General features: G+C 36.4%; 1 pseudogene across 1 annotated transcript; it reads left to right on the top strand.

Moving 5' to 3' along the window:
- The first annotated feature begins 18,118 nt into the window (after positions 1-18,118).
- Positions 18,119-19,146, top strand: LOC149569930 (protein TIC 20-v, chloroplastic pseudogene; annotated as a pseudogene). The gene has a single exon (XR_016362827.1). The product of XR_016362827.1 is annotated as a protein TIC 20-v, chloroplastic pseudogene (transcript).
- The last annotated feature ends 41,802 nt before the right edge of the window (positions 19,147-60,948 follow it).

The following is a 60,948-nucleotide window of genomic DNA, read 5'->3' as shown; positions in this document are numbered from 1 at the left end:
GTGTTGTTGACCTAATTTCCTCCCTCTCCTCCTGTGTTGATTGCCAAGTTGATTCTCTTTTTGATCCTCTATTTAATGTTGCTCATCAACCCATAAATTCACATCATTGTGGTTCTGTCTAACTTAGAGATATTTCTTCTATATCTTTTAACAAATTTGATTCTATCACTTCTCATGAATCTTCTGTTGCAAAGGACCAACTCACTGGTATGTGTTCATCTGATGTGAATCTTGTGGGTCACTCTGAACCTTCACCTTTTGTGGATTAGAAGGATTCCCCAATTAGGAAGTTGGATAAAGCTTCTATTGTTCAAACTCCTTCATTCCCTAAGATTAAGATAACTACAATTAAAACTTGAGGCAGAAAGTCTAGCATGACTAAGGATTTGGAAGAAATAGAGGTTGGTGTTCAGTCAACTATGGATGGAAATTTCTCCACTTTAAAAAGGTGTTTGATAAGGAGAACTAAGGGTTCTCCTTATCCACAATGAGGACCCTCTCCTAGAATGTCAGAGGCATTAATGCCTCTACCAAGAGAAATAGAATTAAAAAAAGACTTGATTCTTCCCAATGTGATGTTATTCTTCTTCAAGAAACTAAATTATCTACTAATAATTTTAACACCTCTGTGGGTAAATGGACTACCTGGCAGAGTACCTCTATCCCTGCTAATGGTGCTTTTGGTGGTCTCACTATTTTATGGGATGCTAAAAAAGTTTCATTATTTCCTCTCCAAGCTGGATCCAACTGGTAGTTAGATAGTATTAAGCATTTATATATATCTTTTTTTCTTGTAAACCTATATGGGCCCACTTCATCACTAGCTAAATTGCACCTTTGGTAATCATTAATAAACATTATTCAACAATTCCCCAATTCTAAATTCCTCTTAGCTGGGGATTTTAATGCTACGTTGGGTCCAAATGATAAGAAAGAGAGAATTACTCCTCCCAATCATGTCATATTTGACTTTAATAATTTCATTCAGGATAATGACCTATTTGACATTCTACCTTCAAATGGATCTTAAACTTATACTAATCGTAGATCCATTTTTTTCAAATTGTTGTTAGGCTTGATAGATTTCTTTTCTCGCGATTTTGGAAATCAAAAAATTTCTCTTTATCTTTGGATATCTTGCCATTTTTTGATTATGATCAATATCCTATCCAGTTACTAATTGATTCTTCCAATATTTCTATGTCAAATCCTTGAAAATCTTCCTTTAAATTTGAATAAGTTTGGTTTAGACATCCTCTTTTTCATTCTCTTTTGAAGCAATGGTAGCTATTTGCTCCTTATGAGGATGGAACAATGATGTACCAATTTTTCAAAAAAATGCAATTTGTCAATATTATGATTAAAACCTAGAATGTTAATTGTTGGTCATTTTTGCTTTCTTGCCAGAATCACCACATTTGAATTCAACGTAGTAACATTTACAAGTTTTAAATATTCAAATATTCAAAAGGGGCACAAAATACTTTATGCTAACCTTATGATATTTCTTCCCTGCTCATTTTAATGTTTCTGTGGGCCCACAAGTCCCCATCGTTAGATCTTCGAAGATCAACAGTTGGCGCTATCTTGCTATGGGAAGTTGCATGCTGTTTTTCCATAGAGACATAGCGCCTTTTGGCCATGTGTTAGGTGGGTCCTCCTTTTCCTTGTTGTTTCTCCGGTGCCAGGTTTTGATAGATCCCCCAGAGGGCACTATGGCGCTATCGAAAAATTTGTGTTCCTTGCTGTTAGCGACATAGCGCCCAGACAAAAAGTGATACTGTAGCAACATCAGAAGGAAGGTGGGTCCCAAGTATGCCCCGTCAAATATCAGTGATGAAATTTGGCACACATTGGCAATTGGTCAAATTTTTTTCATTGGCTAAGGTATGACTGTGTAGAAAGTGGGTCCTACTTCCCTTGGCAAGCCGCAAATGAGGACTTGTCAGATAGGTTGGCACGTGGCCAATTCTTATCGGTTGGTATATTGATAGGTCGGATCCATCTTGCTCGCCACCAGATATCAAAAAATTGACGGTGGGTGCTATCTTGCTATGGAAAGCTGCGAGGATATTACCCATGGCGACATAGCGCCTCGACGACATGTGGCAGGGTGGGGCTGAGTGTTATGAAACCACAGGGATGGTACTAGATTGGGCTGAGTCAGATGTCAGGTGTGTTGAGTTGGTTCGTGGGCCCAGAAGTTTTAAAGGCAAAGCGCAGTAATACAACAAGTCTTCATGATTGTTAGATCAATCTAGATTAATGGTGGGTGCTATCTTGCTATGGGAAGTTGCGAGGATATTATCCATAGCAACATAGCACCTCAGCAACGCGTGGCATAGACGACATCATGGGCCCGCCCTTCTCCAAAGTAATATTATGGCTCATCCTCAGTGGCAGTTGTCAGGTGGGTCATAGCACAATGGTGATATTTCATTGGTCCACTCAGCCAACTCGGTGTGCAGTCATGCATTTTTGTTGATCACCATAGATCTAAGGAAATCGACGATAGGCACTATCTCGCTATGGAAAGCTGCGAGGATATTACCCATAGCAACATAGCACCATTGTGCCACATGGATCAGTGGGGCCAAGTCACACCAAGATGAAGATGCCAGGTGATTGCCAATTGGTTCGTAGGCCCAGAAGTTTCTTTTAAGGAGATAGCGCAGTAATATGGCGAGTCTTCACGATCGTCAAATCAATCTAAATCCATGGTGGGTGCTATCTCGCTATGGGAAATTGCTCAGAGGATACGCATAGCGACATAGCACCTCGGTGACATGTGTCCCAGTGGGTCTGGTGGAGGCAGTAATGGTTAGATGCGCTGGCAGTTAATGTGACCACCATAGTTGGAGTTTGAGGAATTAGTGCAGTTAGTAAAGAAAGATTGGTCAACCTCGGGAAGACCTTGTTTGGTGGCAAAGTGAAAAGAGATCGTTGGTCCACGTGGCTCATTTCGATGCCAGGGTTATGTTGACTTGCTGACCACGCTGGTTCATGAATTGGGAACAGGGGATACTGAGGTTTTTTGTGAATCTGTTCTTCATGATCAATTCCAACCACCAAAAGTGAATGTGAAGCATGCAAAGACATTCTACCACCCCAATCTAATATATCTACTTGGTCAGAGCACAGTTATAGCGCCACCTCTATCTTCTCAAGGCCTTGTTTTAGTTAACAGTCAGATTTTGTGGTACCTAAAGCTATACTTAGATCAAACTTCTTCAGATCCCCATGATTTTTCTTGGTAGAGCCTTGATGGCGGTGGTTGCGGGATAGTTTTGGAGGGAAAATCTCAGTTATGCCTAAACTATAAAGGCAATTTTTGTGAATTTTGTAAGGGTCGACCTTTCTTTGTTTTCTCTGTTATTGCTCTGCAGATTCTCAGTGTAAATTCCCCTGTGCCTCTGAACTACATGATTTTCTACCTTATCTCTTTTAGCCATTGGTATGAAAGTACAAGAACTCTTTGCCTCTTACTGGTGTTTTGTAGAGATCTATGATCTGCATGACTGTATCTCCTTGGCCTATGAATGATAATATAAGTGAATCTCTCTTTCCTTATGTCATTCATCTTGGTCTTCTAATCTGCATGTGATTAGTAGATTAAAGAAAATTTGAATGTGTATATCCTTAGTTTCATTCTGGTTCAATAGTGCATATATGGGCAGAGATTGGTCTGAACACTCTATTTTGGTGCATCACCTCTTTAGATTAGATTAGGTAGATTTGCTTTCATGCTCTCCTTCTCCCTTTTCCTCTCCAAGAGTAGTTAGGTGCATCCTGATAGTAAGAGGAATTCGACCTTCTCCGGAGACTCAACCTCATAGTTCAAGTCCCACAGCTTGGAGGTTGTTTCCATGTTTCACTAGGTTGTCCTCATGTATAGGCTTTGGACAAGGGTGCAAACCTCAGTGACAACATTAATGTTTTAAAAACATCTTAGACCAAAAGTCAAAATTGGAGAAGGATTTGGCTGAGATTAACCATCATATCATTTCCAATGGATTAGATCCTTAATCTTATGACACAGAGAAACATCTACAGGTTGAGTGAACTGAACTTTGTGCTAGAGAAGAAGAATATTGGAGGCAAAATGCTCGTGAGTTTTGGCTACAACTTTGTGATTAGAACACTAAGTTTTTTCATGCCTCAACTAAACATAAGACTGCAATTAAGTCAATTTTTTTTTTTATTAAAGATGAAAATGGAAACATATTCTTTGATTTTGAGAATATTAAGTTGCATGGGGTTAGGTTCTTTACAAACTTGTTATCTCCCCCCCCGCCATCCCCTCAACTTGATGATAATATTGTGGATGACCTTCTTGTTGCAATCCCTCCTTTTGTCATAGCCTATGACAATCTTATTCCAAGGGCACCTTATACCCTTTCAGAAGTCAAAAATATAGTTATTTTCTTGAGCCCCCAATAAAGCGCCTGGCCTAGATGGTTTTACTAGGTTTTTTTTCAAAAGACTTTGGATGCTATTTGCTTTGACCTTTTGGCTTTTATGGAGGAGTCTAGGAAGAATTCAGCTATGTTAAAGTGTTTTAATACTATGAATCTGTCCTTATTCCTAAGAATTTTGACCCTCAAACTTTTACTTATTTTTGTCCAATCTATCTCTGCAACACCATATACAAGATCATCACTAAAGCCATTTGCTTACACTTACATCATATTATCCCAAGAATTATTTTCCAAGATCAAGGTGGCTTTATTCTTGGTAGGGACACTACTGAAGGGGCTATTCTTGCCCATGAAACCTGTGATGACCCCTTTCTCAGAGGCTATCAACAATCAAAGTCTGACAATTATTAAAGCTAAGTATGTATATAAATGTGTGTGTGTGTGTGTGTGTGTGTGTGTGTGTGTGTGTGTGTGTGTGTGTGTGTGTGTGTGTGTGTGACATAACACTTATAAAGATTGATATTCTTTAATCCCAATTTCTTATATCCTTCTTATACCATCCCAAGGAGAGTGTGGATTTAGTTATCATAGGGTGCTTGACACCAGAATTCCTCTGGTTTTACTCTGCCTCTCCCCACACAAAACCATCTACAACTCCCCATAGTATAATGAAGGAACAAATAATTAGATAAATCATTTTGATCACTATATAAATGTATTGCATTCTAATTAAATACATTAAATCATACCATATTATATAATCATTGTGCTCAACATAATTCATACAAAATATGTTACAAGGTGCCCAATTTATTCATTATTTATAAATAGCATGAGCATTGTCCCATATATCACATTATCTATATGTTGGACTATATGGATACTTAACATTGGTCGACGGGTCACAAGGTCTTACCTTATCAACACCTTGATATTCTAGTCGAACCTGTTGATTGATTCCATGTGGAGCGACTTCCAATCGAAGCTCTAGATCCTTCCAATAGAACCAGCAGTCGATGATTTGGACTCGTTGCTTACCTTATCAATTTGGTATTACATCCAATAATTTATCTATTGTTAGACATATCAGACATGTATACAAGTTGAATCCTTTTAAATAAACTTCTTTTTGATGGCAATATATACTATAAGGTAATCTTCTTGGATGCCGACAAAGGATTTTAATTATGAATATATATCTTTATGATTGTCCTCCCCCGTCCGTGATGGTACCAACTTTTATTAATCTAACACCACTGCCAACTCGTACTCAAGTCTCTTGATGCCACAACTAATGCTAAGATATTTTGGTTTTTCCTTGTTTGATTTCTTATTCGATAAAATCAAATTGTAATCCTTCCTTGGGTATCTACCTTACTTAGTCAAATCATAGTCATCGATGGCCATATAAACCTTATCGTAATCTTCTTCGACGCTGATGAAGGATACCAATTCTGAATATGTCTTAACGATTGTCTTTCCTTTTTGTTCCCTAATGTGACATTATTGTACCCTATAGATAGGCTATCGTGGAAATGAAAGGCATGTCTGTTCAAAAAATTATGTCTCCTCAGCTGTCGACATGGGTAATAAGGTTTCTATTTAGTCTATGTGTCTACCTTATAACACGCTGGTCAAATTAATTTTCCTTTGCTATGTTTGAGGGTTTATGCCTTAACATTTGATTTCCATTTTCTTGATTTAATATTGTTAGGATAAAATAATCATTTGGATTTGTGATTCACTAATAATAACATTGAATTACTATTAATGTAATTTGTCTTTGACATACTTTAATCATTTATTATCTAAATTTAATAAATCCAAATCAAATAGTTAATTGGTTTATGCATAAGAGAGATAATTATTAGAGAATTAGGGAAATAATTATTATTTAATATATGACAATACAGTTGTTGTCTATTGCCTATTATTTGGGTTCATGATAGATCTACCTTTCCTCAAATTGCTTGCCCAGGGCAAGCAATTTTCTTATTTTCATGTAATATTGTGTAACTTAAAATCAATGGCTTCAAAAAAATTAATCTTATGATGTCTCTCCGTCATATTTTCTCTTGTTGTCATCATGTCTTGCTCTTTTATTCAATTTCTCATCCATCTCTTTATTGAGTATTGGTTTTATGTTGGGAGTTCATTCTCTCTTGCCACATCTATGTTCAGGACTCCATTTCTCCTTGCATTTGTAGCACCATTTCCTCTCCACTGATTCTGCTTGTTGACAAGTGTGCCCTCACCCCTAAGGTTCTTGGCATTTGAAATATAAGTTCTTTCTTTTAAGCTCTTCCCTTTTTGAGTACAATTTTTGGTGCAATTCTTCCTTTTTGTGGAGATTATCTCTTTTGTAGGATATTTCTTCTCTGAAATGTCTTAGTATGGCTATCATTGTTTGATGAAGATTCTAAACTCAATGTTGCCTCAAACGCATCCTCAAGACTTCTAGGTTTTAGAGCACTAACCAACCCTTTAAGGGGTTCCCTTAATCCATCCACAAACAGATAAGCGAGTCTATCCTCATCCATTTTTGTTACTCATACTGATATTCTATCAAACTCATTAATGTAACTTTTAACTGTCCCATATTGCTTAATATGTGTTAGTCTTTTGAAATCTTCTTGGGGGTGTTTTCAATTGAATCTTTTCATAAATTTTTGTGTGAATTCCTTATATGAAGTAATATTGTCATGACCCCGGGTGTTCTTTCCATAGTACCACCATTCTCGTGCTATGCTTGCTAGATGGAGAATGGAAAATTGGAGTGCATCTTCTTGAGTCATGGGGTTGAAATTTAGGTAAGTGTTTAATGTTTATAGCCAATCATATGTCATAATTTTTTCTGATCCATCAAAGTTTAGAACATCTACTTGTTTTGATTTATGCCTAAGATTCCTATTCACATGTGTCCTTGGTGGTTCTTTTATCTTATCTTCAAAAAATTCCCTAAATGATACCACTGCTCTAATGTGAGGTTCTAGTATGGCATATGCTCTTGCTATATCCTTAGTTTGTTTTATGGGTTGTTCTACCCCTTCTTCTTCTCTTAATAATTCTCCCCTAGGCAAAAAGGTGGGTTGTGGTATCTTAGCTCTAGAGGAAACATTATTATTTTGAGTGATTTGATCTAGTGCCTTTCATACAGATAGATTAGTCTTTCAAATTGTTACTAATAGAGTTTCCCATATTTTGTAGAGCTTGGATAAGTGCTTGATTTTATATTTCCATTTGATTAATCAATGTTTGGTTATTTTGTTCCATGTAAGATCTCATTTCATTTGATACATCATTCATAGTAATTATTTTTGTCTTTCCTTCTTGATTTTCCATAACCCTTTATTCACAAGATGATAGGATTATGCTCTAATACCACTTGTGATATCGATAATCAAAGTCTGACAATTATTAAAGCTAAGTGTATATATATATATATATATATAATAACACTTATAAAGATTGATATGGTTTAATACCAATTTCTTATATCCTTCTTATACCATCCCAGGAGAGTGTGGATTTACTTGTCATAGGGCACTTGATACTAGAATTCCTCTAGTTTTACTCTACCTCTCCCCACACAACACCATCTATCGACTCCCCGTAGTATAATGAAGCAACATAGAATTAGATAAATCATTTTGATCACTATATATATATATATATATATATATATATATATATATATATATATATATATATATATATATATATATATATATATATATATATATAACATTATAATTAAATACATTAAATCATACCATATTATATAATCACTTTGCTCAACTGAATTTATACAAAATATGTTACCAACCCAATTTACTCATTATTTATAAATAGCATGAGTATTGTCCCATTTGTCACATAATCTATATGCCCGACTATATGGATACTTAACATTGGCCAATAGGTCACAAGGTCTTACCTTATCCACACCTTGATATTCTAGTCAAACCCGTTGATTGATTCCATGTGGAGCAACTTCCAATCAAAACTCTAGATCCTTCTGGATAGAACCAACAGTGAATGATCTAGATTTGTTGCTTACCTTATCAGTTTGGCATTACATCCAATAATCTATTTGTTGTTAGACATATCAGACACTTATACGAGTTGAATCCTTTTAAATAAACTTCTTTTCGATGGTGATATATAATATAAGGTAATCTTATTTGATGTTGATAAAGGATTTAATTTTGAATATATATCTTAATAATTGTCCTCCCTCATCTGTGATGGTATCAACTTCTATTAATCTGAAACCATTGCCAACTTGTGCCTAAGTCTCCTGATGCCCCAATTAATGCTAAGAGATTTTGATTTTTTCTTGTTTGATTTCTTATTCGATAAAATCCAATCGTAATCCTTCCTTGGGTATCTACCTTACTCGGTCAAATCACAATCATCGATGGCCATATAAACCTAATCATAATCTTCTTCGACACTGATGAAGGATATTAATTATGAATATGTCTTAATGATTGTCTTCCCTTTTCATCTCCTGATGTGACATTATTGTACCCTATAAATAGGGTGCCGTGGAAATGAAAGGCATGTCTGTTCAAAGCATTGTGTCTTCTCACCCGCCAACATGGGAAATAAGGTGTCTATTCAGTCTATGTGTCTATACACGTTGGTCAAATTAATTTTCCTTTGCTCTTTTTGAGGGTTTATGCCTTAGCATTTGATTTCCATTTCCTTGATTTAATATTGTTAGGATAAAATAATCATTTGGATTTATGATTCACTAATAATAACATTAAATTACTATTAATGTAATTTGTCTTTGATATACTTTAATCATTTATTAGCTAAATTTAGTAAATCCAAATCAAATAGTTATTTGGTTTATGCACAAGAGAGACAATTATTAGAGAATCAGGGAAGTAATTATTATTTAATATATGACAATACAATTGTTGTTTATTGCCTATTATTTGGGTTCATGATCAAACCCTTCACTCCATTCATTGTCATTCTATTCCTTCATTTGTCATTAAGTTGGATATGATGAAGGCTTATGATAGGTTGAATTGGTCTTTTCTATTAAAGGTCTTATCAAAATTTGACTTTTCAAAGAAATGGTGTAAATGGATTAAGGCTTGTATTTTTGGTGCCCATTTTTCTATTTTAATCAATGGCTCTAATACTGGTTTCTTCCCTACAACTCAAGGTGTTAGGAAAGGTGACCCCTTATCCCCTTTTCTCTTTATCATCATGGCTGAGGCCTTGAGTGGTGCCATTAATGCATCACATTATGTTGGATTATGGTTGGTGTTCCCATTCTAGATACCTCTATTTTGGTCACACATTCCTTGTTTTCTGATGATACACTCCTTTTTGGCAAGGCATCTCTTCTTGAAGCCAAGCAACTTAGAAAGGTTCTTGACATCTATTGTTCAACATCTGGTCAAAAAATCAATTCCCAAAATTCTAAAATATATATTTTCCATACTAACCCTAATATAGCTAAAATGGTTATTGATACCCTTGGTTTCTCTCTCAATGAATTCCCTTCTCCTTATTTGGGAGTTCCTTTCTTTATTGGGTCAAATAAAGCTACATATTGGCAGTCGGTTGTTAGTCATATTAAATCTAGGGTTTTGGCCTAGAAGGCTAGTTGGCTTTCTCTTTTTTGTAGAATTTTGTTAATCAAAAATATTTTATCAGCCATCCCTAATTAATTTTTTTTAGTTCTGCAAGCTCTGAAGTCTATTCTTAGCCAAATTGATAAACTAATTTGAGAATTCCTTTGGATAGCCAACATGTTTGGTGAAAAGAAAATACCACTTGTTTCATTATTAGAATTTTCTTCCTCCCTATCTACTGGTGGAGTTGGTTTGAATAATTTGTCTTCTCGTAACCTAGCTTTTGGTGGTAAGTTGATTTGGAAATTATTTTCTCAACCTAATACTAAGTGGTGTCATTCGATGTAAGAAAAGTATCTTGATAATTTGAGTCTTGTCTACTCTTGATCCTTCGAAAGGCTCTTCCATTTGGAATTTTATGATTAAATCTAGACATATTATTACCTCTTATGTGTCTTGGGAAGTTTATAATAGCGAGTCAGTCAATTTTTGGTTTGACTCATGGAATGGCTTACCTCCTCTAAACACTCTTCAACCTTTTTTAGATATTTGTGAAGTGTCATATTTATATTGGGGAACAATTTTTGTTAATTATGTATCTGTGGTTTGCATTCATTACAGATAGGTCCTATGGATGGATTTTTCCCTTCTTCCCATTGATCCCCAGGCTACCTTTTATGCTAATCAATTTCTCTCTAAACAATCCATTTTCCTTTCTAGATCTTCTGATCACCTTTTTTAGACTCTATTCCCAAATGGTAACTACTCTATTAAGCTAGGATATGAGATGGCTCAAGCTTGCCAAAATAAAAAGATTAAGTAGAGGGCTTTTTATTTTTGTTGGCATAAGTTAGTTCTTCCCAAGGCCGGTTGTTTCACCTGGCTTGTGTTGAGGAAACATGTTCTTACAAGTGAAAGGTTGTCTAGACTCAACATTTTAATGCATTCCAATGTGTGTTGTGAAATTAGGCTCAAGGAATGATTGATCATCTCTTTCTCAACTACCCCTTTTCCCAAGATTGCTGGCTTTTTATTTTGGGGAAGTTGGATTTCCCTATGCCTCTTCGTTCATTTGTTTAGGATCTTTTTCAAGCTTGGCCAAATTTGTTTCCCAAATCCATGTTTTCTTGCATTTGGATTTGCTCTCCTTCTTTGGTCTTATGGGCTATCTAGCGAGAAAGGAATAGCGAATTTTTAGTAATTGTCCCTCTTCTCTTGATGTTGTTCTTAATAAGCTTCATCATTCCATTGTTGAGGTTACTAATGCTCATACATATAAGTTTGAGCAGGATCGAGGCTTTTCCTTTGGGATAATATTATATCTAAGAATTGGAAGGGTTTGGTGTTTCCTTCCCTTCCTTTTACCCTCTACCTTGAGGATAGATTGCAAACTAGAGCCTCTATTAAATGGTCTCCTCCTCAAGCTAGTTTTATCAAACTTATTTTTGATGGTTCTTCTAAGGGCAATTCGCGTAAGTCTGGGATTGGTTTTTCTCTTTGTGATTGTCATGAATCTATTATTTATTTTGAAGCTCGCCCTGTTCCTCCCAGAATAAACAACTTGGCTGAAGCTTATGCTCTATTACATGGTCTCTCTGCGACTAAGAAATTATGTATTAACCACCTTCATATTGAAGGTGATTCCTCAATGATTATTAATGCATGTATGCTCTCTTGTAAGACACATCTATTATATTTTATCTTAGATTGGTCCCTTCTTGATTCTTTTGCGAACTATTTTCTAACCCGCACTTTTAGAGAAGGTAATTGCTTAGCAGATCTACTTTCTAATTTTGGTGTAGATGACTTCCACCTTGTTTATCCTTCTAATTTTGTTTCCTTAGCTTCCCACATAGCTATATTTAATTTGATTCATGCTGAGTCTACTTAATATGTTACACCCTTTTTTCATGAATCTGAATGTCCTATGAGATCTTTGCTTCATAATTTCATATGATTCTCTTTTATTTCTCTTATGGAAGCACTTTATTCTTTTGTACTAACATTTGATGATACATTTATTACTTGATATGGTGGTGGTTATCATCTTATGTTTTATTCATTTTGCATGTGTGGTTCTTTATTTATGTTGATCCTTTAAATGAGTTTGCAGGTCACTACGACAATTTAGTTGGATTTCGCACAAGTGTTACTTATTAACACTTTATTATTTTTTGTCCTCTCCTCATTTTGGTGTACTATAGGGCAATATTCTTCAATCATGTTTATTGCTAGGAATTTTTTTTGTCTCCTCCTCTTTATTTATATACTAGATTCACCTATTTTCTTTTGCTTATATGTGCATTGTTGCTTCCGCCTCAGTCTTTCATATGGCTCTTAATAGACATGCTCATGAGTTTAGGCCTTTTCATCTTTGTGTTTAGCTTTCCTCCCCAGCTCTTGAAGTTCTTGTTTAGGGTAATATTTATAATGTTCTATTGTCTTCTATTTTCATTCTTCATTGTCCAAAATGTGCTAGGTTTATTCATGGGATGATTGGTGAATCAATTATATCTCCCTATTTTGTTAGAATTATATTTTTGTCCCAAATTGTCTCTATTTTTTGTTCTAACCTTTTGGACCTATCTCTTTCTTGATCCTTATTGGTTTCCATTGGGAATTAGGTCATTTTCCCACATTTTCTTCATGACAATGCCTTACTTTTGGCAATTTAGAAATATAATCTCTAGCAGGGTGATGCTTATATTGATGATTTATTCTTGTGACAATTTTTTCTTAAATTGGATAAATATGTTATAGCTCTAGTTGTGACCAAAGATTGTATTGCCACCTCCTCCATCCTACCTCTACATCATTTTCTTATTAGGACTCCCTTTGATGTGGCTATCAAGGGTAAGGCATTTGCAATAATGTATGCTATCCTGGGTCTGGTGTCACACTCTCAGGATTTTGTCTCAAGCTTGGGGCTGGTCCTGATGATGGTAATTCACCTTGGTTTATGTGCACGTGTCTCCTCTTGATTTTACTTCAATTTCTCCTTTAGCTAATTCTTCCTCCTCTTGTGTTGAGTCATTGCATCCTTTTGGCTTGGATGATCCCTTACAGCCCCATGTTGACAGAGTATGGAGGTCTTTGTTTTTATCTCCTCCATCTTAGGGTGATTTTGGGGATCATGATTGATGAAAGTAATGGGTGGGTAAACTAATAGGATATCTTAATATCTCTTCTTAGGGCCTACTCAATACTAGGGTAGTGGTGATTGGTCTTTTCTGCGCACCAAATTCACCTTCACAATCCTATCCCTATCTTTCAAGTAGCCTCAAGCCTTCAAAAAGGCAACCAAACTTCCCCACACCTCAGTCCTTGCACCCTCCAGGATCTAAGAATCTAAGACACCTCTACACATTCTTCTCCATCCTTTCACCAAGTTTCATATCCCTCTGAAAGGTTTTGGGCTTCTTCCTAAGCCAAATCCACAAGTTGCACTAAGAGGCCTAATAGGGGCTCTTTCCTAGTAGTCTTGCTCCATCAAATAGCACAAAACTCCAAGAACTTCCCAAAAAATCTCCAAACAAATTTTAAAATCCTTCATAACATCAAATGACCTAGCTAATTGTAGAAGATGAGTTCTGGGTTGCCTCTTTTGACCCCTGAACCTTCGAGCCCTAGTTGATAGGTTTTTAGGCTTACAAACATTATTTGGGTTTCTAAGCTCCCAAACCTAAAACTTACATAAAATTTTCTTCTACCATAACCATTGACATCTTCCTACCTTGATACTCATCAAATATCAAACCTCCATGACCTATTCCCTATCCTTTACAATGAAATCTTTGACTGTCATCATGTCAAGTAGTCCAACTTCTTAACCTCAAATGTTGACAGAATAGCCCAAATAGGTGGGTGGCAATAAAATACAAACCAGGAATGTTTTCTCCATCCTAGCACCCTTCTACACATCAAAGAATAGGTTTTTTCACCATGGGGATTAGGAGGCAGGAACCATTTTCATTCAAACCCTAACTATAGGATAGGGTAAATAACAAGTCCAAATAAAATCCAAAACAAAATAACTCTATTCTACACAACCAACCCAAGCTATTACATTCACCAATGAGTTAAAACACAACTTTCTAAAATCTTAACAAAAACTTACTATCACTTTGCAAGTAGATTTTAGAAAGATATCGACTAACTGTACTTGATTTCCCACCAAAATTACTTGTTATTGCATTCCAATTTCGTACAACACTTTCTCAACTCCTTCATAGGTTCAAAATATTCAATATATAGGTCAAACAACTTGACCTTACAAATTCCTTCCTTCAAGTTTGACCCAAACATCAAAATGAATGTTGGCCTTCCATTTTGCAAGAAAAATTGCAAAAAAAAAGTTGCATGACAACTTTTATTGCAATTTTGCAATTTTTTACAACTTTTACATATACTTCAAACAAAAACTCCACATGCCTACTAAACTTTACCAAAACATGCAAGAAAATCAGGGAACATGAAATGGAAGATTTTTGGTCAACTCATAGTGTTGACCAACCATTGACCATCCTTTGGCTTGTCTATAAGTCTTATTACAACATGTAAAAACTCGCCTAGATGTATTCTAGGGATGCTTGAGATTGCCTAAAATGTCTTCTGTCCTCTTGGACACTTATTGACACCCTATTCTATCCACTCTGGTGTTTGACCACCTTATTTAGGACCTAGGGTCCCTACACCAGTGATCCATGATGATCTATGTGTTATATTACATTTTTTTGGCTCGACTAATGTTTCTTTGTAGTTTTTTGAAATTATCTTCATTTGGTGCGATTTTCATACTGGGTGGCCTACTCAAGTTTGTTGTGTACATATTTTTGCTCCTTTCATATCAATCTGATGCTTCTTTTCAGTTCTTTACTTGTGATATACTATCCTTGTTGGAGTTGCTCTTTTTGTTTGGACTCACACATGTTCATTTGCACATCATGGTCCACTTTTTCGATGTAATTGGTTATTGGGATGCATATACTATAATTGGGCTATTACATGGGTTTTGATTTTGTCGGTATTGTTGCCTTTGTTAATGGCATATAGTTCATTGGCCGATTTGTTTTGCCATTTTGTATTGGGTTTCTTATGTAAAATGTAATTGGCATTTCATTGGCCTGGGGTTTTGGGTAGCTTAGGGATTTCTTAGATGATATAATATTCTTTTTGTATTTTGATGGGTTATGAACGAAGTTTTCTTTCTTGGTTCTTTCTTCGGGAACCCTTTGAACCAGTTGATTATTAATATAAATATAAAGTTTTTCCAAAAAAATAAAATAAAAAATCTTCTCCCATGGAGTTCGACAAAGATTGGCACTATGATCCATTTTTCCACATCTGTAACATTGTATAGATTGCCGCTCTCTTTGTTGATAATCCCTATGCTGGTGTTGTGGCTGAGAATATTGTCTATCACCTTGATAATTTTTACTCTCCCTGTCTTTAGACTGTCTTCTTCAAACCCAACATTACAATGTGCTATAACATGATGTGCAGATTCAAGAGGGTTACCTCTATCTGGTGGCTTCTCCTTCTTGTCACAAATCTTCTTCCATGGAGTTCGACAAGGATTGGAACTATGACCCATTTTTCCACATCTATAACATTGTATAGTTTGCCTCTCTTTTTGTTGATAATCTTTATGCTAGTGTTGTGGCTAAGAATATTGTCTATCACCTTGATAATTTTTACTCCCCTTGCCTCTACTCTGTCGTCTTCCATGACCTTTGTTGCTACTATCATGTCTAGAAGACTCAACTTTGGATGTTTGCCCCTGTTGTTGTTGTGCAAGACACAATGTCTCAGCATGTGAAAGTGATTCTTTCTTCCCAAATGTTTTTTCTCTCTCTACAATCTTCTCCACAAGTTTGTCAAATGTTATATCTTTCATCTTTTCACTAGCTTGAGAGCTTTAATAAAACCAAAGAGTTGTAGATCTACTTTTACAACCGTGGCTTCAGTATCATGAAATAAAGCCTTAATTCTAGAGGCTAACTTCATCAATTCATTATCTTTCATTTCTAAATTGAAAAACTTCATTAATAATTGAATGATTTTAAGTTTTGAATGAGAATCATATAGATCTTTGAGTTTCTTTAATGTTGCAAATGCACTCTTACAAGTGATTATATGTCTACTTACCTCTTCAATAATGGAGGCAACAATGAGAGCATAAGCCTTTTTGTCTTCACTTTTCCAGATGACAAGTTCCTTTTCGTTTGTAGGCTACTCTGGCTCTTCATTTTTATCTTTTCTTTCACAAACATCGTCCCACAAATCATTAAAAATAAGAGTATTTTTAACTTTCCGAAACCATTCATGGTAATTCTCTTTTCCATAAAAAACTATTCCAACAATTGAAATTAAAGAATGCATTGGAATCATTATTCAATCTAAATTCTTTTCTCCAACAACTTGGCTCTGATATCACTGTAATAGGCCAAAAGAATATGAAATGAAATGCACACACATCGACATATTTATTATTAAAATAAGTGAATATATACAACCTAAAAATTGTTCAGACAGTTGAGTAAAACTATATAAATAGTTACATAATTAATCTGCCAGAAAACTACTTCCTAGATAATAAATAAGTTAAAGATGATCCCGAAAGATTAGTTAGCAATAACTTGTCAAAATGATCTAATAAATCTTTATAATATCATACTTCATAATTATTGCTATGACCACATTTTATGCCTACTTAGATCATTGGAAGACAGTGCAATGTTTTTTGATATAAATATTCATGAGAGTAAAATATTTTCTTTCTTCTTCCTTGCAAATGTTGAGCCTTGGCAACTAAAGTGGATGTGATTTTCTTAACTAGCCTAGTTATGCCATGTAAATTTAAACAAAATTATCTATGGGAATTTTTTAAAGTTAATTGTCTATGGGAGAAACAAAACTCAAATAGACTGTCATGTCCCCTTTTCAAATAATTAAAAATAATAATCTTTTCTAAGGCAGGCAGGCCCAAAAAAGTGAAGTTTCAGAAAAATGGGATAATCTTTGGAAGCTAATGGACTAATAAATGAAAATTATTATTAAAATATGTTTTATTAACCCCTCTTGGACGTGAGTTAGGGTTATGCCCTCTTTTAAGGAGTTTGGAGGCATTTTGGGCTGATGCCAGAACTTGATTTTTGCGCATTGCTTTGTTGTTCTTTAGAGGCTACCAAACCTGTGAAGAAGGAGACCCAAGAATGAGAGTTTGCAGGTTTCCAGGAAGGCTAAGGATGAAATTTTGAAGCCATTCCATGTGCATGCTCATGCAGAGTTTGCCTTTGTGCTGAATAGTGCAGATTTGTGAGTTTTCGGGTGTATTTTTTGGTAAGAGTTTGGTGTTTCCGGTTGAGTATTTCATATTAGTTTGGCTTGCTGCTGTATATTAGACTTTTAAATGTTTAAATAGAGTTGAATATATGCATTTGGATATGATTATACTTCTGTGATAGATTATTAAGTTTTTGTGGTGATTTCGGGCTATTTTGTGCTATTTTCGGGAGCCCAATGAGCATTGTTTTTGTCCTCTGTTTGGGAGCTATTGTGTGCATGTTATACAGATCTGGAAATGTCATTTTATAAGCTGTTATGCTGCTCAAATTTTTGTAAAAATGTCCACTTTCAGATTTATTAATAATAGGTGAAGCTGTGAAGCTTTTGGCACTATTTCTGGCATACCCGATTTTGGGTTTATTGAAAAATGAGTGGATTTTTGAAATATTGGTTGTTTGATTTTAAAGATTTGATTTGAGGCTTGAAATATCATATAAAATCAGAGAAAGGGACATTTCATAGACATTGCAAACAATATTGTAAATCCTAAATTTGCATTTAAAGCGTAATTAGATGTGGGAACTTTGCATTCAAGCATGAATTTTTGTGGCTGAATTAGCTAAAACACAAACAACACAAACAAAACTGTATTGATTTTGTAAACTTTACATTCAAAGGCACAAATTTTCTTGAATGACAACCAATGCCAAACAAAACTTAAACAGCTCTGCCATTTTTAGAGAACTTAGCTGCCGTGCAGCCCTGGTTAAACAAGTTTGACATAGTACCTATTACACACCAAAATATAATTGCTAATTTATATACCAACAAATCTGCATCCTTCACCTCCGATAAGATTTGAACTTTGACCTCACAAAGTCAGAATCACAGAATTATCGAGCAACCAAATCTAAAACGTCGTTTCTTCGTATTCATGGATTGAGTTAAAGGTAATGAGCGAAGGCAATGGCGGCATCGCTTCCATTCACAGCTTCTTATTTCCCAAATCGGCTTCATATTCCAAAAATTTCAGCCTCATTTCGATCCACATGCATTTCTCCTACCAAATTCTTCAACGTGAAATTGAGTATCCGATGTTCACCATGTCGTAGGTTCGATTCCTCGATTCAGGGAAAACCCCAAAAAATCTTTTGTTCGAATGAAAACAAGAAGAATTTAATACCCGTTCCTGATCGATTACTCGCAGCAGTTGGCTACTTTCTGCCCTTCTTCGACGGAGTACAATACGGCCGTTTTTTCTTGAGAGATTTCCCTTCTGCACAGCTGCTTCTCCAACCCCTTTCCCCAGCCATTAGGGTTTACAAAAGCTACCCATATGCAAGTATTCTCGTGCTTTTTATACTCTATTTTTATGTTGTGCCAAACCCTAACATAAGGCGTTATGTTAGGTTTAATGTCATGCAAGCAGTTGCCTTGGACGTTCTGCTTACTGGGGCTGATATTGTGGATCATGCTTTTGGGCCTCAGAACGATGGTGGCTTCAGCTTGTTGACGAGTTTTGAAAGTAGTGTTTTCCTTTTCCTTCTAACTTGCCTTGTTTACGGTTCGACCTCTTGCCTTATGGGTCAGGTTGCTAGATTGCCTCTCGTTGCCGATGCAGCAGAGACACAGGTATTTTGAAAATTTATCATAAGAAATAATTTTTTTGAATCGTTAATTTTGAAAATTCAATGCTTGTATTATGCTCGGTGAATTTGCATAGCGTGAGAACGATGGAGGTTTTGAAATGGTTTCTGGTTCCGTGGAAAATGAAGAACATTATTCATAGCCCCTTTGAAACTTCTGTTAATTTATGAAACGGTAATTAAATGTTTTTCCAATGTGTAAAATAATGATTTTTGGTGTCTTGACGGAAATTCAATCTAATGGGTAGAGGATAAGTTGGGTTCTTCCGCAAAAATATTTTTCTCTATTTCACTTAAGTGAATTATAACTGGGCATCAATTTTGTACAATGCTGTATCGATGATTGAGAGCTAATTGATTTGGATAGCTTTTGCCATTCGTTTTTAACTTTCCTCTCATGGGGAACATTTTTTTCATTAGGGTAAAATGTACATTTGTACTTTTAGTTTTGCTAGTTAGGTGCATGTTCTACTGGGGCCTGCTCTGTTCATATGATATGCATGATGTGCAAGGTATTTGTAGATCCTAAAGCTCTGATTGACAAAGGCTAGAACTCTGAATCTAAGTGATGCCATTCTATCATCTAGTTACCAGAACACTCAATTGAGTTCACGGATGACTTGCCTGCTCCATGCTCATACCCATATCGTATCTTGCGGGGACTTTATTGGAAGGTTATAGATGTGCATCTTTATTCATACAGTATTCAAATCAAAATATCCATCCCCAATCCCATAAACTTATGCTCCAAACAATGGCATTAATGGAGCCCTTCCAGCAGGAGCTGCCAAACTTTTCAGATTTTTCTGCTGTTTGCTGTGGTGGCATGCAGATGCCCATGATGACAGTGCTGGAAGGCATACTTGAAGTTGAAATAATGATAGGCAAGCATATTTGTTTGAAGGCTGGTTTCGAAAAAAGGTGCTCATAGCCAAACACTCTGAGGGGCATTTTGAAAAGCCAGGAGGATCCTTGTCTTTGTTAACATTCTACATTAACCTTTTAAGAGGATGGCTGTTGTCCTGGAGGGTTTATTTGAGATTCGTCCGCTCTCATGCTCACAGATCTAGTTTATGACAGATCTTGGTCTTTTGGATAGCATACTTGGTACTGACATCAGTATGGCCAGGTTGTCTGGATGTTGACAAGGAAGAGTCTGCTGGAAGTGTTGGACAAGAAAGTATCAATCTGCACAAAGTCATGATGGCAGGAAGATTACGAAAAATGAGTGGCTGCAAGATTGCATCACTGGAAAGGGCAAACTGGATAATTTGATGTGATTAAGATCATACTAGTAAAAATAGAGGAATTGCATTTTATTGGAGGGGGACTTTTGTGGATCGAGCAGAAGAGTTAGGGCTTTGGATATCCTTCAATGGTGAAAATAAGTAAAATCAGAAAGATGTCGGCAAAAATTAATTTGATCCCACATTCTGCTGCAGGAAGAGGTGGTAATATGCATACCAATAGAGATAGCCCGGTTCTTTTCTTCGAGTTTTATTTGTGAGACAGGAACTTTTGAGATGACAGTTAGCCTCATGACTCAGACCAGTGCCATTGAATTAAACAATAGAATGACACTCTAATGAAAAGGCTGGAGTCTGCATAAAACAAGTCAGGGAAAGTGCTGTGTAAGCACTTTTCTCCTTTACAAAACTAGGGTAACCTAAGACAATGGCCCCAATTGGATAACAAATAGATCACTGTTTGATGATGTCTAGATGACCCACATTGGATGGCTATCACAAATGCATGAGCTCAAATAGGAAGTTCAAACAGGCTAGAAAAACATTTGCATGGAACCCAAATACACATGTAAAATATATTTATGAAATAAATACACGAAAGGTCAAATAGTATTGTGATATTGCTATCATGATTTAACTGTGTGATTTTTGAGTCAAACTCATTGACCCATATTTCATGAGTAGTAATTCAACATGAATCCATCTCTCATGAGAATAAATGTAACACTTAGCACTCATTGGATCTAGGTGATGCTCATAGGGGTGAAGCACTGGGACTTCGTTGGAGGTCACCCATCCCAGTACTACTCCACCCTGAGTGCACTTAACTACAGAGTTTCCTCCATGGTTAAACCCAAAGCTTGTAACCCCATTTGCAAAACCTTCACCCAGTGTTGTGCCTAATGAATCATTCATTAGAAAGCCCCTTAAGCTCATCAATTGATATGTAGGAGATAATTTCCACAACAAGTCAAATTGTGATATTGCTATCAGGATTTAACTATGTGATTTTTGAGTCAAACTCATTGACCCATATTTCATGAGTAGTGATTTTATGTGAATCCATCTCTCATGAGAATAAATGGAACACTTAGCACTCATTGGATCTAGGTGATGGTCACAGGGGTGAAGCATTACCCCTCACCCCTGCTTCACCCCTGATGGTCCTGTTGCTTCACCGCAATGAGCATCACCTAGATCCAATGGGTGTGTAATGGACACCCTTGGATGTCCCAAAAACTAAGCCAAATTGCTGAAAGGAATTATGTCAAACAGTTTGCATTCAACTTCTTAAAACCCCATATAACTCCGGAAATCAAACGTTTATTTGTTTGTTGTGTTTCGTGCATGGAATTGGTATCATACAACATAAACAAGAAAGAAACTACAATAATATGCAAAGTGGAAATGAACTGCTGCTAATAAAATGTTATTTTCAAAATTCATAAAACCAAATACATGGCAGATTTATCAACTCACTAATTACTTCAGCAATATTGTCATAATACTCCAGCCCATGCTTACGAACTTGCTGCTACAATACTTTGTCCTCCAATCAGTCCACTACCTTCATAATACCATTCCCTCCAAGCCGCATAAGCGTCGGACAAGTAGTGAAGAAGATATGAGCAAAATATCAAATCTGCCTGTAGCTGGAAATGCAACTAAACTGCCTGATAATGACGCCAATAAGAAAGAATTCCAAAGGCCAAACCTCAAGGGAATGACGTCTAGAATGTTACAAGAGAGGATAGACGTCCTCAAATGCCAAGAACAGAGCTGCAACTCACACACCAATTTCTTCTCATATTCAACCTGCCTAATGAAGCCACAGATGCTTCCTTTTATTCTATTCTCACGGGTCCGCTCAACTCATATGGGCAATGTGGGATAAAAGATGTGTAATATAAAACATATATTAAAATACCCCTTATGTCTCCCTTGGGTACACATTACCATAAAATAAATATTAAAGTAACACTTTAATATTTTACAATTAAATTAGACGTTACTTTAATAAAACTTCAGGCATTAAAATGTATCAGCAATCGAACTCCGAATAATGCGAGTGATAGCTCATCGGAAAGCTCTCACCGAGGAGTATCGAATCCAATCACCAAAATTGACCTGCACTGTGTCCTGCCGACTTACTAAAAATAGTAAGTATGCCTGAAACTGAGTAAATCAACTTCGTTTTGGCCCAAACTGGAAATGACTAGGCCAAAACACTCCAAGATCCCATTAAACCCTTCGTTAGCCCTCGGGACCATGTAGAACAAGGCTAACGCACACACACTTGGTCAACTGCTAAAATGGGGACATTACAGTCCGCCCCCCTTGAAATTGCTTGTCCTCAAGCAATCTCAGTCCAGCCTGCTGAATAACCTGCTCACTCTCCCATGTAGAATCTTCCTCCGGCAGGTCTTTCCATCTGACCAAATACTCCTTCACTATCCTGCTTCTAAGCTTCCTCTCTCTGGTATCCAGAATAGCCTCAGGTACTAACACAAGCTTCCCCTCCTCATCCAAAGGGGGTAAATCTGCAGAAGGCACTACACTCTGACCAATGGCTTTCTTAAGCCTAGACACATGAAACACATTGTGCACTCGATTGCCTTCTGGAAGCTCAAGCTCATAGGCGACTTTGCCCACTTTGCGAATCACCCTGTATGGACCATAAAATCTAGGTTTCAACTTTTCAGCTCCGCTCTTCTTGAGCGATGACTGTCTATATGGTTGTAGCCTCAAGTAAACCATATGCCCTACCTCGAAGCTGCGCTCTATTCGGTGCTGATCAGCATACAATTTTTGTTGATTCTGGGCCTGTTGTATATTCTCTTTGAGCACTTTCAGGATGTCCTGACTATCCTGCAATAAGTTTTTGGCTTTGGGCACTCTACTGTCCCCCAAAATTAAATCCATGAAGCTAGGTGCTTCATAACCATAGAGTGCCATGAAAGGAGTCATCTTGATGGACATATGATAAGTGGTGTTATAACAATACTCTCCCATATGCAACCATCTGATCCAAGCCTTTTGTTGTGTAGTTACATAGTTCCTCAAATATCCTTCCGCCCATTTATTCACAATCTCTGTTTGCCCATCTGTTTGCGGATGATAACTAGTGCTAGGTGTAAGATCTGTACCACACAACCTAAACAACTCTTGCCAAAAAACACTCATAAACTTACTATCTCGGTCGCTGACAATGAATCTGGGCAACCCATGTAACCTGAATATCTCTTTAAAGAAAAGCTCTGCCACCTGTGCTGCTGTGTAAGTGGACGGAATAGCAATGAAGTGAGCAAACTTCGTCAAGCCGTCCACCACCACATAGATGCAATCCCTTCCCTGTACTCGTGGTAAACCAGTGATGAAGTCCATCGAAATACTTTCCCATTTCCTATCAGGAATGGGCAAGGGCTGTAATAAACCTGCAGGAAATGTGTGTTCTCCCTTATTCTGTTGACAAACCACACACTCCCTGACATACCTCTGAACATCATCCTTGAGCCCTTTCCATGAAAACCGCTCTCGGATGTGCTTGTAGGTCTTGAAGACCCCCGGATGTCCAGCTGTGGGTGCATCATGAAATGCCTTCAGTATCGCCTCTCTCAAATGTGATGATGGAATCAAATAAACCCTGTCCTGAACTCTGATCAATCCATCTATCACCTCATAGCGATCATCCTGTATGGTACCTGAAATCAATCCAGAAGCCCAAGCATCTCCGACATACTCTGCTATAATCCGATCTCTCCAATCTCTTGAAATCTCTGCCAGAGCACATAAGTGAGGTCTCCGAGATAAGGCATCAGCCACCACATTTTTCTTACCTTTGACAAACTCTATGTCAAAGTCATAAGCCTGCAATTTAGTCACCCATTTTTGTTGCCAGTCATTAAGATCACGCTGGCTCATGAAGTATTTAATACTGTTGTGATCAGTCTTGATCACAAAACGTCCACCTACCAAATATGATCGAAATTTGGCCAATGCATGCATTATGGCCAACATCTCCCGGTCATAGACAGAATAACTTTTCTCAACTCCTCGGAGCTTCCTACTCTCGAATGCAATGGGATGCTTCTCCTGCATCAATACTGCTCCAATCCCATCACCAGATGCATCACAATGAAGCTCAAAAGGCTTCGTGAAATCCGGTAGAGCTAGAACTGGACATGAAGACATTACCTGCTTGAAATGCTCAAAACACCTCTGTGCTGCCCCTGTCCACACGAAGGCTCCTTTCCTGGTAAGATCTGTCAAGGGTGTAGCAATCTATGAGAATCCCTTAACAAACCTCCTATAAAAACCACATAAACCAAAGAATCCCTTAAGCTGTGTAAGGTTTGTGGGAGTAGGCCATTCTACAATAGCTCTAATCTTTTCGGGATCAACCCGAACGCCATCTGCACTAATGATATGCCCCAGGTAAAGGAGCTCAGTCATGCCAAACTCACATTTAGATTCCTTGGCATACAATGACTCTCTCTCCAGAATAGATAACACCTCCTCTAGATGATGTAAGTGCTCCTCCCAGGTCTTACTGAAGACCAAGATGTCATCAAAGAAGATCAAGACAAATCTCCTCAGCTGCTTCCTGAATACCTGGTTCATACAACTTTGAAATGTAGCAGGTGCATTGGTTAGACCAAATGGCATAACCATGAACTCAAAGTGGCCATAGTGACATCGGAAGGCTGTTTTCTCAATGTCCTTTGCTCTCATCTTGATCTGATGGTATCCGGATCGCAAATCAATTTTGGTGAAGAAGCATGCCCCATGCAACTCATCAATCAGCTCATCAATCCTAGGAATGGGATACCTGTTTTTAATTGTTTTCTTATTCAGTGCCCTGTAATCGATGCACATGCGCATCGTCCCATCCTTCTTCTTTACCAATACTACTGCTGAAGCAAAAGGGCTCTTACTGGGCCTGATATGCCCCATCTCCAACAAATCCTTAATCGCCTTCTCTATCTCATCCTTGTGTTTCTTAGGATGACGATAGGGAGTAATCATAACTGGTTTGGCTCCCTCCTCGAGCTCAATAACATGTTCCATCCCTTTGTCAGGAGGAACCCCATGAGGAATATCGCTAAATACTTTAGCGTGTCTATCGAGTATCTTCTGGACATCTAGTGGATGACTCTTTTCTTGTGGCTCTGGTGAAGTTGGCATAATGTGGCACTCTGCCGCCCACTCTATGTCATCATGACGGAAAAGTCTCTGCATTCTCCTCAAGGACACTATTCTGCAACCTCCATCTGAAAGCCCTCTAAGTACCACAGTTCTCCCCTCATGCTGGAATCTCATCTCCAATTTCGCTAGATTGAGTGTGAACTCAACTAGTGAAGCCATCCATGTCATGCCGAGGATGACATCATAATCTCCCATGTCCACAACATAGAACTCATCCTCCAACTCGTAGCCATCTCCAAACCTGATGCGAAGATTAGATATCTTCCGAGTGCATAATAACTTATCACCGTTAGCCACCATGACTCTAAACCCATCATGCTCCTCTGTCTATAACCCTCTCCTGGCTACCAACTGTGCATCTATGAAGTTATGTGTAGCCCCAGTGTCAATAAGAGATATCACTTTCTGCCCCTGGATAGTACCCCTGACCTTAAATGTGATTGCCTTTTGGGCCCCTGTCAAGCGTGCCAACGATCTATCATCCTTAGGAATGTTGCTCTCCTCTATAGTGTTACCCTCATCTGAATCGGAGTGCTGATCCTCCCCTTCTGACTCTGACTCTTCTGCTGAAAAATACTCCATTTGATTTGCCTTAGCCTTGAGAGAACATTTATGAGATAAGTCCCAAGGCTCTCTACAATGGAAGCACAACTTCTTCTTTCGAAGTTCATTCAAGTTTTCATTGTCTAGTCCTTTTGATCCTTCTTTGGGTTTGCTATACTCTTTCTGAAATGATTTTTTGTCTTTGTCCTTGCGGTAGGAAGAATCTGTTGAATGGTTTTTTCCTTTGTATACCGAAGGGGCTAAATCTCGTGCCTTTTTAGTTGCTTCAGCTAACGTGAGTGGATCATGTCCCTTCACCCAACCTCGTAATGGATCAACAAGACCATCACAAAATAACACCACCAATCTCCTAGGAGAGATATCAGTAACAAGTACAGACAAGCGCTGAAACTCGGCAATGTAAGCATCCACAGAACCTGACTGTTTTAACTGTGCTAGCTCCTTGAAATGTAACTCGGGATCCTTAGTGTCAAATCTCCCAATCAATGTTTCAGTGAATTCCTCATAGGATGTAATCTGATTATGCCCCAAAGTCACCATGCCATGATGCCACCATTCATGTGCAATGCCATCCAAGTGCATAGCCGCATACTTGATAGCCTCCTCCTCAGGCATAGGATTTAGCTGCAAGTATGTATCTACCTTCTGCACCCAAGCTCGTGCAGTCATCTTCCCTGAAGCATCATAATAAGGTAAAGAAAGTTTTCCAACTTTCTTCCTCAGCCCAAAGTTTTGATTCCTCCCTCCTGCTTTAGGCATGTGTCTCATCCTCAAGTCCATATAATCTCTAAGAGAAATATCCGCCTGAAACTCTGGTCCAATAGCCTCCCAGTCCCTCCTGAACTGATCCTGTAACTCGGTAATCTGCGGTTCGTTTACTGGATGAATCGGATCTCTGGGTGGAAAAGTGGGTAGAAGAGGTCTCGAGCTCGCAGTCCGTGCTGGGCGTGCAACGTGTCTAAAGTTATCAGCCTCATTCCCATTATTGCCGTGTCCATTATTACCATTAATGTTATTCTCAAGACCATTGTTGTTGCCTTGGCCTTCATGGTTATTGTTTCCCCCGTTGTTATTGTTTCCCTCGTTGTTATTGTTTTTGTTGTTGGCATCACCTGGATTAATATTGACACCCATCTGTCTAGCCATGAGCTGCAACATCATGTCCATTCGCCTATTCTGCTCCTGCTGCATACGCTGCCCCTGCTCTAATGTATCCAGTAACTGACGGAACAATAGCTCCTCCTGATCTGGACTAGCATTTCTGCCTCCGCCTAATCCTGTATTCCTGTCATCTCGATCACCCATATTATTGTCCTGATCACAGAATATCTCCTCTGTGTCTGTATGGTTGAATTCAATGTCCCCCTGCACGGATGTACTAGACTGTTTGCTTTGCAAGTCTGAAATCCTATTTTGTCTTGCTCTGGTATCGCGGAAATTATAAGACCCCTGTCGCATGCTCAAACATAAATGCTTAGCCTGTGTTTTTTACTTACTTTTTCCCTCTATCCGGCTGTTCCAAATTCCCTATAAGACCTCCACAGGATGGCAGGACTTATAGCTCTGATACCACTGTAATGGACACCCTTGGATGTCCCAAAAACTAAGCCAAATTGCTGAAAGGAATTATGTCAAACAGTTTGTATTCAACTTTTTAAAACCCCTTATAACTCCGGAAATCAAACGTTTATTTGTTTGTTGTGTTTCGTGCATGGAATTGGTATCATACAACATAAACAAGAAAGAAACTACAATAATATGCAAAGTGGAAATGAACTGCTGCTAATAAAATGTTATTTTCAAAATTCATAAAACCAAATACATGGCAGATTTATCAACTCACTAATTACTTCAGCAATATTGTCATAATACTCCAGCCCATGCTTACGAACTTGCTGCTACAATACTTTGTCCTCCAATCAGTCCACTACCTTCATAATACCATTCCCTCCAAGCCGCATAAGCATCGGACAAGTAGTGAAGAAGATATGAGCAAAATATCAAATCTGCCTGTAGCCGGAAATGCAACTAAATTGCCTGATAATGACGCCAATAAGAAAGAATTCCAAAGGCCAAACCCCAAGGGAATGACGTCTAGAATGTTACAAGAGAGGATAGACGTCCTCAAATGCCAAGAACAGAGCTGCAACTCACACACCAATTTCTTCTCATATTCAACCTGCCTAATGAAGCCACAGATGCTTCCTTTTATTCTATTCCCACGGGTTCGCTCAACTCATATGGGCAATGTGGGATAAAAGATGTGTAATATAAAACATATATTAAAATACCCCTTATGTCTCCCTTGGGTACACATTACCATAAAATAAATATTAAAGTAACACTTTAATATTTTACAATTAAATTAGACGTTACTTTAATAAAACTTCAGGCATTAAAATGTATTAGCAATCGAACTTCGAATAATGCGAGTGATAGCTCATCGGAAAGCTCTCACCGAGGAGTATCGAATCCAATCACCAAAATTGACTTGCACTGTGTCCTGCCGACTTACTAAAAATAGTAAGTATGCCTGAAACTGAGTAAATCAACTTCGTTTTGGCCCAAATTGGAAATGACTAGGCCAAAACACTCCAAGATCCCATTAAACCCTTCGTTAGCCCTCGGGACCATGTAGAACAAGGCTAACGCACACACACTTGGTCAACTGCTAAAATGGGGACATTACAGGGTGCTATGTGTTCCATTTATTCTCATGAGAGATGGATTAATGTTGAATCACTACTCATGAAATATGGGTCAATGAGTTTGACTCAAAAATCACATAGCTAAATCCTCATAGCAATATCACAATTTGTCTTGCTATGGAAATTATCTCCTACTTATCAATTGATGAGTTTAAGGGGCTTTCTAATGACTGGTTCATAAGGCACAACACTTGGTGAAGGTTTTGCAAATGGGGTTGCAAGCTTTGGGTTTAACCATGGAGGAAACTCCGTAGTTAAGCGTACTTAGGCTGGAGTAGTACTGGGATGGGTGACCTCCTAGGAAGTCTTGGTGCTTCACCCCTGTGAGCATCACCTAGATCCAATGAGTGCTAAGTGTTCCATTTATTCTCATGAGAGATGGATTCATGTTGAATTCCTACTCATGAAATATAGGTCAATGAGTTTGATTCAAAAATCACATAGTTAAATCTTGATAGCAATATCACAATTTGACTTGTTGTTGAAATTATCTCCTACTTATCAATTGATGAGCTTAAGGGGCTTTCTAATGAATGGTTCATAAGGCACAACACTTGGTGAAGGTTTTGCAAATGGGGTTGCAAGCTTTGGGTTTAACCATGGAGGAAACTCTGTAGTTAAGCACGCTCAGGCTGGAGTAGTATTGGGATGGGTGACCTCTCGGAAATTTTCGGTGCTTCACCCCTGTGAGCATCACCTAGATCCAATGAGTGCTAAGTGTTCCATTTATTCTCATGAGAGTTGGATTCATGTTGAATCACCACTCATGAAATAAGGGTCAATGAATTTGACTCAAAAATCACACAGTTAAATCCTGATAGCAATATCACAATTTGACTTGCTGTGGAAATTATCTCCTACTTATCAAATAGTATTTCTAAAATGGTTGCAACAATGCATAGTTGCAACTGAGGAATGTTATTCTTTACATTGGGCCATGAGAATGAAGTTTATTGAAGCGACACTACCTTGATATACGACATGAAATCCTATTAACTTTACCATGTGAGAAAGATCTGGGAGTATCTAATTGATTCTTTACTAAATAGAACACCAGTTGTTAAAAATGCCATGTAGATTCAATTGCAAGTTTCAGACACTAAGTTCCAAAAACAAGGTGCAATTTGAATGTATTATAGGAAATACAGTGAAGTTGGAGATATTTCAAACTTGTTTCTATTCAGCCAAGCCATCAAATGTTAAGGGCATAAAACTCAAAAGAAATAAGGCTTTGTGTGAAGCTTTTACCGCACAATGAATAGGTAACATGAAAATGTTTGAGGCAGCTATTTGAAAATCAAGATTGATGAAACCAGAAAGCAAAGTATGAACAAGAGATCTTTCTACATCATGTTAAAAGTTATTAGTACCCCTCTCAAGTTTTGACCTAAATTTAATAATATTAGAATGATTGGCAATACTGTAATGGGCACCCTTGGATGTCCCAAAAAACTAAACCAAATTGCCGAAAAGAATTATGTCAAACAGTTTGCATTCAACTTTTTATTTCTCCGTTTAATGTTTTAAACCCCTTATAACTCCGGAAATCAAACGTTTATTGTTTGTTGTGTTTCGTGCATGGAATTGGTATCATACAACATAAACAAAAAAGAAACTACAATGATATGCAAAGTGGAAATGAACTGCTGCTAATAAAATGTTATTTTCAGAATTCATAAAACCAAATACATGGCAGATTTATCAACTCACTAATTACTTCAGCAGTATTGACATAATACTCCAGCCCATGCTTACGTATTTGCTGCTACAATACTTTGTCCTTCAATCAGTCCACTACCTTCATGATACCATTCCCTCCAAGCGGCATAAGCGTCAGACAAGTAGTGAAGAAGATATGAGCAAAATGCCAAATCTGCCAGTAGCCGGAAATGCAACTAAACTGCCTGATAATGAAGCCAATAACAAAGAATTCCAAAGGCCAAACCCCAAGGGAATGACGTCTAGAATGTTACAAGAGAGGATAGACGTCCTCAAATGCCAAGAACGGAGCTGCAACTCACACACCAATTTCTTCTCATATTCAACCTTGTCTAATGAAGCCGCAAATGCTTCCTTTTATTCAATTCCCAAGGGTCCGCTCAACTCATATGGGCAATGTGAGATAAAAGATGTGTAATATATAAAACATATATTAAAATACCCCTTATGTCTCCCTTGGGTACACATCACCATAAAATAAATATTAAAGTAACACTAATATTTTACAATTAAATTAGACGTTATTTTAATAAAACTTCAGGCATTAAAATGTATTAGCAATCGGACTCCGAATAATGCGAGTGATAGCTCATCGGAAAGCTCTCACCGAGGAGCATCGAATCCAATCACCAAAATTGACCTGCACCGTGTCTTGCCGACTTACTAAAAATAGTAAGTATGCCTGAAACTGAGTAAATCAACTTCGTTTTGGCCCAAACTGGAAATGAGTAGGCCAAAACACTCCAGGATCCCATTAAACCCTTTGTTAGCCCTCGGGACCATGTAGAACAAGGCTAACGCACACACACTTGGTCAACTGCTAAAATGGGGACATTACAAATACTGACACATTTGCGGTCCAAGAAGTGACAAGAATTTATCATCTGTCTAAAATGTGAAAATTGCAAGTTTCTACCTACATTATGCTTTGCAAAATGACTCGGGGGTAGCATTGCAGCAATGATTTGCTGATATTATCCAGCCATAGCCTTAGTTCCTAGATAATTTTTATCATAATTAGGGAAAAACTATAAACCATTATTTAGCTACAAATCGCTACATAGGATCCACTTAATCAGGAAACTTGTATTAGACACATATGACAAACTTCATGTAATTATTGAAATATGGCTCAGTATGTTCCTAGCATGAATCCAAATTTGTACCAACTCCATATGTTTGCCAGCTTTTCTCTTGAAGTCTCATACACTCAACATTAGCCCAAGCAGAGTGTGAGTTCTGTCAGTAAAGTTATTGTATAGAATCAAAAGTAAGATTAATCTCCATGAAGCATGAATATTTCAAAGTTTGCTCCAGTTGACATATGCCATTCTGCACTTACCTGAGAGGCAAAATCACCTTCCCTGTTGTCCTTTTTGACTGAAATTCATAAGGCTTAATTCAGCTCAACCAAGTGAATTCATACATCATCAAGTACAGAACGGGACATTTTAAAAGGATATACTTTCACACTATTCCAGATATTCTGGTATGACCAAACCATACAGCTTATGTAATTAAATACAAAAGTTGACCTTATCTACCTTATCAGATATTAAATATTCAGACATTTCTGTAGTTCCATCTGTGACCCAACTATATAATTTCCTTCTTTAACAAGATCCAGAGAGCGTTATATTGGACACAAGATTGTGAACATTAGCCTAGAATAACTTTACATCAATGATCATTCTGCTAAATGGAACAATCAAAAATTTAGTATTAAACACAGATGAAAGAAGAGAATCCATTATCATCACAGAACACTTGTTACCTTGTGAAGTGAATCAACCACATTGTCTTAACTAAAAGCCGGTGAAATTAAAAACAGCCAGCTCAGTGTATATAACCGATTCATGTGAAAGTAAATCTAAGTGATATATATTATTCTGCTTAAGGTTTATTCAATTTACGTTATCATAATTCAAAAATTCCAAAAACATAAAGTACAGCCCAGCCATTCAGTGACTTTATACAACACCTTAGACCAAAAACCTCAGATGGTAACTAATACAAATAGCAAACATCAAACAGCCTTAACAGACTAAATAAGATATATTCACAGGAACCAAACAGATTTACTAGCAAACAGGCAAAAATTAAAATAGAGATGATACCTTCCACTCAGTACAAAAGTAAATATCCCCACAATACTACCATATTCAAACTCATGCTCACTTGGGCATATAATTAATATGAAGATGGGATTTGTTAGCTGCTCTGATTGCCAGGAATCAGTATTCCTCTTTTAGCACATAAGTTAACTATACCCGGCTTTATACTTGGCCTTTTATCCATTTTTCCAACATGGCCAGAAATGTGGATATGATCAATGTTAATAAGCTGCAAAAGCTTCTGGATTAGATTGTGTGGAGCCAAGGACTTACCTCTAAATATCAATCCTAGGTATCAATACAAAAGATTTTGTGAGCAAGCTAACAGGCAACAGCCTGATTTTGGATGATAATCTGCTCAAAGAAAGTGAACAGAAATATGGCTTATGTGGACAAAACTGGGCAGGAAAACAAGAAAAGACTGACAGATTGCACAGTTAAGCCAATGAGCAACAATTTCTGGATTAGGTGGACAAAATCGGGCAGGAAAACAATAAAAGACTGACAGATTTTGTAGGTAAGCCAACAAGAAACAATCTGATTTTGGATGAAAGCCAGATCAAAGAAAGTGAAAGAGGAATTTGTATTAGGTGGCTGAGCCTAAAACATCGATCATCAAAGAGAAGAAATTTCCACAATTTGTGATGATAAGCTGCAAGAGTTTTTATGCAATCATCTATAAACCTATATCATAGAACCCATTGCAAGCATCATAGAGAACTCTAAGAGTATCATGAGCTTTCAAGCGAGAAGCATCACAAGCATTTAAGTAAAATTTGCATTACCTATTACAATTTCTGCAAATGTATCACCTTACAATTCTAGCAAAGCAAGCACGGGTGTTGACAATTTTTGCAAATGTATCATACTTCAACCCTAGGAAAGCTAGTTTCCAAGGTGTCTATTAACTAGGTGTTAGCCACAACTATCTTTCAAATGTGCAAAAGATCTGGGAGCAGGTGACCAATAGAGACAAGATTCCACTCTATCAAATGGAATCATAGGCATGATTACATCCAAACTTAGTAATTTAATCCTCTTTAGAAGCTTCAAGTCTGAAATTTATGGTTAGGGGGAGGAACCAACATGCGTCAATAGTTTAAGTAAACCACACAATCCATCCTTGTCATCAAGGAGCTAAGCACTTCCTAACCTTTCTATTGGTTTTCAATGAATTTGAGTATCGCTTTCTTAACTCAATTATATCTATTCAAAAGTGGGATCAATTTGTTTTATTAATCTTCACACAAAATTAATATTAAGAGGGGTGTCTTCTTCTCTACTAGTTTATGTGTTTCAAATGGCTTGGTATTTTCTGGAATGCTGAACCATTTTTTTAAATGCTGATACCATTAACATCGATTTTTAAAAATCTATCTTAAGTTTTTCTTAATCCGATAGACTATTATACAATAGACTTTGGTCACGAAATGTAATGTCTCATATCGAATAATAAGTTCTGGGCCAACAATGTGACAAAAGGAAATAAATAAAAAGACAATACTTGATGAAGCATAGCTTGTAAGGAAAGTGACAAAAAAAGAAAGAGAAAAAAGAGACGGTGTCAGAAGAAGTGGAGCTTGTAAGGAATGCCACATCAAATACCCCTCTTAGGGAATTATCTATTTGATTTTTGTGATATTGCTATTTGATTTTTAATTACAATGGATGGAAACCACAATGATGATTTGCACAATTCATGCAAACACAATAAAGGGCTTTCTTTGCCGAATTATCCAATCGATGTTCTATTTTGGGGCACTTAGAGTTGGGTCAATTGGAGGAATTTGACTAAAGGAACTTCTTGGAAATCTATGGGAAGAATTGTAGTGGACATTTTGTCGATAGTTTTTACTTCTTGAGGGATCATCAACATATGTTTTCTCTTGGTGGCCCTTTGTCCCTCAAATCTCTCTCTGCTTGTCCCTCAAATCTAATGGTGGTGATCATGTTGAGTAGGATGGTTCAACTAAGGTTTGAAGAAGTTTTGGAGGACAAAATTGGCTCATAGAGCAACAAATGTTGACCTAGCTTGTAACAAGGGTTATTGGCGAACATGAAAATGGATATTTAATCAAATTTTCTATCTCAGGACAAATTAGTTTAGATAGCCACAAATCTTGATTTGGCCTATAATTAGGGTTAGTGGAGGACACTTGTGAAGATGGGTGTTTACTCTGACTTTATATTTCAAATAGATTGGAAATTAGCTTGCAAATAACAAGAGGTTTTTTCCTTTAAACCCCTCTTTGTAATTCACTTGTAGAAGAAAGTGAAAGAAGGCATGAGCATTTTGTATGGTTTGTTTTAAATTATTTATTTGATTTCTTGTAATCCATGTTTGGGTTAATGAGGAATCAACAAGTGAGAAGTTTTTGGGTTTGTTTTACTAAAGAATGAGGTTGAAACCTCCTTAGGGGTAAATTTTTCCCATTCCATGTTCTTTCCGACTATTGATTATAGCAAGGGAGGATGTTGACAAAGGTTGTGGACCTCGGCTTTAAACTTGCTAATTGTATTTTCTTGAAAGTTTATGAAGCTTTTACGACAAATCCATCTTGTACATATCTTGCGATCATTGTAGTCCATGAAATGACATCTCTTTGAGGCATTTTGTCAAATAATGCATGTGCCTTGTCTATGCTTCCACATTTTGTGTACATGTCTACTAGAGTATTTCCAAATGTAATATGATAAAAATCCACCTTCCCCTAAGTTTTGATGGAATTGCATGCCTTGTTCCCAAGATCCCATTTTGACATGGAGGATAATAGAAAATGGTTATAAGGTTCCTCCACCCCTAGAAAGAAATGAGATATACTATCAATTCATTCATTGGTAGTAAGAAGTACTCCAGATTATAAGAACCAAGAAATATATAGAGCTGGAATCTCCAAATCATCTTGCCACCATAGAGAGGGTTTGTGAGCACCTTAAATTGATAATGGTAGACCCACCAACCTTCTCCCCATACTTGCCAAAAAACCAAAACAAAGCGATATTGTCAAGCCAAAGAAACCAAACCGAGCATAGTATCATGAAGCCAAAGTGAACATCATACTGAAGAGGTGCTAGCTTCAAGCTTAAATAACAGTTGAGATAGATAAGAAGATATTGTCTAAAAAACATACTTCCGTTGGAGGCAATCAATTCCTTTGTGCTTGCTGAGTAATATTATCTTAAGTAGAAAGATAAGGGATTATGAAGATAGATATCAAGAGGCAGTGAAAAGGATAACACCCAACATGAGAAGACTTCATCACTTATAAATCCAATTCTGCCTACTAATTATACATAACAGGGAAAAAAATGCTTAGAGCACCATATATCACAAGAGGATCTATTTCCCTTGTATTTGTCTCGCGATATCATAACATTGAAATCAAAGGAGGTCAAAATTCATGCATAGGGGCATGACACGGAGGGAGTGGAGTTACCTAGATGTTTGATTATGAACTCAACAGAAACTTATAGGAGAGGAATCAGGGACCCTGTGAAGAAAGGTGAAACTTATATTAAGGACGAAACTTGCAGATTAACTCATCTAATAAGCTTCCATGGCTTCAAGAAGGGAGCCAAATAATCCTGGAAGTAATCATATTCTACCTTAATAAAATTCCATTAAGAGTACCACACTTCACCAGGGCCTTGAGTATAAGCATTAGGGGAAAAAGAAGGGCGGGGGAGGAAATTGGGGGTGGGAAGCCCTTATGCAAAAAAATCCTAGATAAAGAATTCATATACAAATTGGAAAAGACCATATTGATAACCAAAAATATGAAATTAACAAAACCAAACCATACCTTATATATCCACAAATTCTTAGCCACGAAGAGTAGTTCCCATACCATTGCTAACACTACTGTTAAAAGAAAGATACACGTACTATGAAACTCCCACAAGTGAAACTTTATATGAAATGTGGATTACCACTAAATATCCAATTAGTAATAAATCTAGCAAACTAGAAGTAGGGTTTAAACACAGATTGCATCCTAGTCATGAAATACCGAGCAGAGATGTCATAATCAAAGGAGGCCATTCAGGTATCAGAAAAAGGAGAACAAAATGCTTATGTTTATTAAAGACTCTTGCATTGCGTAAGTTAGGAAGCAAATCAATTAGTAGAACATTTGGGCCCAAACACAATCTTTTTGACTTTGTTTAGACTTAGTTCCTCCCGAGCCGACACATTGAGGGCTGATGAGACCGATCCACTCCTTGATACAAGAATCCCAATTAGTGAAGATTCCTTTAGGTTGGGGTCTAGAGTGCAATTTGCTATTTATGTTCTCCACCATGTTAGCTTCTCTCTTGTTGTTTAAGGAGTCTTGAAGTCTTGTTAGAGTTTTGAATATTCTACGATTATGTTCTTTCCATAATTCCCAAATAGGGGTTGCTAGGGCTAAGGTCCAAAGATTCATATGTGCTCTTGGGGACTTTGGATGACCATGCTTGAAGATAGCTAGGGAGTTAGGAAAGGCCAAAGAAAGGCAAAGTTTCTTGCAATGCCAAGACCAACAATGATGAGCATAGGGGCAATAATTGAAACTTACATAGATATCACTGGGAGGGGATTGCGAGCCCAATCTTCCTAAACCATTCTACTATGAGAATTCTCTTTGGGCTGCTGCCCAGAGGAACATACCTGCTTTGGGGAGACTAGTTTTCTTCCAGCATAAGTCTAGGGGAAGAGAGGATGAGGTCTAACTACTATGCAACACCATAGAATCATATTTTTTGCTAACACTGTATTGTCCAGAATTGGCCTTGGTCCATACTAAGGAGTCTTCCTTGAGTTTGGGGAAAATCTGACACTCTTTTAGGGCCCGTTTGGTTGCAGGCATAGGAATGGAGAATAAGAATGCATATTGGGAATAGGATTGGCTGTTCCAATAACAACTATTTTCTGGAATGGGTATAAGCTCATTTTAGAGGCAAAATGAGAATATGTATTCCTATTCCCTATTCCCATTGACAAACCAAACAGAAAATAGAAAACATATTCCAAATTTTCTATTCCTATTCCAACAACCAAACGGGCCATTAGGATATTCCTAAGTTCAACTTTTTCATCAATGGTTAAGGGGATACCTGCTAAGGATCTCCATTCATATCCTAATTGGGAATCATTGTTTGTTAAGAAGATGTAGTTGACTAGGGATTCGCCCCAAAGGGCCTTTAAGGAGTTAACAATGTTAGGGGGAGTGGTGTTAAGTAAGGGGGGTTAGCCACCCCAAGAGTCATCTCGTAATAGTGTTGTATGACCATTCCCTACATCCCAAGAAAGGTGATTAGTAATCAAAGGTCTATTGTTTAACATAAAATCCCAAACTCTAGACCCCCTGGGGGGAGAGATTGTTCTAAATATACTAGGGGACCATTTGGGGAGAGATATTTATGTAAGATTTTTTGGCCCATTTCATGTGGGACTCCTTGTAAAGTCTCTACATAAGTTTACCATTGAAAGATTTGCTTCGCCAAATTAGTTTCCTTATCCCAGACCCCCATTCTTAATTAGTTTACAAATGCCATTCCATTTGATTAGAGAAAACTTTCTATGTTGAGAAGTTCCTTGCCAAAAGAATGTTTTGAATTTCTTCTCTAGATCACTTTTTACTTTGCCGGTGGGGGGGGATACTTGACTTTTAGTAAGCTGGCAATGTTGTAAGAATTGACTTGATCATGGTTAATCTGCCAACACTAGATAACCATTTGGTCTTCCAATTGTCCAATTTAAAATCTACTTTCTGTGAGATGCGATCCTAGAGATTTGTAAATCTAGTTCCCTTGTCTAGGGGCATACCTAGATATTTGCAAGGGAAATTACCTTTCTTAAAGTTCATAATATTGCATATCCTATCCTTGAGGGTTGGATCTGAGATAATGAAGAAGATTTCTGATTTATATATGTTGACAATCTAACCTGAGGCTGCCATGTATAAGTTAAGGTTGGCTTTTATCTATTTGGCTTCATTAACTGAGCATTGGCCAAGCATGATTGTGTTGTTTGCAAACTGTTGATTGGTAATTTTGGAAATCCCTCATGTAACCTTGACCCCTTGAATGTGCTCTTGGTCTTGAGAGGCCTTACTCTACCAAAGGCTTTTTCCATGATGAAAAAGAGGAAGGGGGATATGGGATCTCCCTGTCTAAGCCCCCTAGAGATGTCAAAGAATCCTTTAGGAGCTCCATTGAGTAAAATAGAGATTTTCAGGGAGGACACACAACTAAAAATGAGGTGAATCCATTGTCTAGAGAAGCTGAAAGCTTCCATACATTTGCAGAGGAATCTCTAGTCAACTATGTCAAGCTTTTTGGATATCTAATTTCTCTAACATGCACGAGGATCTGGTCTTTTGGACAGAGTGAATAAGTTCCTTGATAATGATTATACCATCCATAATTATTCTTCTTGGGACAAAACTTAATTGTTATTTAGAGATGATGAGAGGGATGACATCACTGAGATGGTTAGCCACAACTTTGGTAAGGATTTAGTAAATAGTATTGCAAATTGCAATAGGTTTGAAGTCCTAGGGTGCAAAGCCTCGACGTTTCTTGGTATGAGGTGAGAAAGGTATGATTAATCTCTTTGAGGAGGTTCCCAAAGTTTCTACTCCCTTCAAGAGTTCCCCATAACTCATCTCCTAAATAGTGCCAACATTTTTGGAAGAAGTTAGCTGGGGCCTTATCGGGCTGCATTTGGAATATGGCCAATTTGATTTCTTCTTTTGTGAATTTTCTATATAAATTAACATTGTGTTCTATGGTTATAAGTTCTGATATAAGATCCAAGAGCTTCTTTTGAGCTAAGAGATCTGAGGATCCCCTATTGTTTAAAGTGTCCTTGAAATAAGACACAAGTTCATCGACTATATATGCTGGGTCCTCTATAAGGTACCCCTAGGAGTTTTTGATTTTAGAAATCCTATTAATACAATTATGGGCCTTGGAGCCATTGTGGAAAAATTTGGTGTTACTATCCCCCTTATTCAACCAAATTTCTCTTGACTTTTTTTTCTAGAAAACTTCCTCTTTGGCTAGTAAATCAACATACTTATTAAGGAGATACTTCTTCTGGAAATAAGCATCATTATCCATACCATTACAAAGAACCTTTTTAGTTAATTCTTTGATATCAGATTCAACACGAGTGTCCATATCTAAGAGATATAAGCCATGAGGTAGGATCCCATGTTGTATACTGGTTGATACAACCATCTCACTACAATCTAAATCAATGAGCATGGGAGGAGAAAATGTCGACTTCTTGGGATTGGAATTTGTGACGACTACCAAAGGGATAACTAGAATAGGGAGAGGGAAGGGAGAGGAGAAAACTTTTTGAGGGCAACTAGGAGCAGGGTGCAGGTGGTGATTGAAAAAAAAAACCTAGATTGGAGGAATTTGATCATAGTTGTTGTTGTTGAAGGATTGCCTTCCGAAGGAATCAAATTTAGGGAGCACATAGTAACTTGAGGGGAAGAAAATTCTTCCATTAAGGTTATCCTACTATCATCAATGTCATCATAATAGGGTTTCAGGAAAATGCAAAATGAAATATTATCATTGCTTATAGTCATTTTTGATAATTTAAATTAGGGATTAATGAGGATAAGAATTTTGTAGTCTTCTTGAGATGATCTAGGACTTTCAAACCCAAGAAAGGAACTGAGACATTGCCGAATACGTTGAATGGAATCCTTGTTTGAAAAGGATGTAGGGATATATTGGAGACGATGGGGCTCTGGAAAGAGGGACTGTGTTAGCTTCGTATGCAAAGGAAGGAGCCGAAGAAGATAATAGAATGGCTCAAATGCCAGCCTCTCTGCGTGGGAGGGCTTGATTAAGAGGGATGGAGGGAGCGTTGGGGAAATCTTGCGTCTTCTAGATTGAAGACACCTTTCCCTTATTGTCGTTGACAGAGGGTTGTGCTTTTTGTGCCAATAACTTGAAACCAATTATGTGCACAAAGAGATGGATCACAAATTGGGAGGAACATGGCAATCTCCATCCTCCATATATGGGGGTTCGCAGTGAAGAGGCAAGGGGATGTACATGGATCAACGCAAGGAAGACCAAGAAAAATCACAATCTAAATTTGAAAAAAAAACACAGAGCTCTGTTTTTCAATTATAAGTAGTTTATTTTTTTAAATCTATTTGTTTGATAAGAAATAATTTAATTATTGCTTGTAGTTAAAGAATAGGGCAAAACAAAGGGCGAGAATTGGTGAACCAAAAAGATGAACTATAAAGTAAAAAGGAATAGATTATCAATTTCATGAATTGTGTTTTTATTCTTAAACTAACATATGTATAAAGTATTCTATATCAAAATTAAATACTATCGTACTTGACTTTGACTGCAATCCAAAGACCAACCTTGATGAAATTTGCAAACATAATACTAAAATTAATCTTAATGAAATTCTAATAAAGAAGACATATCAGTCATCAAGATCAAATCTATTCGTTCTACCTTATACATTAGTTACATGTACTTTGAAGGATCCAAGAGTTCATGTATGATGAGGAGGACATCTTTTGTTGACTTATATTTATTCTGACATACTGACATTATTGTTGCTATTTCTTTTAATTTAAACTTTTCAGTACAATATTTAATGTTTATATCTATCACTGCAACTATTTGCACCTTTTGGTGCAAATGCTAGTATATATGTTTCTAATGCCTTAATATTTGCTAGTTTACAATGCCTACCTCAATGTGGAATGTATGGAGAGGTGAGGTTGAATATTTTATTGCCTTGATGTTTTGATTTATGAGCATTGCATCCAAAAGGAGTTGTCTACACGACTAACTAAAACATCTAGACTAGACAATTTTCCATCATTTATTAATTAAATTTAAAACTAGAAAATAATTGTAATACAAATTTCTATTAACTAAACCAATTGGTTGTTAGGATTAACCTTAGACAGAAATAACAATTACATGCAAATATAAACAATATTAGAAAGTAATAAATCTCATAGAAAAGAACACAAGACACCAAGATTTAATGTGGCTCAACCAAACCTTGGGTTACGTCCACCAAACAACAAGTCCAATATTATTACGATCCAGTGATCACAACTTGATTACAATCTGTAATCCCTTACAACTCAATACCGCTACAAGAAGCAATTTTTGTATCACACATCATGAAAATCCCTAATCGTAAGCTCTTTTATACAAGTATGTTTACTACTTTGGGGTTGTAATCAATAATTACATTTTAGCCCAAAATCCTAATAAAATAGGACCTAAAAAATTATGAAATATGTACAGTACTTCCCTGATTAGTCACCACAAACTAGCAATCTCCCACTCGGGGATTGATTAGGCTCCACACTAGACAACAATCTCCCACTTGGAGACTAATCTTATAGCTATGCCGCTACTCCATGAGGCTCCCACTGGATTAAACCACCTTGGACTTTGTTGTTCTTTTATTTTGTTCAGTCTAGAAGACCAACCAAAGTTGAAGAGGAGTTCAACTTCTCCCTTGTCGCTACCTTTGTAAACATATTCGTTCGATTGTCATCTGGATGTATCTTCTCTAGCTTGAACTGTCCATCATCAAAAACTAATCGAATGAGATGGTACCACAATGACATGTGTTTTGTTTTTGAATGTAGTGCTGAATTCTTTGCAAGATGAATAACACTTATGTAAACAAATAATTATCCTTCTAAGCCTATCCCAATTCTTCCAGGAAGAACTGAAGCCATATCATCTCCTTGGCTGCCTCTGTAGTAGCAACATACTCTGCCTCTGTAGTGGATAAAGCTTTCACCTTCTGTAACCTATAAACCCAACTCATTGTTGCCCCATCAACAATAAATACATAACCTGTAGTACTCTGCTAGTATCAATATCTCTTGCCAAATCCGAGTCAACATAACTCTGTAAATCAACAGTAGAGCCCTCAAAATGTAGACACTTAATGGTTGTTCCACTCAAATATTTGAGGATCCATTTAACTGCATTCCAACGCTCAAGCCTTGGATGACTCATGTACCTGCTAACAACTCCCACTGCATGTGCAATATCTGACCTCGTACATGCCATAGCATACATCAAGCTTCCTATAGCTGAAACATAAGGTACCTTAGACATCTTATCCTCCTCTTCTTGTGTCTTGGGACACATCTTCTTAGTCAACTTCATATGGCCAATTAAAGGTGTGCTGACAACTTTAGCATTCTTCATAGAGAAACATTGCAACACCTTTGCAATATAATCAACCTGAGATAATGTCAATTTTCCGTTCTTTTTATCTCTGCAGATCGTCATACCAAGGATTTGTTTTGCTACCCCCAAATCCTTCATAGAAAATGAGTGTACTAATTGTTCTTTTAACCCCTTAATGTGATCCATGTTAGACCCTGATACAAGTATATCATCAACATATAAACATAAAATAATGTAGCTGACATCATCCAACTTTTTAAAATAAACACAATGATCTGAATGACATGTACTATATCCATGCTCATGCATAAAACTATCAAATTTGAGATACCATTATCGAGGTGCTTGCTTCAAGCCATATAAACTTCACTTTAATCTGCACACTAAGTTCTCCTTATCTTTGACCTCAAATCCCTATGACTGTGCCATATACATCTTTTCATCCAAATCATCATGAAGGAAGACTATTTTAACATCAAGCCGCTCCAAATGCAAATCTTCAATAGCCACAATACTTAAAACAATGCGAATAGAAGTCATTTTAACAATAGATAATATTTTATCAAAATCAATGCCATTTTTTTGTGCAAATCCTTTTACAACTAACCTTACTTTAAATCTTTCTTACCTCCATCCTCTTCTTTCAACCTATAAACCCAATTATTCTGCAAAACCTGTTTACCTGCAGACAACTTGCATAAATCCCAAGTCTTATTTTTTTAGCAAGGAGTCCATTTCATCTTCCATAGCAAACTCCCACTGAATCTTACTATCCACCTACACAACTTCATCATAACATTCAAGTTCATTAACATCAGTAAGTAAAATAGAATACAAAGAAGAAGAAGAAGATCTTTGTAAAGGTCTACTTAGTCTTGTTGACTATCTAACATTCACTAGGGTGTGTGGTATTTGTTGTTATGGTTGTGGCGCATCATGAAGAATTGCTAAAACATCATTTTTTGGAGTATCATCCAACACTACATAATCATCTGCTTTCTTCTCATGTCGCTGCAATAGATTTTTGTACAACACTTTCTCATTGAATATGACATCCTCGCTTCTTACATTTTATGATTTTCAAATCACAAAGCTTATAACCAAATTCATCAATGGCACATTCAACAAATACACATTTCTTCGACTTAGCTTTCAGCTTGGTTCTATTTCCAGAATCTATATGAGCAAATGCTTCACAACATAAGGTTCTGAGAAAAGAATAACTCACATTCTTACCAGTTCATGCTTCCTTTAGAATACCACAACTTAAAGGAGTATAGGGACCTCTATTAATCAAATATACAATAGTATTGACAGTCTCCACCCACATGTTTAAGGACAACCTTGTATGCAACCTTATGCTCCTTGTACGCTCCATTATAGTCCTGTTTATGTATTCAACCACTCCATCTTCCTGTGGAGTCCTTGGAACAATTTTTTCTCGACAAATACCATTAGTAGAGCAATAATCTTCAAATTCATGACTGCAATACTCACCACCAATATCAGAGCAGAGACATTTTAATTTTCTACCAGTCTCATTTTCAACCAAGCATTCCATTTCTTAAAAGTTTGAAATACATCAGATTTCTATCTAAGGAAATAAACCCATACTTTTAAAGTTGCATCATCAAAAAAAGTAACATAATAATGAGAGCCACCAAGGGAAGATATTTGAGTTGTTTCCCATACATTTGTATGCATAAGTTCCAATCTCTCACTTTTCATTTCCTACCCACTCTTCATAAAACTCAGTCTCTTTTGTTTTCCATACACACAACTTTAATAGAAATCCATATTAACACATTTTAGACTTGGTAAAACATGCTTTCAATGAAGTACTTTCATACCTTTCTCTCTCATGTACCCAAGTCTATAATGCCACAATGCTGTATCAAAATTTACAGCAACTATTTGTTCTCCTTGCTCAACTCCAACAACTATTTTGAACATTCATTTTTCTCTAAAACAATCAAAGTAGAAGGAGCAATATGACTTGAACAAAGATATAAGGTGCCTACTTTCACACCTTTTACTACTACAAGGAAACCTTTTGAAACCTTTCAATTTTTATCATTAAAAGTAACTACACAACCCTCATCACCGAGTTGCCTTGCTGAAATTAAATTTGTACTTAGCCTTGAAACATGTCTTACCTCATGTAGTAGTCAATGATTCCTATTCTGCAACTTAATCTTAACTTTTCCCTTTCAATAATGACAAGATTCATTATCCCCCAAAATAAACAAGTCCAAAATACCTTTGGACATAATTAATAAAATAACCTCTATGAGGTGTAGCACGAATTGAAACACTAGAATCTGAAACCCATGAATCATCAACACTTTTTAAAGAAAGAAGCAAATCATCCTCTTCGAATTTTTTACTTACCAGATTTGCTTTGTTCCCTTTTGGTTTATCTCCTTCATTGTTCTTTCAAGTCCAACAATCTTTCTTCTTATGCCTTAGTTTACCACAGTACCAACAATCTCTCAGTCCTCTGGATTGAGAGCTCTTCCCCTTTGACTTTCCTCTTGATTTCCTACGATTTCTAAAACTATTTCCTCTCTTAGTCATTTTGCCTCTGCTTTGTGTGATCAAAACACTTCCTGATGTAGATCCACCTGAGGTTTTCCTACGAGTTTTCTCACTAAAAATAACACCGATCACATCATCATATTTTAGGGTATTAGATCCAGAAAGAAAATTAATCATAGCCATTACCAAGCTATTCTCGCTTTCAGGCAAAGAACCCAAAATCAAGAGAGCCCTAATTTCTTCATCAAAATTAATACTCACAGAAGATAACTGACTAGTAACAATATTAAACTCATTTAAATGATCTGCAACAGATCCACCTTCTACCATTTCATATTAAATAAATGCTTCATGAGATATACCTTATTTGAAGCGGAGGGCTTTTCATACAATTCCACTAGGGTTTCCATCAACTCTTCCGTCGTCTTTGCTTTTGTAATGTTAAATGTCACCAATGGTGCCAGGCATAATCGAATGCTTCCAAGTGCCTTTCCATCTAAAATATCCTTGTCTTCATTTGTTATTGTTCCTTGGTTCTTAGTTTTTCCTTCCAACGGCTTCCATAAATCCTTTTGATAAAGATAGTCCTTCATTTGCATCTTCCATAATTGAAAGTTTTGCTACCCATTAAACTTGTCAACTCTCAGTTTACCCTCGTTTGCCATCACTCCCACTTAACTGTGAGACTCGACCTTCCTACAGAGGATAACTGTAAAAAAACCTCTCTTTGATACCACTTGTTAGGATTAACCTCAAATAGAAATAACAATTATATGCAAATATAAACAATATCAGAAACTAATAAATCTCACAGAAAAGAACACAAGACACCAAGATTTAACGTGGTTCACCCAAATCCTGAGCTACGTCCATGAAACAATTCCAATATTATTACGATCTAGTGATTGCAACTTGATTACAATCTGTAATCCCTTATAACTCAATATTGTCGCAAGAAGCAATTTTCGCATCATACATCATGAAAACCCCCAACCCTAAGCTCTTTTATACAAATATTTTTACTGCTTTAGGGTTATAATTAATAATTACACATTGGCCCAAAATCTCGATAAAATAGGGCCTAAAAAATTATTATGTACAATACTTACCTAATTAGTCACCACAAACTAACATTGGTCTTGTCAAATAAGTTTTTCTAAGTTATTTCATTCAGACCTTGCTAGGCAGATATGGGCTTGGGTTTGCAACAAGTATGAATGGGTCCTTACAGGATATGTATTTCAGACTGTGGGTTCATCTGGTTTCACATTAGTGCGTAGCCATAGTTTGAAATATGAACCTTGTGGGGATTCGTTGAGGACTCGAACAAAACCGAGAAACTCAAGTAGAGGTCAAACTACTAGGTCAAAGAAAATATCTTTAATTGTTTTTAGAAGCATGTCCTATATTAGCTCTTATCTCTGGATAGAGAAAATGGATGTCTAGGTGAACTCTTAGTTCTTTCTAGCATTTGCTAAGCAATATAGTGCAATCTTTCAAAAATATGACATGTAAAAGCTTAATTCAGTAGAATATAGTATTATTCATAGATTTGTACTTAACTTTTGTACCTTTAATCAATTAAAAAGCTATTTTTACTTTCTCAAGCGTTGCTTATTGTGTGAATTGCATAAACTAGTTTGATGCGATCTTGTGATATTTTATCCTAATTTTTTGGTCTCACTTTCATCACAAATATGCAGAAATATATGTATGTTTCAGGTCATGACTTGTATTTAACTAGTTGTCGAAGAATTTAGTTCCGAGAATGTCGTGATTAAAAACCTCTAAAATACACTTTTAACTCCTCCGAAATGTTCGCTTGGATTTGAATCTTGTTATGAAAGTTTGATGCAACACATTAAAATCTTGAATTGTGTTTTCTCTAGTTTAGCTTATTGAATTGAGTAATAAAAAAAAAAGAATCATAAAACATCTCATGTATTACCTATTGTTACTTTGTAATGTTGCACCTAGGTGAATTGTATTGTAACATTGTGATAATGCTTGATGTATTTGTTTAATATTGGGGAAAATAAGTTAAATGCCCAATATTAAATGTGGGTTAATGGGGGATGGGGGGTGGGGTGAGGGGCATTGGTAGCACATGGTTTATGGAATATCACTTGGTGGCCTTGTGGGAGCTTGCTATTATATATGCAACCACAAGGGTTGTTGTAGAGAAAGGAAAAAGAAAGGTAAAATAGAAAGTCGAGTAACAAAATGCTTGACAAGTTAGCTAAGGGAGCATTTGTGAAGGTTAGAAGCATGACATGTGATCTGTGGATTTATGCTTGTTCACATGGATTGTTTGATCGTGGCTATGGATTTGAAGACTTACATGGTTGTCTTGCAATGATATTTTTGCTGAATAATACACGGTGAATGATGCATTTGAAGAATGAGTTTTTCCCTAAATGAGGGTTTCCCATGGTATATCTTGTGTCACATTTTTGTGTGCGTATGTTGTTTATTCTCTTGCATGTGGATTTTAAGTGCTTATTTATTTAAGATCTATTATGGGTTATGTGGAAATGGTAATATTTTTGGTTGCAAGTTTCCACACACACACAACACACACACACACACACCCACATCCCCAAGTGATAATTTTTTTTGCCTGAACCCACAAAGGCCGAACTTGAACCTGAATTGTCCCCAGACCAAAACCAACAACTTAGAAGTTTTGTTGTCTGTATAGTGATTTTGCATCTAAAGGTTATTAAGAAACTCACCGACAAGATACTATGAATACCTTGAAAATGACAACAAACTTATTAATTATTACATTAACAAATTATAATTAAATTAAATGATTGTTTGTAATGGCCAATATCTCATTCTACTTGGTGGTATCATCACTTGATTTTGAAATCATATCACTAACGCTACAACATCCATAAACTCAAATCCTAGATTCCAAGGATTTGTTTTTATGGAAACTTGTACAAGTGATGCAAAAAATAAGGTTTCCATCGGCACTTTAGTCTTTTAGGCACTTTCTGGCATTTTGATATGCTATATAAAAGAATCAAGTGTGTGTGCTCGTACATGTACACACACAGAGGGTAATAGAGAAACTAGCAATTAAGAAATTGAATAATCTTATTTTCAAAATAAACATGTGGGGCACTGATATAAGTGTGATAATATGCATTTTTAATGTGAGATCTTTAGGCTAAAATGTGATTTTACTCATTTAAATTATGGTTATATTGGTACCAGAATTTGTAAATTTAGAAAAATCAAACCTTTTGTAAAATGAGATACCAGTCAAAGACTCAACCTAGTTATCTATGGTGGAGGCTAAGCATTTGGGTTTTCCTCAACTAGTTGAGACGTGACATGGTCACTTCTCAAATTACCATGGGTGTTTGATGCACGAGCATCCAACAATGTGAGGGCAATCTTGTATCACCCAAAAATATGTCTAGAGATAGGTTCTGTTTGATGTGTTTGCATTTGAAGATACTCATTTGGAAAAAATAGAGATTCCAACTCTCAGATTCCCATCGTTACTTTTCTAGGTTAGTATTTTGGTACACCTCGAGATAAGTGCAAATACAGAAAATGGGCTATTTTGTTGGAGAGCCTTTATTATGAGAAATTAGAGGGTGTGAGGTGGACAAAAGTTTATAATTGAAGTTGCAAACACTCCAGAAAATATATCAAGTCAAAATAAGTCATGGTTTTAAAGTTATTGCAGTTTTAAGTTGCTCGAAGACCTCCTAGAATCACTTTAGAGTCAAATTTGAGGCACTAAATGGCCTTCTATGGCTCAGAAAAATGGGGGATGAATATAGGCATTCAATAAGACTATAGAGTGCTCAAAGAGAAATAATTTGTCAATCAGAGTCTTGAATCAAAAGTTATGCCTCTCAAAAGTTGGTCTACTTTTTCTAGAACCTTTTATTTTTGTACCAACTTCTCTAGAACCTCTAATTTGGCACTGGTTGCCAAATTTCCAAATGTAAATTGTATTCCTAACCCTAAACCTAAGACATTCTATTTAAGACCCATCCTTGAGGTGTAATGGCAATATTTTGGTGGACTCTGGGAGAAGGTACCGTGAGAAAGGCTTTTCTCCATAATCTAATAATATTGTAGCCTATAGGGGATGTAGTTTGGTTTGTTTTTGCTATAATGATGTAGTAGCTTCTTATTTCAAATAGTAGAAATTTTCCTTTTCTATTGTGTTCATTTTTGTCTCAAGTTGTGCCCTCATCAAAGAGAACAACCAAGAAGATACCAAATGAATGCAAAAGGGAGGATGTATTGCACGTAGATCAAATGTTGCACACATTGGCTCATGATTTGGACATTACAAACTTAGGTTGATAGTTTGTAACACCTCTACAATTTGCAAACACTAATGGATTGCACACACATCTCTAGGGGGAACATGATCCTTTTGCCATCCATACCATATGATCAAAATTATGAGTGATTGATGACATGGGAAAGAGAAGTGGGTGATGAGGGTTATGCAAAATTTGAGTCTTAGGCTAAGGTAGGGGTAATATGGAATGACAGTTTACATAAGGGTAAAAATTTAGGACATTATATTTTGCCCTCACTTTAGCGAGCATATCATATAAGATAGATGCAAGGCTGAAATAAGAGATATTTAATTGAGTTGCTTACAAAGAATTCATCACGTGGGGTTTCCCCTAGCTAGGAGTCCTTGAATTGTCGTTGAGCCAAATCCAACATAGTTTTTTCAAAGGAGTGTTTTAGATAATGAAGATAATTTGTAGACACAAGAACATCAAAGGTAGACCAATATGGGTAGCAAGTTGTGTTATGCCAAATAACCATATGATAGGGTAATTTACTGCTTTTCTTGATGACGGTTTAGGGTACTTGCTCAACCTAGTTTGTACGCTTTGATACTTGGCTTCTCTTTACTGAGGAAGGACCCTTAGTCCCTGCCTCATTCTTGTGCTCCTTACTTCTTCTTATATCTCTTGTTTTTCCGGTTTGCTTTCTTTCCTTGGCACTGTTTGGTGCTCTAGTGGCTAGCGGTCTTTTATCTTGTACACTTTTTAGTCCCATAGACTCTTGTGGTCTCTTGTTGGACATTAATAAATTTATCTTGTCTTACAACATGTGCAAAAAATTCTGGATAGTCATGTAATAAGGAGGCTTTAATAGTGTGCCAACATGCATAACGAATGTTAGATAGGCATGTGACAAGGAAAACTAGACATAAATATGTGTGTGATAGGGTAGCTTAAGATCATTGATTCCATGTGTATAATTAAGCTAGATAGGCATACGACAGAAAAATACTAAGATAATGAGACAATGGATTGGCCCCCACAAAGGCATATAGTGTCGAGATGAAAATTTGAAAGTTTAAAAAAATCACGTGGTCATTTGATAAAGTGAATTAGAGAGAAAGACGCAAATAATACAACTCACCTCGCTTCTCCCCCTAGACTGGATTATGCTTCTTAGAGGGGAGCATAATAAATTCTAAGGAAATAAAATACATTGTAACAATGAAAACATATGAGATGTTGCCGTGGAATGTAACTTCTTTATATGTGAGACATGATTTCACAACATCTGCACAAGGATAGGGGGATCTAATGAATTGGCATCAACTCCAAAAAATGAAAGAATACATGCTCTCAACATATATCTCGTTACTACAACCATGGCTGAAATCTAAAGAAAGACACATGAAGATAAATAAAAATAAAAAGTTGGGTTGACTTGGAAGAAGCGCCTAAATGCCCCAAACACTTTGCACTATCTGCAAAGGTCAAAAGTCAAATGCATAATAGAAATAAGAAAAAGATGGAAAACAAAAGAACATTCACAATATAAAACTTCTCATTTTCAGGTACTAACGAAGGACAAGGGTTCTTTGAGTATCTGCAAAGGTCAAAAGTCAAATGCACAATAGAAATAAGAAAAAGATGGAAAACAAAAGAACATTCACAATTTAAAACTTCTCATTTTCAGGTACTAACGAAGTACAAGGGTTCTTTGAGTATCTGCAAAGGTCAAAAGTCAAATGCACTATAGAAATAAGAAAAAGATGGAAAACAAAAGAACATTCACAATATAAAACTTCTCATTTTCAGGAACTAACGAAGTACAAGGGTTCTTTGAGAGGGAACAACATTGAACGATAAGCACTAGGGAACACTAGAAGATATGTGCTCAAATCTACAAATGTAGAAGAAGGTACTACCTTCACAAACTATTTATCAACAAGTCATTGTCCTTTTAATCTTGATCATATGGGTAGGGATGTAGTGCCTCTTGTGTTTGCATTTCTCTTTGGTTAATTTGATATGAAGGATACTCTAGTTGTTATGAGATGCATTGATGATTGTTCATTATTTTGATTGCCAATATCATATATAGATGTTAGAATATGTTGTTATTGTAGTTTGATCGTATCCACATGATGATTCTAGTGATGTGACATAATTATTAATGGTGATATATGGGTTGATTTGTATTTGGATTATAGATCATGGATTATGCATCTAGTTGATGTTTGTGGATTCATGTGTTTGGTGCTTATATGCTATAGATATTTGTCTTTTACTTTTAGTTGATAGATGCTTAGAATAGTCTATAAATAATTACTTAAATATTTTAGTTAATGCATTATTATATTGATTGTATGTTGTGTATTGTACCACTGCTATGCATTTTGTCCATTGATGCTGGTAGAAAATGAGACAAAGTCGTAGTTGATTGGGAGATCTACACGATGTCTCATTCTCCTTCATTTTGATTATCTTCATTATACGTGCTTCAACCATTTATTTATTGAGCATATGCACTTGATGTTTGTATGTTTATCTAATAGGTGCTAGGCACATTGATTCTAAGGTTTAGGAATTGAATGTGTACCTATATCCCTAGTAGTGACACTAGGAGATAGTGACTTTGGCCATGTATACTAAGCCAATGTTATCCCTGTATGGACGACGTATCCACACAATTGATAATATTAGCTCTTCAATACTTATGGTAAATCTGTGCTTCAAAATGCATTATGTGATTTGACCTGTGAGTGTGTTGATGCATTTAGAGTTCTACAACTGTCATGGAAGGTGTTTATTTTAAATATTGATTTTATTGTGCTTGGAGAGATTCTAATTCTTTAATTTTAATTTACAGTCTAATTTTTTGTAGTTGGATTCCATATGCCTGGAAATAATTTATTTAATTTGGATAAAGGGACCATTTGGTTATTTAAAATATTTAAGTAACATAATTTGTAAGTCACTTTAATAAAGTGTTTATATTGGAAAAGTGTGTTTTAAGCCCACTTTTTCTTTTGTGCCTTTGTGTTTTTGAGATTTTGGTCCAAAACCTCTTGGGGAAAATCTTGATTTTGTTGTTGGGAGGATTAGCTTGTTTGAGTCGTGGATGAATTCCTTATCTTTGCTGAGGTTTTCATCTGATTTGGCGAGTTTTCTTTTCATACATCTTTTTTCATGGTTTTCTTCTCTTTTGGTATGAGGTATGAGCCTCTTGAAACATTCCCTAGACTTCATCTTTTCAATTGGAATTGATATCTTTAGTTTTTTGGTCGAGAATTAGCCCTCCTCTGTAAAATTATTTATTAATGTTGCCCAGCTAGTTGAGGACAAGCATTTGATGTATTGCGAGCGTGGAGTTTGAAGTTTTGACATTGTTATGCTGTTGAATTTTGCATGCATGCTTGAAAATTATATTATATTTTATTCTTGGTAGTTTGGATACCAAAGGGGTAATAATTTTTAATTTCATTTATTTTTTAGAAGATTAAAATTTGGGCTTTTTTGTGTTTGCATCATTTTGCATGCTGCCCAGATTTATGTTGGGATCTTGTAAAGCATTTTTTTCATTTCCTTAATTGGATTTTCATCCATGTTTCCAATAATATTATGGTTTTACTATGGTTTCCTAACTTGTGGACAAATCTATACTCTTGACAAAGTGCCTAGTTGAGTGTGTTGTACATTTTCATTTGGTATTGGTATTCTTATCATTTTGCCTACTTTCTTTGTTTTAGATTGCATTGAGATGCAATATGTATTGTATGTATTTCAGAGACTCCTAATAAGGTCATCCTCTTATATGAAACTTTTATATTAGTATGTCATTTTGTGGGTACCATCCCCACTAGGGTTTTCCCTCTGATCAATGGTTTCCCTAGTTAACATATTTGGTGTTATTGTGTATGTGTAACTTCTTATAATTTTTGATTATATTGTTCACATGGTTTAGTAAGGTTGATGAAAGTTATATTGATTTGATAATTAATTCAACCCCCCTCTTAGTTCTCTTGGTGGACTTTACTTTCTAACAATTGATATTAGAGCATTAGGTCCTTAAAGGAAAAGCTTAACAACTTAAAGAGATCAATGGAGGGTCATTCAAGAAAAGAAAGTCTGAAGTGTGATGAAGTTAACTATGATATTTGGAAAGAGGAAGATGAGTAGCGAGATAAAGGTATGGAAATTTTTGTTTGTTGGACATGTAAAGAATTTAATCATTTTTCATCCAAATGTCCTAAGAGAGTGAAGAGGACAAGAAAACCCGATAAGTCAAGAATGCATGAGAATTGTCTTTTTGATGATGAAATTTTTTTCGCAAGATTATGATAGTGATGATGAAGATGATGAGCTTGGATTAGTTGAGAAAGAGTAAGGAAGAGATAACTTTATTAACTATTGTTGATTATAATTCTGATGAAGAAGCTAATCCTAAGGCTAACCAAGAGAATGTTGAGTTGTTTTATGAGACTGATACATATTCACAGAGTGATATATAGATTGTGAAACAGAGAGAAGAATCAAGGAGTCAACCTAGTGTAGGAGTAAGAATTGAGCCAATGACACCAATACAAAACAAGAATTTGAAAAAGAATCACCCTGTTGATCAAATTATTGGAAGTAAAGACAAAAAAATTATGACAAGAAATAGTGTACATGAAGAATTATGTTTAATTTCTCAAGTTTAACCAAAGAGTGTAGATGAAGCATGCAAGGATGATAATTGGATTCAAGCAATGAAGGAAAAAAATAGATCAAATTGTGAAGAATGAGACATGGGAATTGGTTCCTAGACCTAATGATAAGAATGTTATAGGAACTAAATGGGTTTTTTGAAACAAGATGAATGAACAAGGTGAGGTTGTAAGAAATAAAGCAAGATTGGTATATAAAGGATATTCACAACAAGAAGGTATAGACTATGAAGAGACATTTGCCCTGCTGCCAAAATTGAAGCAGTAAGAATGTTCTTGGGCTTTATAGCAAATAAGAAATTCAAAGTGTATCAGATGGATGTGAAATCAATATTTCTGAATGGAGAACTTGAAGAGGAAGTCTACATTGAGCAACCTGAAAGATTTCCTTTGACAATAGAAGAAGTCATGGTATGCAGATTGAAGAAAGCATTGTATGGACTAAAGAAAGCACCTAAAACCTAGTATGTGAGTTTGGACAAGTATTTGGCAAAGTTGGGATTTGATAAAGGTATTGTAGATAATAACTTGTATTTAAAAGAAATTGAGAATGGTTTGTTGGTTATTGTGATATTTGTGGATGACATAATCATTAGAGGTAATGATGAAGCAAGTGACAAATTTGCTAATGAAATGAAGAATGAATTTGAGATGAGTATGATTGGTGAGATGAAATATTTCTTAGGTTTATAGGTTGTGAAAAATAATGATGGCATTTTCCTATCATAGACTAAGTATTTGAAATATTTGTTGAATAGATTTGACTTGGAAAGTTGCAAGCTTGTTGGTATACCGATGATAACTAGTCACACATTATCTAGAAAAGATGAGACACCTACAGTTGAGTAGAAGAAGTACATATCCATGATTGAAGGTTTGCAATATTTGACTCATACAAGACCAGATATAATAGATGCAGTTAGCATAGTAGCAAGATTCCAAGAAGACCCTAAGGAAGCACACGATGTAGCAATAAAGAGAATATTTAAGTACTTGAAGGGTACATCTGATTTTGGAATATGGTATGATAGATCAAGTGACTTTACTTTGTGTACATATACTAATCCAAATTGGGTAGGTAGTATGGATGGTAGAAAGAACACTAGCGATGGAGCATTTTTCCTTGGAGGAAGATTGGTTTCTTAGCTGAACAAGAAATAAGACTGTATCTCATAGAGTACAATAGAAGAAGCGTATCTAGCAACAAAAAACAATTGTAATCAGATCATGTGGATGCAATAGATGTTGAAGGACATTGGGATTGGGTTTTTAGAACCTATTATCATACATTGTGATAACACAAGTACAATGAGCATGTCTAAGAATCATCTGTTACATTCTAAGACTAAGCATATATTGATTAAGTATCATGTTTCGAGAGAGAAATTTGCAGAGAAAGAAATCAGATTAGAGTATGTTAATACGAAAGATTAGATTGCAGATATTTTTATGAAGCCATTGCCTAAGGATAATATTTGTGAGGTATGCTTAGGGTTATGCCCATACCTACTTTTGAGTAGATGATGCAGAGAGTGCACTAGTCTAGTGGTACAAAGCACTATTGTTTATTTGGACTAAATGCTGATGCTTCTTGTATGGGGGAGTATCTGTGGTTGAATAGAGTCACAAAGGACTCTTGGTAGCTGGTACGAAACAATGTCTTTAGACACTTGAGCTAGTTGAAGACCTTGAGTGTTGATTGACATAATGATGCCTTTGTCATTGATGTCAATGGGGGAGAGATTGCATGAAAAACATCTTCTGGTAGTATGTGAGAGATGTATATGGAAAGAGAATGTATGGGGGAGAAATGTATTGAAAGAAGATGATCACATTGAGTTATATCATGTTAGGATTATAACTATAGTTAGATTAGTTTAATCTTAACATACAATGTTGATATAATATATTATATAATTATACTATATATAATATTATAAATATATAATATAATATTATATATATTATATTATATTATACATATATACTATATATAATACATATGTTATATTGTGATTGATATTGTTAACTTATAATGATTAATCATAGAGACATGTCTCCTCCTCTCATATTTATATGAGATCCAAATTTGCATTTGGAACATATCTATAACAATGACAATATAAAAGGAAAAAAGGTCAAGCCCTCCACTCCAACTTTTGATATGGCATTACATTCTCAAAAGACAGGACCAAAAGGTAAATCTTGAGGCCTAGCCTATTTGCGATTGTCCCGTTTTTGGATCTCTTGGCTCTTTTGGCCTGCTGTTCCATGTAGTTTGATATGGTTAGGGACTAATTGTCTATTTCTTTTGTAGCCATGGGGTTTTAGGTGCTTGTTCAAAACCTGTTTTGATGGTTGATGAGTACTGTGTTATCTTTGATGCCACCTTGGTCACCTTGTTTTGGTTGGTGACTTGTTTCACCAATGGGTTGTAGTATCTTTTGGTTTGGACTTCATTGAAAATATTTTGATTTGTAAAGGGTTTCAGGCACCCTTCAAAACTTGTTTTCCATAATAAAAAATAATGACAATATAATTACATTTGTAGAAATCGATCCATGTTACTTAACATGGTATCATAGCCAACTACAAATGTAAGAGAGAACATGAAGATATTCAAAACATAATACATATGACTACTAAAATTGTCATTGGTTGGAAATTATCCTGAGTGAAGACAACTAACTATTAGTGCTCAGACTGTGAAAACATAATGAATAATTAACTATATACTTCAAGATGACGTCAGTAAGCGAATTCCTATTTGGAAATTGAAAAGTACAAAAGTCTAAAGTATGTGTTCTTTGTGATATTCATCAAACAAAGAAGTGTCAATTCAACACGGGGGAAGAGAAAGTGAAGATTATTTCCATGTCAACTTTAAGAGGATATTTTCAAGAAAATGCAATTGTGAGTCATTGAACTAAATTCATTAGCCTTTACTCATGTCTTTTAAGAAGATATCTTTGGAAGAGGTCAGAAACATCCATCAAAGCATAAGCGATGAAATTTTGTGAGAAATTATAGTTTAAGTGCAATGCACATACATATGTTTGTTAGAGCACTAGTGGCATTGTATATAAACTCGAAAATTGGTTGTTAGAATACCTCTAAAGAGATGTATCAATGCATTGACAAATATTATAGAGAGAGACGCCTTCAAGTGTTTGAGATATTGTTATGAATAATTTAAAATGTCATCCCATTTTATGAACAATATGTAGAAAACATACTCACCATATTTATCAATTCATACTATACACGTCGCCAACCATAAAAGCCAATCTATGCTTATTACATGCATGTGCCATCATGACTTAAGGAAGGATTACAAACAAAATACAGAGAGAGAAGTGATGAAGAGTTTGGGTACAATTAGTAAGATGGTATAGAGTATATAGACGAGACGAATGAAGGAAGATACAAATTAACAGAGTACGTAAGGACACTTACATGACAGATAAAGGACCACTGTACACTAGGTCATGAAACTAGCAACACCTAATCTCTTTGCATAATCACAACTTCCAAGAAAGGAATTAAAAGATGTTTGAAAAGTTAGGCATCAAACACCTTTTGCAATATGTTCATATGAAAGGTGACATGGATTGGAAGATATTTGACAACCACCACTATGTGTAGGCACATGGGAGAGATATAATAGAGGGCCACTCAACATATATCAAATCAAATACACTTTCATTATTTATTTATTTACCTATTCATTACAAATTGGGATCTTTTGACTAAGTGTGTCGATATACACATAAGTAGCAATGAAGCAACAATTGCATGTTATCAAATGAAGACACAAAAAATGTGTCAAGATAGGTAAAGAGATATTCATAGTGATAGTGAACAAAATGCATTCCATAAGTATGGATATCATCAAATAGAAAACTTTCTACCACGTGTTATATACATATGTAAAGCCAAACTCGACAACCATTGCATGCATAACCTCCCAACCCCAATCCTTGGAAGGAAATTTGAACGATTTAAATACCACCACTGTGACATGATGAAAGTTAGCAAGGAATAAGTTACTATCAAATCTAGTGTATACTCTCTTACTCTATAATGCGAGAAGTACATTGAACGTAGAGAACCAATACAGGTGTATGGAAGGGTTAATCAAATCCAAGCAAAGGTATCTAAGGATGCTATGCTGTTGGGAGAGGGAATGAGATGCCTTTGTACATGCCAAAAAATTATATAAGAGAAGATCATTAGATAATTGATTCCCCAATCCCACCAAGGTAAGTTGGTGGTATTTTCTTCTTGATAATATATGTGAGGTTCCTTTATAGTATGAAGTCAATGAATGTATAATATGTTATGTGTGTGTGTGGGTGGGTGTGTGTGTCTATATATATATATATATATATATATATATATATAACAAAATACATTCAATAAGAATAATGGAAAAGTATATGATGTAGGAGCATCCAGAGGTGTAAGGGCAATCTTGTGTCAACCAAAAAAATGTACTTAGACTTAGTTTTTGTTTCATGTGTTTTCATTTCTGGATACCCATTTGGGTCAAATAAAGGTTCCAACTCTCACAGTTCCACTATTAGTGTTCTAGGATAGAGTATTTGAACACCTTGGGATACTTGTAAATGCCAGAAAAATAGGAGTATGTAATTGAGCCATCATTTTGGTGAATTAGAAGGTGTAAATTGGTTGGAGGATTGTAATTGTAATTTAGAGCATTCCAGAAAAAGAATCAGGTCAAAAGGCCCCACGGTTTGAAAGTTATCACAATTTTTTGATTTTTTGAGACCTCCTAAGAATGCTTCAAAGTCAGGTTAGGGGCATTAAATGACATCGAACAGGGCCGAAAAATGGGGGACAAGCAAAGCTGGTCCATAAGGCTATAGAGTGCTTTGAGAGCTATTCGAAAATGTAAACGATTTGTCAATCAGAGCCACGGTTCAAAAGTTATGCCTCCCGAAAGTTCGGTTACCATTTCTAGATTCTTCTAGTTTTGCGCCGACTTCTAACGTGGCTTCTGGAGCCTTCTGTTTGGTCGGTGGATGCCAACTAGCACTTTCTAGAATGTATTCCTAATCCTTAACCCTTCGGGGTCTATTTAAGAACATTTTTGGCATTGTAAAAGGTCGTTCGGAGTGGAGTTTGAGATGAGGTACTGAAAGGAGAAATTATCTCTAGATTTATGCCATTGTAAGCCCATAGGGCATGTTTTGAAGTCTATTTTCTTTGTACTGAATGTATTAGCTTATTTACAAAGTTACTAAAATTTCCCTTTCCTGTTCTGTCCATTCTGTGCTTGGGTTGTGTCCCCATCAAGTGGTATCAGAGCTGGTTTTCTTGAGTGTGTAGATAGAGCGTCGACTGTGAGGTAGTTTGCACCAGGATTGTGTGGTTGTGGGTTTGAGTTAAGAAGATGCCTCCACGAAGAGAGCGTGGTGAAAGGGCCAGAGCTATTAATCCTGAGGAGGTTAGAGCCCTCCAAAGGTAGGTACAAGCATTGCAGGAGGAGCTCTGTAGAGGAACAAATGTTGCCGCAGGTGACGAAAGTGAGGATGACAATGAAGAAGAAGAAATTGGACCAGAAAGGGAATTTGTCAGGGAAGTTCTGAATCAGGTAGAGGAAAGGCTTTTTAGGGCCATTACTAAGTTTAGGAAAAGACCTACAATTGATGTGGGTATATTTTCAGAAAATCTGAAACCAGATGAGTTGATTGACTGAATCAATGAACTGGAAGAGTACTTTGAGTACGAGGATATCAGGGATCCAGATAGGGTTAAGTTTAAAAAGGCCAAACTAAAGGGCCATGCCAAAATTTGGTGGCAAGAGGTTCAATTGGAACGAAATAGAAGAGGAAAGGATAAGATCACAATGTGGGATTGTATGGTGGACAAATTGAAGAAGCAATTCATTCCTATTGATTATGAGCTTGATTTGTTCAAGAAGATGCATGGGTTAAAGAAAGCAAGAAAATCAATCCAGGAATATATGGAGGAGTTTTACCAACTTCTAATTAGAGTGGGGCATGCAGAAGAAAATAAGGAGAAGGTTGCTCGTTACATCAGTGGGTTGCGACCTAGCATCCAGGAGGAATTAAGTCTGGTAAGAATGACCAATGTTGAAGAGGCATACCAGTTTGCCCTACGAGTTGAAGAGAATCTAAATAAAAGGTTTGAAGGAAGACAGAGAGGGCGTGGTCAAGGAGGAAGGGGTAGTGGTAGGTCATCTGGAGGCCGAAATGAAACCCAAAAGAAAAATGAAGATGTGGATACTAGCAGTAACCAGAGGAATGAGGGTTTCAACCGCTCCCATGATCAAGACTTTGGAAATCAGAGAGGAAGAGGTAGAGGATGTGGACAAGGAAGAGGAGGCTTCCGTGGTACCTGTTTCCATTGTAATGAAGAAGTTCATCGTGCCTTTGAATGCCCTCAATGACAAGGAAGGATAGATAGGAGAGCTGAGGGTCAAGCTAGGGTTGCCCATGTGGATGAGGATGCACAATCATCACATTTAGAGGATGCAGAAAGAGGAGAGACTTTAGTAAATGAAAGGGTCCTACTAAGTGGTGAGATTGAACCAGGACAAAGGAGGAGTTTATTCCGTACCAGGTGCAAGTCTGAGGATAAATGTTGTGATGTGATCATTGATGGTGGTAGCACTGATAACTTGGTATCAGAGGAGATGGTCTCTAAGCTAAAGCTCAAGAGGGAGA

Source organism: Cupressus sempervirens, chromosome 3 (assembly GCF_028749045.1).
Source record: "Cupressus sempervirens isolate cs-2001-9-10 chromosome 3, ASM2874904v1, whole genome shotgun sequence".
NCBI lineage: Eukaryota > Viridiplantae > Streptophyta > Pinopsida > Cupressales > Cupressaceae > Cupressus > Cupressus sempervirens.
This window is presented reverse-complemented; position numbering and strand designations above follow the sequence as displayed.